Source organism: Sander vitreus, chromosome 13 (assembly GCF_031162955.1).
Source record: "Sander vitreus isolate 19-12246 chromosome 13, sanVit1, whole genome shotgun sequence".
Taxonomy (NCBI): Eukaryota; Metazoa; Chordata; class Actinopteri; order Perciformes; family Percidae; genus Sander; species Sander vitreus.
In genome coordinates this window covers 29779401-29851489 of record NC_135867.1, presented here as the reverse complement: position 1 = coordinate 29851489, position 72089 = coordinate 29779401, and the positions used below count along the sequence as shown (strand labels likewise).

General features: G+C 42.3%; 1 protein-coding gene across 6 annotated transcripts; it reads right to left on the bottom strand.

Moving 5' to 3' along the window:
* Positions 1 to 26357: 26357 nt before the first annotated feature.
* On the bottom strand, positions 26358 to 71630 carry dmpk (DM1 protein kinase). 6 transcript variants are annotated; one of them, XM_078265459.1, is made up of 16 exons: positions 71495 to 71630; positions 70636 to 70929; positions 63963 to 64054; positions 58906 to 59043; positions 58655 to 58750; positions 58368 to 58552; positions 58001 to 58094; positions 57658 to 57855; positions 56183 to 56431; positions 55131 to 55210; positions 54934 to 55030; positions 50443 to 50600; positions 33444 to 33541; positions 31509 to 31570; positions 31187 to 31261; positions 26358 to 29112 (listed from the first exon to the last, which is right to left on the bottom strand). In XM_078265459.1, the coding sequence occupies exons 2-16, from the start codon at positions 70799 to 70801 to the stop codon at positions 29011 to 29013; spliced, it is 1890 nt and encodes a 629-aa protein (XP_078121585.1). In that variant the 5' UTR covers positions 70802 to 70929; positions 71495 to 71630; the 3' UTR covers positions 26358 to 29010. The 6 variants fall into 6 exon arrangements, with proteins under 6 accessions (XP_078121585.1, XP_078121586.1, XP_078121583.1 ...); XM_078265460.1 differs by having other exon boundaries at positions 70636 to 70822; XM_078265457.1 differs by having other exon boundaries at positions 70636 to 70806.
* Between the last annotated feature and the right edge of the window lie 459 nt (positions 71631 to 72089).

Sequence of the window (72089 nt, the reverse complement as noted above, 5' to 3'; positions counted from 1 at the left end):
GGGGAACACGTCTCCGACTCACAGACCATCAGCACCAGATCCCCTCAGGGCTATGTTCTTTCCCACCTGCTCTTCGCCCTGTACACCAACAATTGCACCTCCAGTCACCAGTCTGTCAAGCTTGTTGCAAGTTTGCGGACGACACCTCCCTGATGAGTCCGCCTACAGGTAGGAGGCTGACCACCTGGTGACCTGGTGCAATCAACACAACCTAGAGCTCAACGCTCTAAAGACAGTGGAGATGGTTGTGGACTTTAGGAAGAACTCAGCCCCACCTGCCCCCATCACCCACTGTGGCTCCACAATTGACACTGTGGAGTCTTTCCGCTTCCTGGGAACTATTATCTCTCATGACCTCAAGTGGGAGCTGAACATCAGCTCCCTCACCAAGAAAACACAACAGAGGATGTACTTCCTGCGGCAGCTGAAGAAATTCAACCTGCCAAAGACAATGATGGCGCACTTCTACACAGCCATCATTGAGTCCATCCTCACTTCCTCCATCACCATCTGGTACGCTGCTGCCACTGCCAAGGACAAGGGCTGACTGCAGCGTGTCATTCGGTCTGCAGAGAAGGCGATTGCAGAACTGCAATCTGCCGCCGCTCCAGGACCTATAAGCCACCAGGACTCTGAAGCGTGCTGGAAAGATTGTGGCTGACCCCTCCCACCTCGGGCACAAACTCTTTGAGACACTCCCCTCTGGCAGGAGGCTGAGGTCCATCATCAAAACCACACGCCACATGAACAGTTTTTTCCCCTCCGCCACTAGCCTTTTTAACAAGGCCCAGAACCCACACGCTTCTTTTTCTTAAAAATCCACCCTTTGATTTTATAAATATTTTTTAACGTTAAGAAATGCTATAAATCTATTATGCGATTTGACCTTTTCACCTATCCATCTCAAAACCCATCTGGTGAACTCAGCTAACTACACATAACACAAAGCTTTCTTTTTTTTTAAATCTACCCTTTGATTTTATAAATATTTTTTACTCTAAAAAAATGCAATAAATCTTTTTATATCTAGGGTGGGTTTTTGAAAAAAGAAGCTTTGTGTTATGTGTCTCGCCCAAATGGTGGTTATGTTGCTTTTGGCTGGGGATATAGAGCTAAATCCGGGCCCACATCCTTGGCTGTCCACTGGCATGGATCCTGCTGTTAGCCATGCCGCACATCTTCAGCTGGCTTCACCTGCCAGCGGGACTACCAGTGAACTGGCAAACTTAGCCCCCCAGCTAATAAATCCAAAGCGGAGGTGTGGGTTTGCGGCCTCGTTATCCACGTTTCCCGGAGCCCTTCACTGTGGCAGAGACAGTGCATCGGAGGATATGTCATGCTGGAGATTCAGTGATATCCCGGCCGTCAGTGGGGACGTGATGACGGCTCCTGGTAGTCCAGGGGCTCGCGGTTCGGGGTCCCATAGCGTCACGGTTTTTCTGTCTCCTATCTCCGGTGCCCATCACCTCAATGAAAGTGGGAATATGCCCCGGAATCTTGACGACCATGTCAACATGCACGTCATGTGCATGTTGACATGGTCGTCAAGATAAGGTCATGGACAGCAAAATGCAAAATGCAAAATGCTGGAGGACCTGTGTTACTCTTTTGGTCTGGAACAGCTGGTAAAGTCCACGAGGATAAGCAAGACTGTGAGAGTATTATTGATCTGATTTTTAGTTTCAGACAAATCTAAAATATCTCAAAGTGGTACTATTACTTACGGCATAAGTGATCATAATATAATTCTTTGCACAAGAAAATCTGGTAAAAAAAACAAAAACTTTTACTCTCACAAGACTGTACTATCCAGATCATTTAAACATTACTCCCAGGAAACCTTCAAGATGCATGTGGATGAGGTGGATTGGTCCCCGGTGGTAAATTGTTAATGTGTTAACATAGCATGGTCACAGTTTAAACACAAATTTTTAAAAAATCATCAACAAGGTGACCCCTCTCAGACAGATCAGAGTTAAATTGCATTCTAGTGCATGGTTTGACAAAGTTATACATGATGCTATTAAAACCAGGGAAAAAGCACTTAAAACTTTTCATAGAACTAAAAATCATGATGATTTTATTTTATATAAGCAAGCAAGAAATAAAAGTCAGGAACTTATTAGAGATGCAAAATCAACCCACTATAAGAATGATATATCAAATAATAAAGATAACCCAAAAAAGTTGTGGAAGACCTTAAAAGAATTGGGGGCCGCTAAGACAAATTATAAGAAACCAAGAAACACAGGACTAAAAATTAAGGGTGTCCTGAATTTCAATAAGAAAGAGGTTGCTAATCATTTTAATACTTACTTTAATACAGTACTTCACTACTTCACTTCTTTCGCTGTATGTTTTGCTGGTAAATGTGAGATGTTCGAGTCCTACGTCTCGTCTTCATATCAGAAACTAGGAAATGATCAACCCGTTCTCACTCCGGCTTGGTCATTGGCTGCACGTGGGACTGCTGGGATTGTCGCGAGTAATGAAAATGCGATAGGGGGACCCGGCTGTCAATCAATGTCTTCTAGTGATGCGGGCCTGTAAGCAACCCCGTACCGTGCTTACCGATAGTTACAGGTAGATTGACAGTGTTACCCGCCAATTGCAAAATTCACGCGCATTTGGCGGGTGGTCGGGTGTTAATTTCATGCCCTGATCATTAACGTTGATTACTTAAATAAAAATAATTTACCTGACAAGCTAGTGTTAGCTTAATGTAGTTACTGTCAGGACAGTCACCTAACTCTGTTTTACTTTTTGTTGAAGCTAAATTAACCATCAGCCTAGCTAACGTTACATAAAACTGACATTAGCGGTTTATAATCACGTTCGATGGACATATTGAATCATATTTGACTTTTAGATCAATACAATTATCAATATCACAATTAATTTGATTGGTACTTAACTTTTCCATTTCATGTTTATAGCAAGGGTAACTTTGGTTGACTGTTAGTTGTTGTTTGTTTGCTTGTTTGTTTCACTAGTTATCCCTCATTAAAAAGGTGGTTTTTGCTAAGAATATCACCATCTTCTACACAATTTCAGGAATACACTGTTCATTGCAAAACAATAGTTTTTTTTTAATACAAAAAATACTGCATCCTCACAAAAGAGCAGTATTTTTTGATAGTAGCTTTCACATAGTGTGTCTGTTTTTATGTTGGTATAATGTATAGTGGAAGATCAGAAAACATGGGCAGGAGTTGGGAGAGAAGGCAATGCAGAGATGAAGGACATCATACCACAATAATAGTTGTGTGTATAAGCCTGATCAACAAGTGAAAAGAGTCAGGTATGTTATTGTCATAATAGTTTGTTGCATGATGCAAATTATACACCTGTAAACAGAATCTATCTAGTATTTGGGGCAGGTGCAGTGCCACTCATGATTCTTATTTGTTGCTCTATTTTTCAACCCCCTGTGTGTTCAAGGGTTCCTAGACTTTCTCTATTACATTTTACTTGAATTATTAATTACCTATTAATCGCTTTCAGATAACAGGAAAGAGTTTGAAAACTATGATTTGACGACCAATGCTGAATTGGCCTAGTTAGAGGAAGAGGCACTAATGATTCCAGAAAAGAGGAAGCCAAAGAAGAAGACCTACACAGACTTTGAAATGGGTAGGTAATAAACTATTATTAAATCATATCCATATATCAACAGTACATATTTTAACCCTTTGGAAGTTGTACTTTACTTTTGTATTCAAAATGTAACCCTAATATGCAGTGAAGGAGAGATACCACACGTCCTTCCTGCTGCTGTCAGATTTTATAATCAACACTGCAAGTAGACCAGACACACCATATGTGACAATTAACTCATGTGTAACATCAATGTACACCTTATTATGCAATATCAATATCAATAACTCCTCTGTGCAATACTGTGAATACCATGTTATTAAACTTTATTTCTGTATACTTAACTGTTTTAACTGCTTTATTCTTGCATTTTTACTGATGCGTTTGTAATTGCACTTTCCCTTTGGTGCAGTATCACTGAAAATGTGCCCACTGTGGGACTAATTAAGGATCTTATCTTATTTTAAATTTTAATATGTTTTTCAGATCTCTCAATTACCATGATGACCAAGATGGGCAAATGTGGAAAGCTGCCATATTCCCAGTCATTACTTTGCCAAATCATCTGTGGTAAGTTTACAAAAATCTTAATTGAAAATAGGAGTAGGAAGTAAAGAGAGGGCAGCATAAAATGGCACCTTTGGTATCAAAAGTAAATACTTTTTAAATAATTGTGATTACGAACGAAACACGTGTTTTCCTGGGTGGAAGTATAACAAATATATTATTATATTAGTCTAGATTTTGTGGGATTTTTGCCTAACTTTTGGCCGTAGCTGTATCCCTTCTACCGTAAACAGCCCAGCTGTTGTGGATCTTGAACTTCATCCAAAATGAAACTGCACAGACTGCAGCTCCCCCTACTGAACAAATGGCCTTACTGTTCAATTATATTGAAAGGCTGTTGGAGCTTCTGAGGGGAATTTAGCAGAGAATGTAACTGCCATAATTCCTCAAATAAAAACCAGTAGTCAATTAAAAGCCAGGCCTCTGATAGTGGCCAGGGGCGTGGTCAACACGGACAAATAAAGGCAAAAATTAGTGTGGATAATCTCCTAAGTACCTTTCATATTCATGCTTTTTTCCACACTTTGTTTTTCTGTACTATGGTACTCATGTAAAGTATTATTGCCCTACCGGTATTTTAGTCAATGTGGCTCTATGTGTAACTCAGCCAATTGTAGTTTGTAGTAACATACAGGTGCCAAAAGATGGCAGTAGCTACAGTGGATGTGACATGGGTCTTGTCATGCCGCTTGGAAATGTGTTTTCTACTTTGTTTCGCAGTTCAGTGTGGTTTGTTTATCTTTGTAACCTTAGTAACGTAGTACCAGTGCATGTTGGGAAACTTGCACTTAAAATTGCCATGCGGTAATCAGCTACAGGAATGCGTGAGCTCTACCAGTCGTCAGTTTCTGAGTCGATCGCTTTTTCTTCTCCCTTTTTGCTAAGGCACCGTCTGTAAGTGTGATATAATGTACCCATGTAAATGTGGCTATATACCTTTAAGGACATTCTGCTACGTCCCTACGCATGTGGCTCTGTAACGTAGAATTCACGCAGTTGTGGAGAGTTAAGTCTTGCCTGTATGTTACCTGCAAGTTTGCTTAACAATACAAAGTATTCATTGAAGTCTAAGACCCGTGTGGACATTTTAATTCTTTACATGGTGTCAGAAGCGTTTGACGAACACATTGCTTTTTCAAAAAGATGGCCAAGTTTCATCCTCCGTTTATAACACCCTTTGGAGATATGCGTTTAAAAGACTCCCATTCGAAATCACAAGTGCTCCGGAAATCTTCCAACGAAAAATGACCGAGACCCTCAACAGCCTGGAAGGCGTGGCTATCTTCATGGATGAGGTCCTTGTGTATGGAGATACTCCAGAGCAGCACGACCAGCATCTCAGCAAGGTGCTGGAAAGGATCGAGTCAGCTGGCCTGAAGCTAAACAAAGAAAAATGTAAGTTCAGGCAGGACCAGCTTCACTTCTTGGGTCAAGTCATTGACAAATCAGGTGTGAGACCTGACCCTGACAAAGTCAAGGCAATCCGCAAGCTCCCACCACCACAGAACGTGCAAGACCTAAAGCGTATTCTTGGCATGTTTAACTACTTACAATTTGTCTACAGTGGGTCAGCCACTTTATGACCTGTTAAAGTCCAAGTCAGTATGGACGTGGGACCACTCTTAGCAGTAGGCATTCCAGTGGATTAAAGACCTGTGGATCCTGTCCACTTCTCCAGTCCTGAAGTTTTACGATGTGAACCGCCCTACTGCTGTCCCAGCTGACGCCAGCAGTTATAGCATAGGTGGAGTACTGCTACAGCTACATGAAGGGGAGTGGAAACCTGTGGCATACTGCTCACGTCCTCTGTCTCATGCCGAGACCAGATATGCACAGATTGAGAAGGAGTGTTTGGCGAGTGTCTGGGCCTGTGAGAGATTTGAAAAGTACCTGTGTGACCTTGAGAGCTTAAAATTGGTCACCGACCACAAACCTCTGGTGCCACTCATGAATCAGAAAGACCTGGACAACTTGCCAATACGGTGCCAAAGGCTACTCATGAGACTTATGAGATTTAAACCGATGGCCGGACATGCACCAGGGAAGACCTAACAGTGGCCGACACACTCTCACGGAGTCCACTACAGTGCCTGGAAAAGGAGACTGACACTCACTCTGACGTAACATGCTACATAGAAGCCATTGTTGACGCCATGCCTGCAACTCCAGGCTTGAGGCCATAAAGACAGCTACAGCAGCAGACTGTAATCTACAATTGGTGTTGCAGTACATAAAGTCAGGGTGGCCAGAGTACATCAGCCATGTTCCAGCAGCAATCAGGGAGTATTTTCCCATGAAAGCTGAATTATCTGAATGCAATGGGATCGTCATCAGAAGCAGCCGTATGGTGATTCCAGATGTGCTGAGAACAGACATCCTAAACCGAATACACAGGACACCAGGGTTTGACAAAGTGTAGAGAGCGAGCCCATGCGTCCAACAAAAAGTCCAGTCCTGTCAGGTGTGCCGTGAGATGAAACCCAGCCAGCGGAAAGGACCTCTCATCTCTACCCCCCTACCATGACCGGCCTTGGAAGAGACTTGCTATGGACCTGTGCGATCATGACAAACACACTTACCTTGTCGTGTAAGACTATTTTTCCCGGTTCCTGGAAATACTTCTCCCGCCGACAACCACTGCCTCGCAGGTAATCTTGAAGTTGAAGGCAGTGTTCGCCAGATTTGGCTGTCCAGACAAGGTCATGTCTGACCTCAATTTTCATGCCAGGAATGTAAAGACTTTGCGAGAGAGTTCGACTTTACACACATCACCTCAAGTCCACACAACCCTCAAGGGAACGGACATACAGAGAGAAGTGTTCAGACCGCTAAAAGAATCTTGAAGCATAAAGACCCTCTGCTCGCCCTCATGGGCTTTCGGTCAACACTTTGCACCACCACAGGCGTGAGCCCGGCAGAGCTACTCTTGGGCCGGAAGATAAAGACAACCCTTCCAACACTGGAGGCAAATCTACAGCCCCAATGGCCTGATCTGGAAACTAGAGTCCCGGGACTAAGGATGCATTGGAAAAAGGGAAACAAGCATTCTACTTTAATCAGCGCCATGGAGCTAGGCCTTTGCCTTCTTTACAGCCAGGTGATCCTGTCCTCATGAAGCTGGACCATCAAAAAGCCTGGAGAACACCTCCCGTTGTCTCTGGAGGCAGCGTCACATCACGCTCCTTTGTCATTGAAACACCCCAGGGAGCAACTTTGAGACACAACCGGCGTCACTTGCAGCAGGTTCCTCTGGCGGCTGGAGTCACACACCCTCTAGCTCCAGATGGACTACAGCAAGGAGCGCAGCAGCCTGACCCCGCAGTCTTCGCTGACACTGCATCACCAACCCCCAGTGTCAAATCGCCAGACACACAGACTGGACTGTTCCATACCCGGTCTGGTAGACTGAGTAAACCTGTTGAAAGGTTGAATCTGTAAAGGAAAAATCACATAGGTGTGGCTATTTTGTTCATTTTTTGAGCCATGGACTCAAAGGAGAAAAGGAGAAAAGAGAAATTAAGGGAAATGTTTGATTCTGTGGACTGAAAAGTTTATTGACACTATGAAGAGAGCTGATGTTCTAATGCTCGTTAATAATGCAGTAATGTTTGATGAGGTAAGTCTACTGATACTAGTGCCTTACTGTTTAATCAAATGCAGTAACTTCAAATGTTCAGTTATAGGAACAGTCAGGATATCTGTTATATCTTGTTTATTCTCAGAGAAAGAAAGAAAACTTAAAAGGGGAGATGTCATCTAATGTGCCTATGTAAATGTGGCTATATACCTTTAAGGGCATTCTGCTACGTCCCTACGCACGTACGCATGTGGCTCTGTAACGTAAGGTTCACGCGGTTGTGGAGAGTTTGACCTCTTGCCTGTATGTTACCTGCACGTTTGCTTAACAATACAAAGTATTCATTGAAGTCTAAGACCCGTGTGGACATTTGAATTTGTTACAGTATTTCTCATTGTGTAACATTAGGTTATTGCTTGTTTTAATTTTGTATGATTATTGAGACGGCTAAGAAGCTCATTAGTTTGTGCTAGGCTACCCACTGCGCAAAGACATGTCCAAACGATGTCTTTTCTACGTCGTTTTTGCACGTCCAATTTTGCTCCGCTGAAGGTGCAGACTGTGATGCCAGATGATGTCTTTTTTCTGACGTCTACCGAACGTCCAGTATTGACGTCGACAGGACCTCTGTATAAGGGCTAATTGCAGTCCAAATGTGGTCATTGTGTACGTCTTTTCTACGTCAAATTTAATCTCATTTTAGACATAATTTTTATACTGCTTCTTGGCTCTGTGCATAACTGTAGTCCCATTTCAGAAGGTGGCATACTGTTACAGTTTAGTTTTCTACAGCTTCATATGATTGACTCAGCAGCAGATGATACAGTCAGGTCCATAAATATTGGGACATCGACACAATTCTAATCTTTTTGGCTCTATACACCACCACAATGGAGTTGAAATGAAACGAACAAGATGTGCTTTAACTGCAGACTTTCAGCTTTAATTTGAGGGTATTTACATCCAAATCAGGTGAACGGTGTAGGAATTACAACAGTTTGTATATGTGCCTCCCACTTTTTAAGGGACCAAAAGTAATGGGACAATTGGCTGCTCAGCTGTTCCATGGCCAGGTGTGTGTTATTCCGTCATTATCCCATTTACAAGGAGCAGATAAAAGGTCCAGAGTTCATTTCAAGTGTGCTATTTACATTTGGAATCTGTTGCTGTCAACTCTCAATATGAGATCCAAAGAGCTGTCACTATCAGTGAAGCAAGCCATCATTAGGCTGAAAAAATCTAAACAAACCCATCAGAGAGATAGCAAAAACATTAGGTGTGGCCAAATCAACTGTTTGGAACATTCTTAAAAGAAAGAACGCACCGGTGAGCTCAGCAACACCAAAAGACCCGGAAGACCACGGAAAACAACTGTGGTGGATGACCGAAGAATACTTTCCTGGTGAAGAAAAACACCCTTCACAACAGTTGGCCAGATCAAGAACACTCTCCAGGAGGTAGGTGTATGTGTGTCAAAGTCAACAATCAAGAGAAGACTTCACCAGAGTGAATACAGAGGGTTCACTACAAGATGTAAACCATTGGTGAGCCTCAAAAACAGGAAGGCCAGATTAGAGTTTGCCAAACAACATCTAAAAAAGCCTTCACATTTCTGGAACAACATCCTATGGACAGATGAGACAAAGATCAACTTGTACCAGAGTGATGGGAAGAGAAGAGTATGGAGAAGGAAAGGAACTGCTCAGGATCCAAAGCATACCACCTCATCAGTGAAGTATGGTGGTGGTAGTGTCATGGCGTGGGAATGTATGGCTGCCAATGGAACTGGTTCTCTTGTATTTATTGATGATGTGACTGCTGACAAAAGCAGCAGGATGAATTCTGAAGTGTTTCGGGCAATATTATCTGCTCATATTCAGCCAAATGCTTCAGAACTCATTGGACGGCGCTTCACAGTGCAGATGGACAATGACCCGAAGCATACTGCGAAAGCAACCAAAGAGTTTTTTTAAGGGAAATAAGTGGAATGTTATGCAATGGCCAAGTCAATCACCTGACCTGAATCCGATTGAGCATGCATTTCACTTGCTGAAGACAAAACTGAAGGGAAAATGCCCCAAGAACAAGCAGGAACTGAAGACAGTTGCAGTAGAGGCCTGGCAGAGCATCACCAGGGATGAAACCCAGCGCCTGGTGATGTCTATGTGTTCCAGACTTCAGGCTGTAATTGAATGCAAAGGATTTGCAACCAAGTATTAAAAAAGTGAAAGTTTGATTTATGATTGTTAATCTGTCCCATTACTTTTGGTCCCTTAAAAAGTGGGAGGCACATATACAAACTGTTACTGTTGTGAACACCGCTCACCTGATTTGGATGTAAATACCCTCAAATTAAAGCTGAAAGTCTGCAGTTAAAGCACATCTTGTTCGTTTCATTTCAACTCCATTGTGGTGGTGTATAGATCCAAAAAGATTAGAATTGTGTCGATGTCCCAATATTTATGGACCTGACTGTAACTGTCAACGCATACATATCCATGCATTTCCAGTTCAAACCTGCTGCAGCTGCTGAGCCAAACGAAGCTACAGGGATTAAATGGATGATTAAAATAAAAGATACAATTACACAGCCCACCTTGCTTGGGTCTGCACCACAACACATATACAACAATAAAAATATAAAACAATAAAAATTAAAGTGCTAAACTGAATGTGCTTTGAGGTAAAGTCCAGCCAGAACCAACTATATTGAACACAGAAAAGACTGACAAGATTCTCCACAATGGATAATCAGTCCTGAATGACTGTTGTATGTCATCCACCTCCACTTCTTTGTGGTGCATGCTTCAGATGCTCTGAAGCATACATCCTTATGAAGCCCTCTGTGGCTCTACACAAGTAGAAAAACACAAATGATTAGAAATACGCAAAGGCGTCTGCAGTGACACCAAACCCCCATATTTGTAAGCAAAAATATGTTGCCTGTGTATCCACTACTAATACTGGATGAATACAACAAATATTGAGATAGCCATTGCATTGTATTTTAAATGTCAACAGGGAAGGAAATGTTTTGCCCAGTCAAGTCATTATTTACAGATAGGCGAGAGCTAATTTTCTTCCCTTGGTCCACATGAAATATTGGCTTACCTTGTATTGCTCTATAAACCTTTGTCTTCTCCAAAGCCTTCTTGCTCTCTCTCCCCTTCCCCTTCATATTGAATTTTGCCATCACGGCGTTACTGAAGAGCCTAAAGAAAAATAAATTACATTTATAAATCAATGTGAATGATATGTAGGAACAACATTACACAAGTCATAAAGTCTGTTTATTTATTTACTTTTTGTTTACTTCCTATTTATAGCTAAAAGTTTATTGTTTATTGTTATTCTTATACTGTGTTTTCTATACTGTATTTGTATACCTCTTTATTTTCTATACAAGTGTTTGTAAACTGAAATCTGCTGCTGGAAATCCAATTTCCTTGCGGGAGTCATCCCAAAAGGATCAATAAAGAGAAGTCTAAGTCTAAGTCTAAACTCTATAACCCCCTCAGGGCTCCAAGGGCTTTTTCTTGATTTTTACATGTTTTATAAATTCGCCTTTTAAAGGTACTTGCACATAGCATGATGCCATGTGTTTTATATAAAAAATGTTCCGAACAGTCTCAGCTCCGTTATACTGAGGTCACAATCTGACAGAGCACTGTGTAAAGAGGTAATTGGGCCCAAATGATGAAAAATTTAAATGCGTTTCAGAAATTCAAATCTATTGTGAAAACATAGCCTTATAATAACATAGCCTTATTCATATGGATGAATTGTTTCGGTGCTTGAAATGGGTTTACTAAAGTGTTAAAATCACAACAGTAGAGTAATGTGAAAAAAATAGTAAAATAAATTTTGGCTTTATGGGATCTATGCAAATAAAAAAAATAAGCATTACAAAAGCTTTTTTCCCCCTAACCAAATATTCACTGTAAATGAAAACACACAGACAAAACCATAGGACAAAACACTGTGAGAAACTCCATGTTCCACCCCATTTTACCACTTTGCTTTTTGCAAGCAATTCCTGCTACAAAAACAACTTCAATTCAATTTATTTATAGTATCAAATCAAGAGTTATCTCGAGACACTTTACAGATAATAAAGCCAGCCCCAGTCGGGTTGGCTACTTTTCTTTTTCTCGGGAAAGGGAAGTTTGGGGTCCCCTGCTGGAGCTGCTCCCCCCGCGACCCGACCCCAGATAAGTGGACGAAGATGGATGGATGGATAGATAGAGGAGCGCAGGGAAACAGGCCGAGGGAACCGAGGAGAAAGCACTGGAGTCCGGGGAACAGGGGGAGTCCAAGAGGGAGGGAGGCTGGGAGTGGGAGCGAAGGCAGGATGAAGTGGGGGAGAGTCCAAGAGGGAAGGAGGCTGGGAGCAGGAGCGGAGGCAGGGTGAAGTGGAGTGAGGAGGGGGACCGAAGGGTGAAGCCAGCTGACTGAAGGCGGGATCAAGGTGTGGGACAGATGACTGTCAGGGAGAAACACAAAAAGGGTCAGCAACAGACAAGGACAGGTCGAGGATATTTCAGAGAACTTGTATTGCGTGTCACCAGGACGACTGAAGCAACGATCCAGCAGCGAGTACTGAGCTTGATTGTGGATGGCTGGCAGGTGTACGTGGCGGGAGAGCGGTGATGATGGAATGAGGAACAGGTGTGCATGATCAGCTGGCAGTAGCAGGCAGGGGCAGACAGGAGGAGGGAAAACACAGGAGGCACAGGGAGAGGCAGGACCAACAGAGAAACACACAAAAAAGGACTAGAAAACTGGAAACAAAAACCCCAACCACAACAGGAATAGATTTCAAGAATCAACATTTATGTATAAAAAAAAAGTTTGCCAAGATAATTAAACTGTTCCCAAATTGTGCTTTGTTTTCCTCCCGTTGGAGACCATAATTTATATATTTTATCTTGTAGATTGAGAAAATAAGATGTTCCATGGTTTCAATGTCTGAGTTACAGAAAGTACATACATTCAAATCCAAGTTAAACCTTTGACGCAAGAAATCATTACAAATCTCCTTCATTTTAAAGTAAACTTCTTTAGCCTTAGGTGGAACTGGAAAAGAGAGGTTACTAGTTCTTATCTTAACTACAGAGGTATTAGTAAAGTCTTGGAACGTGTGTTTTCTCTTCAAGGTTGATGGGAAACAAATTGAGGTAAGTAATTAGTCGTTTTTTGTCTAAAAAACTACATCCATCGATGACTAATAAGGCATTTCTGGAATAACCACAGAATAAGTCATCATTAAAAGAATCATTGCTTGCGGGATTGCCTTTATTACTGTGTTAAATTTCCGAATAGTACAAACAAGATTGTATTTTTCAGTGAAAGCATTATATGTTAAAACATTAGCAGAATTGTCTAATAAATGTATGATGGACCACATAGCTCTCTCCATCCGTTCTTTGTAAAAGAAGGATTTCCTCTTTATTAATATTATTCCAAGTTGGGACCGTGTGTGGGGAGAAATTATGCTTGTATACAGTTTCCAATAACGGAGGACTTGTTGATGACTAGCAGATAACCTGACAGGTAATTTAGAAATACCAAAGTCACATCTTAATAAAAAATCTATACATCCAACATTTCTGAAGATCTTGGATGGAAAATCAAACCAAAAGCTGTCACCTTTAAAGAAACATTGTAACCATTTTAATTTGATGGTACCATTCACGGATCAAAGTCAATTGCATTCAGACTCCCTTTCTCAACATATTTAAACATATAATTTCTTGATTGATCAGAAATATCCCATGATTAAGCTGGATATATAAGTCTTGATAAACTCTCCATCTTTGTACGTAAAATGCGTCCAAAGATAGATAAATCCCTCTGAAGCCAACCTTTTAGGATAGTTTTCCTATTCTGTATATTATTTTCTAACATTAGATGTTTCCCTGATATTCTTATCCTTTGCCTCTAAATATTTAACTTCATTCTTTACTGGGATATTATATACATTAATCACAGGGTGATCATGAATAGCCAATATCTCACATTTTTTTCATATTTAAACGTAAACCAGAAGCTTTATACAATAGAGAGATCTCATTCAGTACAGTCGCAATCTGTGCTGTGTAAGGTAATGTCGTCAGCTATCTGACTAATGACAAATGACCACTAACATTTAGTGGTTGAATGTTTTGACTGTTTTTCATAAGGATCGCTAATAATTCAGCCACAATAATGAATAATAAAGGTGAGCTTGGGCAATCTTGACTTATACCTTGTTTAACATCAAAACGCTTTGATGTTCCAAATGGCAGAAAAACCAAACTATTAATATCTTCATATAGCATTTCAATTAACCTTACAAACTTTTCCCCGAATCCAAAATGTTCCAATGTTTTTTAAATGAATGGATGTTCAACTATGTCAAACAAAATAACCCCATAATCTTCAATCAAATGCCTATAATCTAATAAATCTATTACGAATCTTAAATTGTTGTATAGATCTATCCCTAAGAAAACCAGGCTGAGTATCACTTATAATCTGTGCCATGCCATCCTTTAACCTGTCAGCAATCATATGTGTAAACAGCTTATAGTCAGTATTCAGTAGAGCGTAGATTGTTAATATTATCTTTACCATGTTTAGGTATAAGAGTTATTAATCCCTGTTTTATTGTAGGTGTTAGTGTCCTTTTCCTTATGATGTCATTTATAGCACCAAATAAAAATCCTGTTTTATCCTCCCAAAAAAATGTGTAGAAATTTGAAGTCAGTCCATCTTGTCCTGGAGCCTTTCCCACAGCTATTCTCTTAACTGCATTCTCTAATTCTTTGAATTCATTTGAATCTCAGACTCACCATAATCTTTAAATGCCAAATCTATCTTGGAGATGTGTGATTTTACACTTTCTAAAATGGTACTCAAATCATTAACAGAATATTCTGATGAATAAAGTTTAGATCAGAATCTATATATCTCTTCAGATATTACTCTATGATCTGTACATTCAACATCATTGATCAGTAATGAGTTAATTGCCTTTTTCTCCTGTCATCTTTTTTTCTAATCCACTGAAATAAGATGTATTTTTTTTCCCTTCCTCAATCCATTTAGCTCGAGACCTAATGTAAGCACCTTGTGCTTTCTTGAGATATAGATTATCTAGCTTGGCCTGTAGGCTAATAAAGTTGCTTTTATCAAGATCAGATATTAAAGTCTTACTACAGCAATCATTTATATCCTGTACCAATCGGACTAAATACTCTCTCTGTTGTCTACATTTAGATTTATTAAAATTTATTGAAAACTCCCTCACCTTAAATTTCAAATATTCCTATCTACTACTACTGATATTGTTATCATTACTAACTTCCTGTATTAAATCTTTAATAGCTTTAACATACCCATCATTTCTAGAGATCTGCATTCAACTTCCAATAATCTTTTTATATTTAGTCCTATTTCCTGGGTCCATTACAAGATAAATTAAACAATGATCTGTTAAAGGAGTATTAGAAATTGACACATCAGATATATGCTGTACAATTCCAGGTGTTCCCAGCAATAAACCTATTCTAGATTTACAACTGCCATTCGGTTTAATCCACGAAAACTGACAAACATCTGGATTTCTGTCTCTCAAGATACACTCTTAGAACAGATGTGTTAAAAACAATACATAATGTGTTAAATGTTAACACATGCATCTAATCAGCTCAGGGACAACACATGTTCTGTCAGATTTGACACAACTTGTGTCCGTTTCTTTAACACATCTATTGTGTCAAATAGGTCAAGACACAGATGTGTTATTTTTACACAAAGATGTGTTTACTTATGTTTTGATGGATTAATGTGGAATTACAAATTTATGATTAAAAACATTGGTAGCACTACACATAATTCATAATTTATTAAGCATTAGTTACCTATTAGTTAATGTTTGTTCATCATTATACATTTTTTGTTCGTACATAATTCATCATCAGTAAAGCATTTGCTCACACAGTTATAAATGGTTTGTTCATAGTAAATAAGCCTATCTAGAAAAATACGTTTGTAAGTACATGATTTATACTTAATAGGTAATGAAACAACCATTTATAAATTAAATAATTTTCCCATTATAAACCAGTTGCAAACTATTACTAAATGTTCATCATTTGTAAAGCATTGCTCCTATGTTAATTCTCATAAATAAAGCATTTGTATACACACTCATATATGGTTTGTTCATAGAAAATAAGGCTCTCGAAAATCCATCCATCTTCATCCGCTTATCCGGGGTCGGGTCGCGGGGGTAGCAGCTCCAGCAGGGGACCCCAAACTTCCCTTTCCCGGGCCACATTAACCAGCTCCGACTGGGGGATCCCGAGGCGTTCCCAGGCCAGGTTAGAGATATAATCCCTCCACCTAGTCCTGGGTCTCCCCCGAGGCCTCCTCCCAGCTGGACGTGCCTGGAACACCTCCCTAGGGAGGCGCCCAGGGGGCATCCTTACCAGATGCCCGAACCACCTCAACTGGCTCCTTTCGACGCAAAGGAGCAGCGGCTCTACTCCGAGCTCCTCACGGATAACTGAGCTTCTCACCCTATCTCTAAGGGAGACGCCAGCTACCCTCCTGAGGAAACCCATTTCGGCCGCTTGTACCCTGGATCTTGTTCTTTCGGTCATGACCCAGCCTTCATGACCATAGGTGAGGGTAGGAACAAAAACTGACCGGTAGATTGAGAGCTTTGCCTTCTGGCTCAGCTCTCTTTTCGTCTAACGGTGCGATAAATTGAATGTAATACCGCACCTGCTGTGCCGATTCTCCGACCAATCTCCCGCTCCATTGTCCCCTCACTCGCGAACAAGACCCCAAGGTACTTGAACTCCTTCACTTGGGGTAAGGACTCATTCCCTACCTGGAGAAGGCACTCCATCGGTTTCCTGCTGAGAACCATGGCCTCCGATTTAGAGGTGCTGATCCTCATCCCAGCCGCTTCACACTCGGCTGCGAACCGATCCAGTGAGTGCTGAAGGTCTCAGGCCGATGATGCCATCAGGACCACATCATCTGCAAAAGCAGCGATGAGATCCCCAGCCCACCGAACTGCAACCCCTCTCCACCCCGACTACGCCTCGATATCCTGTCCATAAATACTACAAACAGGATTGGTGACAAAGCGCAGCCCTGGCGGAGGCCAACTCTCACCTGAAACAAGTCCGACTTACTGCCGAGAACCCGGACACAGCTCTCGCTTTGGTCGTACAGAGATTGGATGGCCCTGAGAAGGGACCCCCTCACCCCATACTCCCGCAGCACCTCCCACAGTATCTCCCGGGGCACCCGGTCATACGCCTTCTCCAGATCCACAAAACACATGTAGACTGGTTGGGCATACTCCCAGGCTCCCTCCAGGATCCTTGCGAGAGTAAAGATCTGGTCCTTTGTTCCACGACCAGGACGGAATCCGCATTGTTCCTCTTCAACCTGAGATTCGACTATCGACCGAACCCTCCGTTCCAGCACCTTGGAGTAGACTTTACCGGGGAGGCTGAGAAGTGTGATACCCCTGTAATTGGCACACACCCTCTGGTCCCCCTTTTTAAAAAGGGGAACCACCACCCCGGTCTGCCACTCCTTAGGCACCGTCCCAGACTTCCACGCAATGTTGAAGAGGCGTGTCAACCAAGACAACCCCTCCACACCCAGAGCTTTAAGCATTTCTGGATGGATCTCATCAATTCCTGGGGCTTTGCCGCTGTGGAGTTGTTTAACTACCTCAGCAACCTCCACCAGGGAAATTGATGCCAATCCCCCCTCATCCTCCAGCTCTGCCTCTACCATAGAGGGCGTATTAGTCTGATTTAGGAGTTCCTCAAAGTGCTCCTTCCACCGCCCTATTACCTCCTCAGTTGAGGTCAACAGCGTCCCATCCTTACTGTACACAGCTTGGAGGTGGAGGTGTGAGTTGAAAGTCTGTCGGACAGGGGCCTCCTCCAGACGTTCCCAATTTACCCGCACTACCCATTTGGGCTTACCAGGTCTGTCCAGAGTCTTCCCCCACCCCCTGACCCAACTCACCACCAGATGGTGATCGGTTGACAGCTCCGCCCCTCTCTTCACCCGAGTGTCCAAAACATATGGCCTCAGATCAGATGAAACGATTATAAAATCGATCATTGACCTTTGGCCTAGGGTGCTCTGGTACCAAGTACACTTATGAGCATCCCTATGTTCAAACATGGTGTTCGTTATAGACAATCCATGACTAGCACAGAAGTCCAACAACAAACAACCACTCTGGTTTAGATCAGGGAGGCCGTTCCTCCCAATCACGCCTCTCCATGTGTCTCCATCATTACCCACGTGCGCGTTGAAGTCCCCCAGCAGAACTATGGAGTCCCCGACTGGGGCCCCCATGCAGGACTCCACTCAAGGTCTCCAAGAAGGCCGAATACTCTGAACTCTTGTTTGGTGCATATGCACAAACAACAGTCAAGTTTTTCCCCCCCACAACCCGCAGGCGTAGGGAGGCGACCCTCTCGTCCACCGGGTTAAACTCCAACGTAGCGGCGCTCAGCCAGGGGCTTGTGAGTATCCCCACACCCGCCCGGCGCCTCACACCCTGGGCAACTCCGGAGAAGAAAAGAGTCCAACCCCTATCCAGGAGTATGGTTCCAGAACCAAGACTGTGCGTAGAGGTAAGCCCCACCAGATCTAACCGGTAGCGCTCCACCTCCCTCACAAGTTCCGGCTCCTTCCCCCACAGAGAGGTGACATTCCACGTCCCCAGAGCCAGCCTCTGCTGCCCGGGTCTGGTCCGTCGAGGCCCCTGACCTTCACTGCCACCCATGTGGCAGCGCACTCGACCCCAGCGGTTCCTCCCACAGGTGGTGGGACTTGCACAGGGATACTCACAAGCCCCCGGCTGAGCGCCGCTTCGTTGGAGTTTAACCCGGTGGACGAGAGGGTCGCCTCCCTACGCCTGAGGGTTGTGGGGGGGGGGAATTCTGACTGTTGTTTGTGCATATGCACCAAACAAGAGTTCAGAGTATTCGGCCTTCTTGGAGACCTTGAGTGGAGTCCTGCATGGGGCTCCAGTCGGGGACTCCATAGTTCTGCTGGGGGACTTCAACGCGCACGTGGGCAATGATGGAGACACATGGAGAGGCGTGATTGGGAGGAACGGCCTCCCTGATCTAAACCAGAGTGGTTGTTTGTTGTTGGACTTCTGTGCTAGTCATGGATTGTCTATAACGAACACCATGTTCGAACATAGGGATGCTCATAAGTGTACTTGGTACCAGAGCACCCTAGGCCAAAGGTCAATGATCAATTTTATAGTCGTTTCATCTGATCTGAGGCCGTATGTTTTGGACACTCGGGTGAAGAGAGGGGCGGAGCTGTCAACCGATCACCATCTGGTGGTGAGTTGGGTCAAGGGGTGGGGGAAGACTCTGGACAGACCTGGTAAGCCCAAACGGGTAGTGCGGGTAAATTGGGAACGTCTGAGGAGGCCCTCTGTCCGACAGACTTTCAACTCACACCTCCGGGCGGAGCTTTTCGTGCATCCCTGTGGAGGCTGGGGGGCATTGAACCCGAGTGGACAATGTTCAAAGTTTCCATTGCTGAAGCTGCGGTGAGGAGCTGTGGTCTTAGGGTCTTAGGTGCCTCAAGGGGTGGTAACCCACGAACACCGTGGTGGACACCGGTGGTCAGGGAAGCCGTACGACTGAAGGAGGAGTCTTTCCGGGATATGTTATCCCAGAGGACTCCGGAGGCAGTTACAAGGAACCGAAGGGCCCGAAGGGCTGCAGCCTCTACCGTGAAAGAGGCAAAGGGAGAAGTTCGGAGAAGACATGGAGAAGGACTTTCGGTCGGCACCAAGGTGCTTCTGGAAAACCATTCGCCACCTCAGGAGGGGGAAGCGTCGAACCATCCAAGCTGTGTACAGTAAGGATGGGACGCTGTTGACCTCAACTGAGGAGGTAATAGGGCGGTGGAAGGAGCACTTTGAGGAACTCCTAAATCCGACTAATACGCCATCTATGGTAGAGACAGAGCTGGAGGTTGATGGGGGATTGTCGTCAAATTCCCTGGTGGAGGTTGCTGAGGTAGTTAAACGACTCCACAGTGGCAAAGCCCCAGGAATTGATGAGATCCGTCCAGAAATGCTTAAGGCTCTGGCTGTGGAGGGGTTGTCTTGGTTGACATGCCTCTTCAACATTGCGTGGAAGTCTGGGACGGTGCCTAAGGAGTGGCAGACTGGGGTGGTGGTTCACCTTTTTAAAAACGGGGACCAGAGGGTGTGTGCCAATTACAGGGGTAATTCGGTAAAGTCTACTCCAAGGTGCTGGAAAGGAGGGTTCGGTCGATGGTCGAACCTCAGGTTGAAGAGGAACAATGCGGATTCCGTCCTGGTCGTGGAACAACGGACCAGATCTTTACTCTCGCAAGGATCCTGGAGGGAGCCTGGGAGTATGCCCAACCGGTCTACATGTGTTTTGTGGATCTGGAGAAGGCATATGACCGGGTGCCCTGGGAGATACTGTGGGAGGTGCTGCGGGAGTACGGGGTGAGGGGGTCCCTTCTCAGGGCCATCCAATCTCTGTACGACCAAAGCGAGAGCTGTGTCCGGGTTCTCGGCAGTAAGTCGGACTCGTTTCAGGTGAGAGTTGGCCTCCGCCAGGGCTGCGGTTTGTCACCAATCCTGTTTCTAGTATTTATGGACAGGATATCGAGGCGTAGTCGGGGTGGAGAGGGGTTGCAGTTCGGTGGGCTGGGGATCTCATTGCTGCTTTTTGCAGATGATGTGGTCCTGATGGCATCATCGGCCTGTGACCTTCAGCACTCACTGGATCGGGTTCGCAGCCGAGTGTGAAGCGGCTGGGATGAGGATCAGCACCTCTAAATCGGGAGGCCATGGTTCTCAGCAGGAAACCGATGGAGTGCCTTCTCCAGGTAGGGAATGAGTCCTTACCCCCAAGTGAAGGAGTTCAAGTACCTTGGGGGTCTTGTTCAGCGAGTGAGGGGACAATGGAGCGGGAGATTGGTCGGATAATCGGCACAGCGGGTGCGGTATTACATTCAATTTACCGCACCGTTAGACGTAAAAGAGAGCTGAGCCAGAAGGCAAAGCTCTCAATCTACCGGTCAGTTTTTGTTCCTACCCTCACCTATGGTCATGAAGGCTGGGTCATGACCGAAAGAACAAGATCCAGGGTACAAGCGGCCGAAATGGGTTTCCTCAGGAGGGTAGCTGGCGTCTCCCTTAGAGATAGGGTGAGAAGCTCAGTTATCCGTGAGGAGCTCGGAGTAGAGCCGCTGCTCCTTCGCGTCGAAAGGAGCCAGTTGAGGTGGTTCGGGCATCTGGTAAGGATGCCCCCTGGGCGCCTCCCTAGGGAGGTGTTCCAGGCACGTCCAGCTGGGAGGAGGCCCCGGGGAAGACCCAGGACTAGGTGGAGGGATTATATCTCCAACCTGGCCTGGGAACGCCTCGGGATCCCCCAGTCGGAGCTGGTTAATGTGGCTCGGGAAAGGGAAGTTTGGGGTCCCCTGCTGGAGCTGCTACCCCTGCGACCCGACCCCGGATAAGCGGACGAAGATGGATGGATGGATCGACTCTTCAGATCCCAGAGACTTCCAGGGTTTAGAGATTCCCAGTTCAGTTGGCTGGGTGGCGAGCTACAGGATCGAGACTCTGAGCTTAGACAGATTGCCCTGGATTCCTTCTTCATGGTGGTAGGACAAACAGAAACCAAACTCATATGGGCCCCAACGTTGAACATCTCTGAACTCTTGTCATCAAGGAACAATTGAGCTCATAGAACTGAAAAGGGTTTCTGTTATGTGCGCACTTTATTATTTTAGTTATTTTTCATACCTGTGTTTTATCTGTATATGTGTATGCCATGTTTCTGTGTATATTAATACACTTCTCAAACTTTATCCTGGTTTCCTAGTCTCTTTATTGATGTTCAATTCTCTGGCTCTTAACAATATCTGATTCTGGTCCAAATTCACACTGATATCAACTACATAACACTACTACGAGCTATTTCATAAATGTACTATATATATATATATATATTAATTACTACATCGTAATAAGGGTAACACATACTTGTTTTACTTGTGTCTCTTTGTATCTGCTAGCCTTTGCAACTCATTTATAAATGCTTTGTAAAGCATAGCAAGTTCTCACTTTAGATGGGCTCACGCCATGTAGTCAACTAATGAGTAGTAACTCATGAGTTAATCATGAATTGATGTGTTGGTAAGTGCTTGTTAAAGACGCATTAACACACTAACTATCCATAGGAATATTTCTGAAGGCATGTCCAAATAGAACAATACGTGTGTGTCCAGGTTCTGTTAGCCTTTGCAACTCATTTATAAATGCTTTGTAAAGCATAGAAAGTACTCACTTTAGATGGCCTCACACAATACACTTAACTAATCATCAGTAACTCCTGAATTAGTCATGGATTAAATTATTGGTAAGTATTTGTAACATATGTTTTAACACCCCAGCTATTAGTTTAGGCCTATTTCTAAATCATAACATTTTATTTAAGGCATGAACAAATGTAGGTCTAGATAGTCTGTTAATCATTAACTTCCTAGTTTTAACCAACCTTACACATTCCTGAGTAGCTAGTTAATAATGGTAAAATGACTTCATTTACAAATAGTTAATGCATCATTTATGAATTATTAAAAACATCAACTCAAACATTTTACATGGGCTTACTTACTATGGACCAACCATTTACTAACTGTATTTACAAATGCTTTACTGATTAGAATGAATGTAGGAACTATGCTTTACAAATGATGAACAAAGAAATTACTAATAGTTTGTAAATAGTTTATAAAGGGAAAATTATGAAATTTACAAATAGTTTTCAAACTTATTTATAAACATCATTTTCGAGAGCCTTATTTACTATGAACAAACCATATATGAGTGTGTATACAAATGCTTTATTTATGAGAATTAACATAGGAGCAATGCTTTACAAATGATGAACATTTTGTAATAGTTTGCAACTAGTTTATAATGGGAAAATGATTTCATTTATAAATGGTTGTTTCATTACCTATTAAGTATCAATCATGTACTTACAAACGTATTTTTCTAGATAGGCTTATTTACTATGAACAAACCATTTATAACTGTGTGAACAAATGCTTTACTGATGAATTATGTATGAACAAACCATTAACTAATAGGTAACTAATGCTTAATAAATGATGAATTATGTGTAGTTATTATAAAGTGCTACCAGATATTCCAACAGCATTTAATTCAATGCCGTTGTTATTGTTAAATGTCATTTTGTAGACGGTGCTAGGGCCTTGCTACGGACTACTTTAGACTCTGTTGCTCCTCTCAAAAAGATGATTAAGCAAAGGAAACTAGCACCTTGGTATAACTCGCAAATTAAAACAAACCTCGTGAAAACTTGAAAGTAAATAGAGTTCCACCAAACTGGAATAATTTCGTTTAGATTGGCAAGACAGTCTGAAAACATATAGGAAGGAAAGAAATGCCAGATCAGACTATTACTCATCACTAATAGAAGAAAATAAGAACAACCCAAGGTTTCTTTTCAGCACTGTAGCCAGGCTGACAGAGTCACAGCTCTATTGAGTCATGTATTCCTATAGCTCTGAGTAGTGACAACTTCATGAGCTTCTTTAATGATAAAATTATAACAATTAGAGATAAAATTCATCACCTCTTGCCCTCAACTTCTAGTGGTTCATCTTTAAACGCAGGACTGCTAGAAAGAACAACAAGACCTGACATACACTTAGACTGCTTTTATCCTATAGACCTTCAACAATTAATGTTAAAGGTGTAACGTTTTAGACAGAATTGAATCCAAATGCAGACAACGCAGAGCCGGAGAAGATTTAACAGGTTTATTACAATGTTCAATATTCCAGGTTTTCTAAAAAAAAGGGAGAACAAGTCCAGGTCTACAGAGGGGTACAGGTCCAGGGTTTCTGAGCAGGAATAGTACCGTACAGTCCAAGTGTCCGTGTTGGGTCCTTTGTGACGTCCAGTTGTGGCTAGCAGGATAGGTGGGTGGCAGAAGTGAAGCGGAGGCAGGAGTCAGGTTCCAATATACTGTAGCAGAAGAAAAAACAATCAGGACAGATCAAAAAACACAAAGAGCAATACTAGCAGGTTGAGTCAGCAGCGAGACTAACGTGGTCAGACTACGTCAGACTACGATCTGACGATGAGTGTCAAGTTTGACCGGGTATTTAAAGCTGAGGTGATTATGGTGAATGAGCTGCAGCTGGAACCCTGACTCCCACACACCAGACTTCACTCCTGCAATTAAGGACAGACAGAGGGGAGGGGGAGAGCAGAGACAGAGAGCTACCTAGCAGCAGGCCTAACAGTACCCCCTCTACGGATGCCACCTGGCGGGCCGACAGGGTTTATCAGGATGTAACCGATGAAAGTCACAGACCAGAGCAGGATACACAATGAAGCTCCGAGGAACCCAGGAGCGTTCCTCAGGACCATAACCCTCCCAATCCACCAGGTACTGGAAACCACGACCTCGGCGGCGAACATCCAGAGGTCAGACAGTGTAGACAGGACCCCCACCCACAACCCTGGGTGGAGGAGGGGGACGAGAGGGCGGGCACAGAGGGCTGACAGACACAGGCTTAATCTGGGACACATGAAAGGTGGAATGAACACGTGGGAGGCAGGAAGATGTAGTTTCACCGCACAGGGGTTAACAATAGACAGTATTTTAAATGGTCCAATAAAACGCGGCACCATCTTCTTAGATTCCACTTTTAATGGAAGATCACGTGACTTAAGCCATACCTCTTGCCCAGGAGAGTAAACGGGAGCCTGGGAACGGTGACGGTTGGCTTGCCTCTGCCTGTACGACGATGCTCGGGACAGAGCTAGCCTGGCCTTCCTCCAGACCTTGAAACAGCGGCGCATGTGAGACAAACCAGAGGAAGCGTTAGTCAAGGTGTTATGAGCATATTCCACCCAGGGGAGCATGGAGCGCCATGACCCAGGGTTGGACCCGGTGACACAGCGGAGTGCGTTCTCCATCTCCTGGTTCGCTCTCTCGGCTTGACCGTTGGTCTGGGGGTGATATCCAGAGGACAGGCTAGTTGTGATGCCCTTTACAGAAAGCTTTCCATACCTGGGAGACAAACTGGGGACCCCTGTCAGAGACAATATCAGTGGGTAGACCATGAGAGCAGAACACATATTCAACCAAAATGTCAGCGGTTTCTCTGGCAGTGGGCAGTTTAGGTAGGGCCAAAAAATGAGCAAACTTAGAAAAATGATCAATTACAGTAAGTATGACAGTATTTCCAGAGGAGGGGGGGGGGGGAGTCCAGTGACAAAATCCAATGCAATGTGGGACCAAGGACGGCTGGGTATTGGCAGAGGTCGTAGATTACCAGCGCTGGCCTGGGTGGAATTCTTACTTCGTGCACATACCGTACAAGCAGCAATGAAGGCACGAGTGTCCACCTCCATCCTGGACCACCATAACCTCCGACGCAAAAAAAAAAAATCAAGGATCCGAGTAACTCCAGGGTGACAGGTAAAGGGAGACAAGTGAGCCCACTGAAGTACCTGGGAGCGAACAGACTCAGGAACAAACAACCGGTTAGGGGGGCTGTTCCCTGGGTCAGCTTGTAGGTTTTGAGCCTGTCTAACAATCCCTTCGATGTCACATGTGATGGCAGCAATACTGCAGGTAGGAGGCAAGATGGTTTCTGGGTTACTATCAGTATCAACAGCAGAACGAACACGACAGGGCGTCAGGCTTGACATTGTGTGACCCAGGACGGTAAGACGGAAAAATTGAATCTTCCAAAAAAAAATAAAAAATAGTGCCCACCTGGCTTGACGGGGATTCAGCTGCTTCGCTGACTGGATGTAGGCAAGATTTTTATGATCCGTCCAAATGATGAAGGGTTATTCCGCCCCCTTCAACCAATGCCGCCACTCCTCGAGGTCCAGCTTAACAGCGAGCAGTTCCCAATTGCCGACATCATAATTCCAAACTGTCTGAGAATGTTTTTGTGAAAGAAAAGCACAAGGATGCAGTTTGTTATCCTCAGATGAACGTTGTGACAGCACCGCACCTACCCCAGTGTCAGATGCGTCCAACTCCACGACAAACTGGCGGTCAGAGTCAGGCTGCACCAGAATGGGGGCTGACGTGAAGCGGTGTTTCAGCTCCTTGAACGCTGATTCGGCCCCTTCATTCCATGTGAACAGTAGTGAGATGGAGGTGAGAGCTGTGAGGTGCGCAGCAATGCGGCTGTAGTCTTTGATGAACCTCCTGTAGAAGTTCGCAAACCCCAGGAATCGTTTAAGTTGTTTACGGGTGGAGGGGGCTGGCCAGTCCGTGACAGCAGAGATCTGCAACTCCCCCTGAGCTATTATGTAACCCAAAAGAGGTGTCAGACACATGCAATTCCCATTTCTCCATCTTCACAAATAGTTTGTTCTCCAACAACCTTTGCAAAACCTGGTGCACATGCAATTCATGTTCCTGGAGGGACTTAGAGTATATCAGGATATCATCCAGATAGACAAAACGATTCAACATGTCCCGAAGGACATCATTCACCAGTGCCTGGAAAACAGCAGGGGCATTAGACAAAGCAAAAGGCATAACACTTAATGGTGATGTTGTTAAGTCCACGGAAATCAATACAGGGTCTGAGGGTCTTATCCTTCTTCCCAACAAAAAAGAATCCCGCTCCTACAGGTGACGAAGAAGGACGAATAATACCTGCTGCCAGGGAGTCCCGAATGTAGGTCTCCATAGCCTCCGTCTCCGGGCGGGAGAGATTGTACAGGCGACTGTTTGGGAGAGGGGCTCCTGGCTGGAGATCAATGGCGCAGTCGTATGGCCGGTGAGGAGGAAGAGAAGTGGCTCTGTGTTTGCAGAAAACTGCCGCCATGTCATGATACACGTCAGGGACAGCAGAGAGATCCATGGACTCCAGTGGAGGTTGAGGGACAGTGCTGGCAGGGGTCTGAGCAGAACACAAACAGTTAACATGACAAAATGTGCTCCATGAAACAATTCTACCTGTAACCCAATCAATGTGTGGATTGTGTTTTATGAGCCAGGGAATACCAAGGACCAGGGGAGTCTGCGGACAGTCAATTATGTGTAATTGAATTTTCTCCTGATGATTACCCGACACTCTGAGACAAACAGGAACAGTCTGATGAGTAACACAAGTCAACAATTGTCCATTTAGACCTTTAGCCTCAAGCGGACAGTCCAGAGGAACAGTCTCTAAATCCATTTGTTGAGCCAATTCCCGATACAAAAAGCTTTCGTCAGCACCAGAGTCAACCAGCGCACCAACAGGGAAATTCTGGAACTGAGTCCTTACACATACACGTAAATTTGAACACATTACTTCGGTACTTAAATCACTTTATTTGCTCCCGGTACAATACATAATCACCTTCAAATCCTGCTAATAGTCTGTAAAGCACTGAATGGTTAAACTCCTCAGTACATCTCTGACATGCTCACTGATCCTCTCAGGTCATCAGGCAGAGGCCTTCTAGCTGTACCCAGAATTAGATCCAGGTCTGATGGGGGAGGGGGAGCTTCAGTTCCTGTGGTCCTGCTCTCTAGAACAAGCTGCCTGATGACCTGAGCTTCATCACAACTGTATCCGAATGCAAAAGCATACTCAAAACTTTACTATTCTCTTAGGCGTTTAATTACAACAATTAACGATTAATTACAGTGCATGTGTGTGAATTTGTATTGTCACACTTGTTTTTTGTAGATTGTCTTGTGTTGACACTTATACTGTATTCTTATTTCTGTTGATTATGCTTTGTTTTAATGTCTATGCTTATATTTTTATATTTTGTCTTTTAATGTAAAGCATTACTTAATTGCCATTACGCAGTACTGTGGCAGCTTTTAAGAGCTTAATGTCGGTCAGAAATCATACAACATGCCCCTGTCATTCTGGAGCTCCATCCAAAGGTTATCACTAAGTCTGGAGCTCCATCCAGAGGTTATCATTGAGTCTGGAGCTCCATCCAAAGGTTATCACTAAGTCTGGAGCTCCATCCAGAGGTTATCACTGAATCTGGAGCTCCATCCAAAGGTTATTACTGAGTCTGGAGCTCCGTCCAGAGGTTATCATTGAGTCTGGAGCTCCATCCAGAGGTTATTACGCAGTATTGTGGCCGCCTTTAAGAGCTTAATGTTGGTCAATAATCACAAGATTTTATGAATCATTTATTATTACTTAATTCCTTTATTTATTACAGTTCTACTCATCTCCCCCTCCATCCCCTTTCCCCAGTGTGTGTGTGTGTGTGTGTGTGTGTGTGTGTGTGTGTCAACAGTAATTTTAAATGACTACATTTTTGCCAAATGCCAAACTTAAGTCAAAATCCACAAACCAATGGTGGCGTCACAGTGGCTACGCCCACTCCATTTAAATGGACTATGCCTGGACATCACAAGTCACCGTTTAAAAGGGACATGTTCACTAATGACAACATTAAAAAAAAGACGTCACAAAAGCTTTCATTCCAGGTTGACAAAAATTACATCTTTTGGATGTGTCTTAATGTATCACTGTACACTTGCATAAGGATGATTGGATGTTACTCAGCTGGTAGCCATACAGCTGTGAATTAGCCAGTCATTGTGAAACAATCAGCTTATACAAGTGTGACTTTACTGTTCTGCCTGAATTATGATTCATATCTGACTTTATACCACTTTCCACCCTAACTCCACAACTGTTGCCTTTATTTATGCAGCACACCTTTCACACTGTCAGAACCTGTGGTGGTATGGTCCAAGTTAATCTACAGATCATGGTCATTATTAGTAACCATTTGAATACTAAAACAGGCACAGCAAAAACATGCCTATTGTAGTGCAACACAAGAGCAAGGTGCAGAGACACGATACACAATATTCTGGCCACTCTCTGTGTCACTCAAACATCATTATTATCACACATCAAAGTAAGTTGTGTTTTTCTCAGTGCATCTCTATCGTGACTTTCAATCTAGTAAGTAGGCAAGGTAGTTCAGAAGATGTCATCATTTCTTCCTCATTAGCTCCCAGTAGCCTGGTCTGCCTTTCTCGTTATATATCAGTTGGAAAACTTAATTTTAGTAGTAATAGTTTAGGAGGCTGAGTCGTGGTGCAGGGAGTAATCGTAAATCAGGGGCTCAGTCCTTTGTCTTGTTATAGTGGAAGAACTCAGCATGTGCCATTTTTAAAGCGCATTCAGGAGAGCTCAGTATAACACTGTCTCTTCCAGGCTTGGAGCGCCCCCCCTTCTGCACACACCAGCAGGTATGACTCACTCTTCACCTGTGGTAGGCGAACCTGGAGGACAGACAATCAAGACATAAAAAGGTTATTATTTTGGATTATATTAAATTATATACCGGATTGATTCATTAAAACAATAGTTTAAAGAAAATCTGTTTCACTGTGGCTGATGGTGGAGCTATGCTGAGAATTGCCTGGTTACCAAACTCCATGATAAAGGTGTAAGTAAATGTGTACACACACACACACACACACACACACACACACACACACACACACACACACACACACACTCTCTCATAAGAGGAGGCCTAATCATGCAAAGTGAAACCATCTATATGGGTGTACAATGGCTGTATGAAGGCTTTATTATGCAAGTTTCTTCCTTAGATTTTCAGATATCTACTTTTTGAAGGTTCAAATAAATAGTAATGATCAATAATAAAGACCACCAAAAATGTTACTAGGTGCATTCACTGACTTAAATACAAGGCAGAGAAACTTTTACTTTCCATTTTATGTACATTAAATTTATTAAATGTCCGAGACAAATATTGCACTTTTTAATCTATTACATTTGATTAACATTTTATGTACAAAAACATTTATCAGTTTATAGAATATGATGAATTGTTATTAGTTAGTTAGTTAACTTTATTTATCCACGCGGGGAAATTAAGGTGTCTTCGCAGCCAGGTACTTAAATACAGTTGTAACATAAAACACTACTATTAATACAGTACAATACATTAAAATACAATACAGTACAGTCACGATACAATGCAAATGCACTTAAAATAGAGGGATACAAATACAACTACAGTGGGACTGCATAATACATAAGGTGCAGAGAGGACACAAGGCAAATATATTAATGTTTGTACACAATATACGCGTCCTGTCATGATTGTGTGTTTCTGTTAGTGTTTCCTGTTTTATTTTGAAGTCTCTGTTTTCTCCCTTGTCTTGTCTAGTTTTACTTCCTGTCTTTAGTTTTCCGCCCTTGTGATTGTCTTATATGTTTCACCTGTTGTATCACCTGTGCCTTGTTTACTCGTTACCTTCTGTATTTAGTCTCTGTGTTTTCCCTTGTCTGTTGTCAGGTCATTGTATTTTCTGTGTCGGAGTGCTGTGTGTTAGTCTGCCTGTTTTTGTCTCCGTGTTACTTATTCCCGTGGTTCCTGTTCTTTGTTACTTGGATAACCTTGCTTGCTGTTTTTGGATACCTTTTGTTGTATGGATTTTTTGTTAATAAATACTCAAGCTCATCACATCGCCTACCATCTCTGCATTTGGGTCCAACATTCTCTACTGTTATGACATGTCTATTCCAACAAAGCTCTACAGCCAGCATGTTGTCATGGCAACCACCAGCATGCAGTTGTTGCATCAGGTGAGCCAATCACAAGTGAGAGAGAAGGAATCAAACTTAAAAACTTAAAAAGGAGGGATACAAATACAAGTAATTAATCTGTACTGTTGAGATAATGGAGACTAATAGTGGTAATCTAATAGAGACAGATGAGTTACAGAGTTTAATGGCAGCAGGTAGGAATGATTTCCTGTAGCGTTCCTTTGAGCAACGGGGTTGAATGAAATGATTATATTCAACTGCCAAGATTTTGCGTCAAGATTAGTTACACCCTGCAATATTAAAATGCTGCATACACAGTAATGCCCATTGCACATACTATATATTTTTTGCATTCTGCACTCAACCCATTCAGGCTTGTTTATCTTATGTTAAATAACTTTTTTGTATATATTTGTTTCTGTTTCTATATTTATTGTTTATTTCTTATTTATGTTTGTTTGTTTATGTATGTGCACCATTCACCAAGGTAAATTCCACGTAGGTGTAACTTAATAAACCCTTTGTTGATTCTAATTCTGAACACTAAGAAGAGACAAATACTCTATAAGTAAATGCAACACTGTAGTGTTTCTATATTATCTTTCTATATTACCTAAATAAGTAAAAAAATCAATACTTCTACCACTGATGAAATAATATCCCACATACAACTACAAAACATAACAATGGCATAGACCTGTTAGTATTGCATTCAAAACCCCACATCAGTTGAATCCTAAATAACAGATTACGGTTTGAGCATTTTGCCCATACCCTGTGGAATAGGAGCAAGTGGCGGTGAAGAGGAATCACCAGGGGGTAATGACAGGCTGGGGGCACTCTCTCCCTCTGTAACACATGCAAGTCAGACCAGTGAACAGCTTTGAAGAAACATAAATGATATAGGTTTGGCTATTGAATAAGAGCTTTGGCATGTAATCCAGAATACTCTCTGCCTACCTATTAACAAGCCTGGCATTAGGTACTTGTGGAACAACTGCAGAGCTTTTAATTAATTTGAATTTAATTCATAATAAAACATGCTGTTTTTGTTACCGAGAAAGAGATTATGAAAGTATATTAAAGATAGGCTTACATCCCCTGGTGTGTCCACACAGTAGGCAGGCAGAGCAAGAGTTGCTGGGCAGATACTCAGTGCTGTGATTGGAGGAGAGAGAGGAACATCAGAGCCCATGATGTGCGGCAGCACTGCTGCAGGCATTCAGCCTTTGGGTGCACTGCTGGCCAGTAAGATTTGTTATAACGCAAAGATAAAGAACAAAACAAAAACGGTACATATTTGTGATGACAAAAGAGATGAAGGTGTGAGTGTGAAAGGAGGAAGAGAAGAAGCAATGGAGAAAGCAGTGACTGGAGTGAAATAAGTCATTGACCGTAGGGTTTGTATCATTACAGAAAGGTACTTGCTTTTTGTCCACATGGTTGGAATTGTGGTCATTATTTATAACTGTCATCCATTAGTCCAGCAGCAGGTAAACCCTCATTACTGCCACTTTAAAAAGCTCATGACACTGTACTAATTTATAGACTTCCAAGTTCCTGCATACCAGAGGCTATTCTTAGAGTGGGTATTTATCACCATGTTCTGAATGAGGCTTCCAATATAAGCATATGCTGCCAGAACTGTGCAGCACTGTGTTTATTCTGAGTGGCTCATATTGTCTGAAACTCATTCCATTTCCTATTTATGTTGTTCTTAAGAGACTGAGGACTGTGTGATAAGATAATGTTACTATAATACATGGCATTCTTAAAACGGCCTTAGAAGATTGGGTACATTTCGACAAAATGAAAACAAAAGCCACATGTCTACCTCTATATGGCCTTGACTTATAAAGTTCCATTGTATTTCATCAACAGCTGCATGGATATGTGGTAGTTGTTTCAGTAAAACACCCCTATGATTAGCTATACAATACTAATGAACTTGAACTATACAATGCATCTCTCCTTGTTCTTACACAAGGTTAAAGGGGTGATAGAATGATCATATAGGTTATTCCACACTGTTCCTTAAGGTCTCCTAATAGGGTATGTAACATTGGTTGTGCTGAAAATGTCCCAGGTGCTATTATTTGGGCCCTTATGCATCCCTGTGGAATGTCTCTATTTGGAACAACAGCTTTTCTTCCAAATATGGTATGCTCATGAATATTTAGATGAGCTGCATACACATACATTGGAGACGAGACATGTCTGACTTCAGGAGCTGCACACAGTCTGACGAGAAAGCGGAAGCCTGCTGGTTGAAATTGTCCGATTTCAATTTAATGCATTTTTGTGAATTTTAGAAGGCTTGTTAGGAGGAAGCAAGCTAACTAGCTCTCATTGATTGAGCTCCATCCAGCTCACTCGCGGACAAGAGGCGTTTATTTCCCAGATTGTTTGTTTAAATAACTCAACACACATATCCATTATAAGATTAACTGGAACCTGTGGTAAGAGATTGCTGGTGTAACAAGCTCGCTGATCGCACTCTCACACACACCGGCCATTTAGCAGGAAGAGGGGAGCTGCAGGCCCTGGAGCTCTGTCAGGGCAGCGGCGTTTGGTAGTCCAGTAACCCAGAAATGGTGACTTTGCGCGTGTATGGAGCATCTAGCTCACAGCAGGCCGGGGGCTGTGAAGGAGGACACGCTGGGCAGCACCAGCCGCTGTCTAGTTAGCCTGCTGTGCTCCTGCTGAACTCCGACACACAGTCGGACAAAATTTGCAATTAGCCATCAATTAGCTTTGTTGAGATTCGCCAGTTTTCAGCAGCGGTTTCAAATTGTGAGATTTGAAGAGGAAAGAGGTGTCAATGGAATTTTGAGATTTTATGTATGTCCTATTTACCGTCCAAACTGTCGTTTTTCAACTATGACAAGGTAAAATCGGTTTTGCATTCTATCACCCCTATAATGTTTAATTGTAAACCCTGTCCCTGTTTAAATTAAATTAAATTACATGATTAAATGAAACAGAAGAAAAGATGAAGGCGTGATAAGGAAGCAGGGTGTTGATCCCTTGCCTGTCTCCTTGGAGGCTCTCCAGTCCTGCATCTCCCTCTTCAATCTCTCCATTTCTTTCTCCAGCTCACAATATCTCCTCTCTGCTTCTTGTAAACGTCTGGTGGAAAAAGAAAAACACTATGACTTTTTCAAATTTCATCATCTTACTAGGCTGGGATGATGTAATGTCACTGTATTATTTAAAGTTTAAGTAAAGGTTCAACTGCGCGTCGGACGGTTCGCCGTTGTCCATTAATACCTGACAATGGACACCTCGATGGGCATTAACCCATTTATACCATGGTCACTTATAATATATATATATATATATATATATATATATATATATATATATATATATATATATATATATTAGGGCTGTCAAAATAACATGTTAATTTCGATTAATCTGAGAAAAAATAACGCGTTAAAAAAATTAACACAGATTAATCCATTCCATATTGACGTTACAGACGAAAATCTGGTGCCACTGATATGTCTGCGCTTCTCTCTGATGCTCTGAAACAGACGTTACAGGAAACACAAACCCCGCTGCACGTGACACTTGTTAACACTATACTCAACAGCAGCTAACGTTAGCCTACCGCTAGCTAGTAGCTGGATTAAACACGGTTAAAATGCTGACCGCTAACACTAAACGGTGTAAAGTGTGACTGTGTTTTACTGTAGAGGATTCAACACCGGAATGTAACAATCTGCAGCTGCCGTCGGAGAAACAACACAGACGGTGCGTTCAATGAATCTGGTAAACTACAGCTTCGTTGGTGCATTTGAAGTTATTGTAAATGTCCTTTTCCTATCTGGTTGTTGCTTTTGTCGTTCAACAGCAATTTACTAGTGAAATAAGTTATTATACATTATTATTAAATCATTTAATTTTGACCATATGGCCTTTGCAATAAACAAGCCGTTCTTTAATGTCGCCAACTGTTGTTTAGTATCCTTTTTCAGTTATCGGTTCAGGCACCGTTAATTATGTATGTGATTAATTTCGATTAATTAATCACAGAGTATGTAATTAATTAGATACAATTTTTTAATCGATTGACAGCCCTAATATATATATATATTTAAACACAAATTCATATTTTAATACGTTTCACAATCGAAATCTAAAAACATAACAAACAATAACTCTCTTTCCCTGGCTACGCGTGAGGGTTTAACTAATTCCTGGAGCAATCATTCCCATCCCATAAGATTCTTATGAAATGCAAACGTTATTCCCTGCTCCAGGGAGTAAAACAGACCTTAGATACAACTTGCCACTCTTAGCAATGGGAGATATTTATAGAACCCTTCAGCTCAGCTACGAGCAAGAAAGCTAACGCTATGCTAGCAAGCTCCAAAGTTGGCCATCAGTAAAAATAATGTGACAGTATGTTTAACATCAAGACAAGCTAGCTATCCAGCCATGTCATTGTCCCCAAAACAATATAACGACTTTTACGAACAATCTGCAAAGTGTAACGTTACTGTCGGCCGCAGCCTGAAGTAGCGGCCTGAACAGTGAACGAGATGTGAGATAACATTATTCGCTGTGAAACAAAGTCAGTTCAGAGGAGTAGTGTGAGTTACTTCTTGCAGCTTGTGTGTTAGCTCCATCCTGTGATGTTCAGAGGACGTGGCACTGAAGCACTACACTGTGTTGGAAATGACAGATTCACATTTCGTTTTTGTATTAATGTAGCACATTCATTTAGAACAGTAAACAGTCAGTTTCACTGGAACTACTTTAGTAGGTGTCCTATAACGCTTTTTTATGAACACCCTGCAGCCAATCAGAATCAAGTATTCACCCAGACCATGGTATAAAAGATATATAATTCACCTATACCTGTACTTTTCCCAGTTGAGGAATATTCAAGTCGGTTCTCATGCACACATACCCAGATAATGTTACAAAGATCACCGTTTTGTCTTTGGTTCACTGCAGTGCATTCTAATCCTTGCCTCCATAACTTCTCACATCATGTCAAGGCTTTTAACTGGATCCAGGAAATACACAACCCAGTCTCATGGCAGATGGTGAAATATTCACGTAATTTAATCTATTGATTTGTGTACACGGAGAAGATTTTCCCATTTTTTTGTGACGCTCGGCATGTTTTTCAAACTACTGTGTCACTTGTGGTGTACCTCAAGGATCGGTTCTCGGACCATTGTTATTTTTAATCTATATTAATGATCTATGTAACTGATGACACAACTATTTTTTATTCACATAAATACCCGGATGAAATAGTGACAGTATTAAATCAAGAACTTGTTAAGTTAATTGATTGGTTTAACTGTAACAAATGATCTCTTAAAATCATGTTTTCTTTGGTGGTGGCCCAGGAAATGCTGATCAGTCTTCAAATATACATATAAACAATACTACTATAGAGTTCAGTCTACAAGATTTCTTGGTGTACAACTTGATAAGTCTCTTTCTTGAAAAATCAAATTAGCACAGTCACAACTAAAATTGCAAAAAGAGTTGGAATCTTGGGAAACGTCTGTTCCATGATAAACACAGAGATTGACATGCTTTTATATTATTCTTTGGTTTATCCTTACATATACTACTATACTAACTCTGTATGGAGAAGTACTCATCCCACTAAACTTGTCCCTGTTTTTTGTCTTCAGAAAAGGGCATTACGAGTGATCTACTGTGTGATGTCTGTTCGCCCAGCATGTTTCCTTGGATTAGGGTGGCACCTAAATCATGGTTGCAGCTGTCGCCGTGGTCCTGCTGTGCGCCCTGCTATGCCCTGTTACACCCTGCTATGCTCTGCAGTGCCCTGCAGTACCCTGCTACGTCCTGCTACGCCCTGCTACTAAGGCATGGTTACCCGAACCGAGCCCGACGGGTCCCGACGGTACCCGACGGGCCAGGCCAGGTTCGGACAGATATTTAGAAATGATGGCCCGGGTTTGGGTCAGGCTCAGTCACATCGGCTCGATAAGGCAATTGTTGTAAAATGGTGCTGCGGCTCCTTTAAGAGAGCTCAGTGCGTGTGTAAAGTAGGCAGAAGAGAGATAGAGAAAGAGGAAGCAGATGTGTAGATGCGACCGAGCAGAGTTGGTGGAATAAGTTTAAGTTTTGTAGCCAACAGTGTGTGCGGTGTCCGAGATAAACCCCAGACTGAAAGCCAAGTTCATTCATTTGCTCACCAGAAACGGGATATAACCCTAACGTTATATAACGTCGGCCCTGGGTGTAACGAGTCTCCCCTGGTTTTCTGATCACGGTCGGAAACGAAGCAATCAGGAAAGGTTAACACATTGAACATTTTAAATTAAACAGCTTATTAACGTGCGCTTGTTGCCCCGTGTGTGCTGACATTTTTGAATGCCTTCCTATAGTTGCTTAATAAAAGCTTTCCACACAAACAAACGTACATGTCTTATTAGTATGAGAAAAAAATTTGATTTTAACTGTGTCGGGCTTGGACACAAATTTCTTAATGCCTGTCGGGCTCGGGCCAGGTTCGGTCACGGCTCTGTCGGACGCGGGCCGGGCTCGGACAGAAAAATTCGGCCCAATCCGGACTCTACCTGCTACGTATTGCTACGCCCTGCTATGCTCTGAAGTGCCTTGCTATGTCCTGTAACGCCTTGCAGTGCCCTGCTATGCCATGAACTACTACAACTACTATTTCTACTGTCACTGTTCCATTATCTTTATTGCCACTGTTCATCACACCCCCAACCGGCACCGTCAGACACCGCCTACCAAGAGCCTGGGTCTGTCTGGAAGTTTTTCTCACCACTGAGGTTTCTTCCTAAAAGGGAGTTTTTCCTCGCCACTGAATGCTTTAAATTACTGGAATTGTACTTATATAACTTGTATATTAAAGAGTGTGGTCTAGACCTACTCTATCTGTAAAGTGTCTTGAGATAACTCTTGTTATGATTTGATACTATAAATAAAATTTAATTGAAGAATGTAATATTCTTATGAAATAACAGACCCCAGGAAGAGTAGTTTCATTCCATTTCAGATTGCTGCTGCTCGTCGGCCGATCGAGCAAACAGTACATAATACAAATGCATGAAACAGTACTTTATTATTAGTGCTATCTTTATTGTATAAATCCTCAAATACAACGTGTGACAAAAACATCTTTACATATATTGTGTATTTTTTCTTTTGGACTTGAGGAGCGGTAATTACCGATTACTTGATCCTAAAGACGTAATTACATTACGTTCTTAGGATCCCCGTAGATTGGGTAAACGTTATTACGGTACATGCTGAGCAAGGTGTCCCACGGTTGCTGGTGACAAAATCACTCAATAAATATGTACATTGAAGCGATATTGGCAAAGAGCTGCTCGCTGTCCGATTCTCTGATATGAATGACTGCATTGCATTGTGGTATAAGGGCTTTGAATGCGCTCCGCTCGTATCATAGTGTTTTGTCAGCATAGTGCAATATTTCACCAGTAATAAGACTGAAATAATATCATTAAAATAAAGAAATGAATACCATGATCACATCTCGTAAATAAATGTTGATTAATGTAGCGTTATACTTTTGAAAATATCAATAAACAACAAAGCAATCCAGCTTTCCTGGTAATAAGACCAAATAATAACATTAAAATATATATATATATATATATATATATATATATATATATATATATAAACCATGATAACATCTTGTGAATAAATGTTAATTAATGTAGCAGTTAAAGTCCTAAAAATACCATTAATAGCAAAGAGATACAGCTTCTCAGCTACAGTCTCGACTGAATGAAAGATGCTTCAAATTGAAATACATTAATTTAAACGTTTAACGTGCTGAGTGTCACGGGAAAATCTTGTCCTTACACTATTGATTTGTGTGACCGTACACAAATCAATAGATTAAATTACGTGAATATTAACTGCCGTGGGACTGGGTTGAAATACAAGCATATCACTTTCATTTTAGTGTCTAATTCTAAAATCTAAAATTTTAACATTCTATTGTTAACTTAAAGGGTAACTTTTGTTTTTCAACCTGTACCCCATTTTCCTATGTTTTTGTGTGTAAGTAACTAATGGGAACAACAATCTTTGAAATTGGTCCAGCAACCAGGACCCTGGCTGCAATGTAGCCTTATAGGGCAAATGTACCTCGTCAATTTTGTCTACTAAAAGTAATGCTTGTGCCACTGACAGGCTCAGGTTATTATAAGTGTCAACAACATTCTGGAAAGGATCCCTACAGAGACAGACCTTTTTTAAAACAGGAAAGTCCTCCTTGTTTAACCAGAAACAGCTCAGAAATCGCTATCGCTTAATCCACCAAACTCTGTTTAAAAAAACAACATACTTTTGGCGTGTATTAGGGCTGTTGGAACAAATTCAGAAAGTCAAATATAATTTGTATAGTAAAAAAAATCAATACAATTCAAATGCTGAAATTACTATTCAAATGTGATTTTTTTTTTTTTGGAAATAGGTTGGCTAACGTTAGCTAAAATCCCTCTTCTCATGTCACGTCTGATGATGATAAGTTACGGGAGTGAGAAACACAAGGCATTGTGAGCTAACGTAACCGTGTACCGTGTAACGTTAGTACAGGGGGAGTAACAGGCTGCGGCTGGAAATTGGAAGAAAGATGGGAAATAATTTTAACATTACTTTAAAATTGACATACACCGAGCCAAAATACTTATGTTATCAATAGTTAGCTCGTTCTGGTATCCTAACTGCGTCGCAAGTTATAGGAGCTTAGCTGGGAGCTTCATGGAGACAGCTAAATTTAATGTTAGCTGCCCTACAGCTGTCAGAGTTAGCTTCGACTTCATATATTACCTTCTAACAGCTGTATTCTCATTAACGTGACAATCTGCAAGAAACAAGTTTCTTTTAAATCACTTAAATAGTAGTGGCAGCACCATTTGGCTTTGTTATCAATGCCGTTAGCATCGTGGCTAACACTATTGTTACTTATGACAAATTGTTTCGGCTGTGCTTTCTAACATGATGAAATTGTGCTACCAAGCAATGTTAGCCTTTACAACAAAGCCGCTTAAATACACTTCTTAGATGTTTCATTACAGAGTTCTCTGTTGATTTATGTTTGTCGCTGTGTGCGTGGTGGAAAATAATGTAAACAGAGAGCGGAGTGCCAGAAATGCAATGCGCCATGACGTAGATCCCCTTCAAGGCCAGGCTGATGTTGGAAGTCCCTCTAGTGGACAGAAAGTGTAACAACAACCACATGCTTGTAGTGGCATTGACAATGCATAAGCCTGAGTAGTGTAGTACATATTTCTAACAGGCTGCATATTAGCATTACATATTTGAATATTATTTGAATATTAAAAAAAATAACAAATGAAATTGAAATTTTAGAGGAGCCAACATATTTTCACCTGTAAATCGTTTTTATTTTGTGTCTGTCTTTGAATGAAGTGTATTTTACAATGATGAAATAACACATGTAACACAATAACAATTTACATGGATTCTTGTGCAATAGCAATTTTGCGGATGTTTTTATGTTTAAAAAAAGGATCTTACTCTTTAACTGAAAGGTCGACCTCCTTAGAAATACTTTCCATAATGTTGTCAGACACTTAGAATAATAATCAGTGGCAAAGCAAGCACTTTTGTGGACTTAAATAAAGATGCGCAATTGCCCTATAACTTACATTGCATCTTCTTTCACCCTCCACCGACTGCACCAATCTTGCTTAATACTGGACCAATGTCAAAGATTGTCATTTAGACACAAAAACATGGGAAAATAGGGTTGACAAAACCTGAAGTTACCCTTTAAAGTCAAGGTTAGTCACCAGAGGTGTTTGAGCCTCTGCATTCAAGAGTCCAGTTATCCAGCTTTGCAAAGCTTACCTGAGGATTTCAGTTTAGTTAAAGAAGTCCTTGATAGAAGAAGTCAAAATGCTAAATATATATTGACATGAAAATTGTATTATGATGCATGGCCACGGAAACTAGGGGTGCGGAGAGTGCTGCAGCAACCCCTAGCGAAAGGTCCTTGCTGATTATGAGTGCAATGACTGCATCATACAGCGAGTGAGGTCCAGAGAGCTAGTGAAATGCCCAAAGGCAGAACCTGAGACTCATTATCCGGCCCTCAAATCCAAACCTGAGAACTTGCCAGCTTGGTAGCTGAAAGTAAACATCCCCGAAGTAGATAATAGCAAATGTTGTGGAAAATCTCTTTGGTGTTCGGTGATGAAGCTGGAAAATAAGATTGTCTGACATGCTGGAGTTCTCTAAGTTATTTTCTTTATTCTTTTGCAAAAGAAGGAGACAGTCTGACAGAGTGAAAAGCAGTCTGTTAGAGTGTGTCGAAGACAAAGGATTTCACAGAGGTTTTATAGCTGAACATACAGAGGGAGGGACTCTATTTCTTGTCGACTAAACAGTTCTTTTCTGCTGACACTGCTTCTTTTACTGCTGAGTTTGAGCTTTTTTTTAGAGAAGACTGCTTCAGGACATTGAAGTTGGCTCGCTCTCAGGTGCTATTCCGTGTGGAGTCTACATGAGAGAGGGCCGCGTAGCCTCACATGACGGATACAGAAGGAGCTACAATTTGTCTTTTAAAATTATAGAGTATTATAATGAATCCCTATAACTGATATATTATAATATCATATAGAAAACAGAGTAAATATATAGTATAAAAGTAAATACTTCACAAAGTGATGAGAATATAACAAACATGCAGTGATGGATAACATCTGAAAGAAATATCACACATCAGTATGACAGATAAAAACTTTCCACTACACAAACCAATCCCCTGCCAAGAAGGTTTGTACCATAAGCATCTTGCATCTCAGGGAGGCATTTGCCTGAGCCCCCTGAGATTCATAATAGGACTAACTGTGCCGTCCCGCTTGGGGACCAAGAAATAGCCCAGCCTGCAGATCCCCAGCCTGCAGATCCCCAGAGTCCACTCGAATGGCTGCATTGGTTAAGAGGGTGGATATCCATGTGACGAGGGTCATCCACAACTTTGGGTAAAGGTGGGAAACCTTGCCACGGGATATCTTCCAGTAAACAGCTTTTTAAGCGGTTTGTGGACCAGCCGAATACCCGGCTTATTCCGCCAATGATTATGCACAGTTTATTGTGCAATTCATCATGTGGCCGATTAAGCAACCTATTGCGCAGCTTATTACGCAACCAATGCACGGCTTATTGTGCGGTTCACAGTGCAGGTTATAGCATATAGCCTATAGCACCCACACACAGCTCCAAGCCGTGACCACCAGAAATCTCCTGTGCCCCTGAAAGAGGTAGGCACAAGAAAGCCGTTACCGGTATAAGCAAAGGTCGCAGGCAGGGTAGAGACCCTGCATGGGATCTCTGCCTGCTCACTCATAAAAGCTGTCTTCTTTAGTTATTTGTTATTTATGCCTGAACTAACAGAACCTTCCGGCACCTGTTTTCTCTTTACACAAGCCAGGTTGCGTAGAGAGACATAATGGCTCCACAATAACTGAAACAGGTCTGCGTAGCCGTAGCTCTATGCAGTTAACAAGCAGGCCCACCCACAAACACTGCTGTGGGCAATCAGCCCTGCCAGGCACTGAGATGGATGGAGAAATAGAGGAGAGAGGCCTCGATCCACCGGAGGGAGCGGCCAAAGGCCACCTCCAGGATCTAGACCACATGTCCGTGGCTGGTGAAGAATCCAATTATGTACCCACAAGATATTTAAAATGTGTGTGAAGTGCACCTTTGCACTCTCATAGACCGAGAGGGAGGCGCTGACAGGTTTCAGGAAGGGCAATATCCAGAGCCGTGGATGCCCTGCCGAGAAGTAGTTCAAACTATCAACAATTGGGCTGCCTTCATTTACAGTCACATTCTGCCCACAGGGCACTTCACCCTCCTCAGAGGAGAGCACAGTTCCCAAATCCACATCTGAATCTCCCTCCTTCTCCAACACCAAAGTGGGGAGAGGAGGAGGGCCGAGAAACCACCAGGGATGTCTTTAAGCCTGTTAGCGGACTTTACGTCTGCAATCAGCCCAAACCCCGCAAAGCAGCACATGACTGCATTTAAGACCCTGGAAAGGGGAACACACAGCCTCCGCAACAAGGAGGCTGCTTTCCGAAGGCCTAAGAATAGAGGAAGGGAAAACCTGCCAGGACCCGACCACTCCCTTCTTTCTGTTTCAGTTTCAGATTATTGACGGGCCCCTCAGAAGGAGAATGACCAGCTCACTTTCAGAAAAGCAGTAACGGGCCTCTCTAGTACGTGCTGGCAATATAAAACCATACATGCACGATTAAGGGTTGTAGGGTCAATATTGGATGTTTATGCCTTAAACACAATACACATTGGTCATGGCCAGCTTATGACAAAAACACCACCGCTCACCTAATTATGTCCCTGTTGGCCTTCCATGTATAAAACCAAAGCATTGTGAGATTGGAGGGAGCAGGGACTGGCAAAGGAATCACTCTCCTTCCGTTCTACTTCCTTGTTCACACTGAGCTGTGAGAGGCTAATAGCTTTGTGTGCTAACATGACTAGCAGCCTTTTGAATAATTAATTTTCTCGAAAGTGTTAAACTGAGTTAGCGTTGGCATGGGCGTCTTTTATCTGCTGTCTATTCACATCAACTCAAATCCGAGCCGTGTGGTAGATCAGCTCTGCGCTAACAGCTAGGCAAACACTCATGCCTGCTCCTTAAACATTGGTGTCAGCTCCGTAGCAGCTGTCTCTATCTTTATTCATCACTCCCACTCATGGATACTCCCACCATCAACACATGGCCGGAAATGAAATGTTTGTAGCAGCAGCTGCTAACTACTGTAGCACTCCTAGAGTCCCGCTATACTCACCGACTAGGTCATTTTCGATAGCGGAAAATGTGCTTTGCTGTTCAACACACAAAGGAGAATGTAAGGATGCGTGCACCAGACGACCCACCTCGCGATTTACCAAGGAAGAGGGATGCCTCGCTGCCCCTGCAGACTATGTCAGCTTTGGCAGCAGGCTGTACCTGGGCTCGTTAGCAGAGTATATCATGCAATACGCCGTACGGTACCCCTCTCTGTCTTTAATCATCAATACAAGTGAAGAAGGGCAAACCAGATATCCTGAGAGGGGCCTGGAGACCAGCTCTCTTCTAACACAAGGTGAGCGGATGTAACATCTTCCCTTCTCAGACTCATAGCTTTCAGGTGCTCACACGTCTCCTGTTCACACAGTGGAAATCAGTGAATCAGTGAACCCATGCCTTTTATGCCCAAGCATTGGCCACGTAGTGGTAGGGGTGGAATGGTACATGTATTCGTATTGAACCGAAACAGTACGGGTGTCACGGTTCAGTGCATGAATTTACACAGAGAATACAAGAGAATAAAAATAAATAAATCTTGCATGCAAATTAATGAATGTAATGCGGAACTAATGTAATGCGGAACTACTGTTAAATACGCGGGTTCTGGGGACACCTAATCTGCAGCCCCACCTTAGCTCTGAAGCTAGCCGAGCTCCGCCCTGCCTATGTATGCAGTTTTTTTTCAGGTTGACGGTGCAGTGAGCGAGTCAGAGATAGCATCACTAAAGGACGAGTATGGCGGGTGGTGACGACCCACAAGAGTTCTCCGCCGGCCTCTTAAGATAGCAAGATTGGGAAAACTTCAAGACTGTATGGCTGCAGCCTGGAGCCTCCCGTGTCATGCCCTCTCGTCTCATGCCATCCCACCTGGTGCCGTTCCCGCTTCGAAAACTTTGGTCTTCGGGTCAGTCACAGTAGTACAGGTGAGAGAGTGGTGGATAAGACGAGGACTGTGTCGAGTTGTTCAGCAGTTGTCGGGTATGTGAGTGGAAATACATCTAACATGCTGTCACATATCCGACGCCATCACCCAGATGTGCCAATTACAGGAACAAGACAAAAAAAAACTGTCCAACTTCTCCTCCCTACAGTGATTAACCAGCCTTTAGATACACATAGGGCCAACAAAATCACTGAATTTACATCATTTACATCATCTTCAATGCACCCGTATTCACTCATATTTGCTATATGTAATCGAACCTCATTACAACATGCCATCCTGTCCATATTTTTTTGTTTTTGTTTATTCTATGTAATTTGCACTTTCATAAATAAGAGATGCTGTATTTATAGTTTTATAGCTGATTGTCTTCTTTTGTTTACACACTTCAGGCTGTTGCAGCTAGCTCAGGGGATAGACTGTATGACACTACTGTAGGTGGTACAGCCTGAGACATGCACAATAAAAAAAAATTGCCTTCTGCATTTTTGTTTTGCTTTTCCCTCCATTGTACAGAACCGTGATGTCTGAACCGAGGTATGAACCGAACCGTGACTTCTGTGTACCGTTCCACCCCTACGTAGTGGTGTGTTTTAAAGTGGTATCCACGTCAACTGCCCCAGTGGGTCAGTCCCCCGTACACATGGAATATGTAACTCTGTGGAGAGAGAGTCTCGATACGATAAAGAACATCAAATTTCATACCCACCTTTCTCATTCTTTGTTAAGTTTGTGCAAACTCATGAAAACTCAAATGAAAACAGCTTTGCCTTACAAGCCTCCAGTGCTATATCTCTCAGAAGTGAGAGACTTCCAGCAAAGCAGTGGATAACTCAGAACCCCTCGGTCAGCAAAACAGAAGTTGGGAACTCTTCCTCCCCAGATCCTAAAAACAAGCCTTTTAAGGGCCCAGACAACCAATGCCCAATCCACAAAAAGCCACATCCCCTCAGAAATTGCAGGAGCTTCAGGAATAAGCTGCTTGAAGAGCATTTCATATGCTTTAAATACTGCGCCTTAATGACCCATCAAGCTAGAGACTGCAAAGCTGACATCAACTGTTCAGAGTGCAACAGTAATCGTCACATCTCAGCTCTTCATGCTGGTCCACCGATCTTGGCAGCAACACGGTCCAACACACCTGCCATGTGAGAGCATGGCGGGGAGAAAGATGAAGAGGCCAGAGATAGCCACTTCAAATTGCACTGCGGTCTGTGGGGAAGGCCTCCAAGGTAAATCCTGTTCCAAGATAACTCTGGTCAACGTCTACCCCAAGGGACATCCTGATCAGAAGAAGAAAATATATGTGATGTAAGACGACCAGAGCAACTTATTGGCATTCATCTTTATACCATCAAGAGATGCTCTGGCACAACGGATAACACTGGGAGAAGTGCCAGCGGCTTTATGGTGGGGTCAGCTAACATCGGAGTACCCCTCCAACTACCTACCAACTACCTACCCTCATCCCTAATAAGGGAAGAAATTCCTACACCAGAGACTTCAAGCATCATCCTCACCTGAAAATAGTAACTTTCAAAACATCTACCCAACAACCGGGGGCATGCACTCAACCACCTCATGTCACTCTGCTGGATTTTGATAAAGAAACCTGAAATGAAGGACCACTTTGTGGACTTCGTGAAGAAAGTCTTCAGCACTGGATACACATAACCAGCTCCCACACTGAAAAAGCGCCAAGAGCACTGGTACTTACCACACCCAGAAACTGGGACAAATCAGAGTTGTGTTTGATTCAAGTGCTTCTTTGGGGTCCAGATCACAACAACAGTCTCCTTGGGGTCCTTGTTTGCTTCAGGACTGAGCTGGCTGCAGTTATGTCCCACATCCAGCAGATGTTTCAGAGCAGATCACCACGAATAACTTTGTTTCCTGTGAGCACCAGCTTGAAAACAAGGTTGTGGAGTTCCGCATGAAGGTCCATGTGTTCCGCAATTGTCACTACAAGGCTGTGGCCATCTATGGGCTGAAGAGGACTGCCATGGAAGTAGAGAAGAGAAGGAGTTTGGCGCTGAAGCAAGACAGTTTGTGGTACGGTCGTTCTATGTCAATGAGTTTAGATCATTCTCCAGTGCAATTGAGGCCATTGACATGCTGAAGAAGGCTTAAGGTATGTTGCCTGTCAGCATTCAAGGCCGTACTATCCTGAAAGAGCTTACCACTGATACCTGTGAATAGGATGTGCCACAGACAAATTGTAGGAGTTGATAAGATGGCAGAACTCGTTGCAAGCTCTTCAGGGGTTCCAGATTTGAACCGATTGACGTTACTGCCAAGTTCAGAAGAAAGAAATATGTGTCTTCTGTGATGCTTCCATCAAGGCAATCGGTGCTGTTGCATACCTAAAAGTGACAAATGCAGAAGGAGAGAGTGAAGTGGGGTTCATCTTAGGTAAGGCGAAATTTGCGCCAAAGCCTGACCTTACCATTCCTAGGCTTGAGCTTGGCGCAGCTGTGCTGGCGGTCAAGATTGCAGTTCCCATCCTAGAGGAGCTGGACACTGAATTGGATGACTCTTCTCTGATAGCAATGTGGTTCTTGGCAAACAAATTAAGGCGATTCTACATCTATATCCATAACCAAGTGCAGTGAATCAGACGGTCCACAAAGCTAGCCAATGGATCTACATTCCTACCGATCTAAACCCAGCTGATAATGCTACAAAAGCCACCCAGCTAGTCAGCTTGCTCTATCCTCCTGGCTAACAGGACCTGCTTTCCTCACTGATTCTCAACTAAGTCAACAAGACAAAGAAACCTGACCCCATTGTTTTGGGGACGGAGTTTCCAAAAGCAGTGCTTGCCGTGGCTGGCATACCTGCAATAAACCTCTTGCCAAAGAGCACCTCGACCAGGCAAAAGTTAAAATCTTTCTCACTGTAAGGTCTATGAAGAGATTAGCTGCAGCTAGAATGGGAAGCCTGTTCTTAAACATAGCCCACTCAGCAAACTCTCAGTTTAGATAAATGTCACCCAGTACTTGTTCCTGGCAGACATGTGTCGTCATATTTCTAATCAGACACTTTCATGAGCAAGTTCATCATAGGCCGACACTTCACCAAAGGAGCAGTAAGGGCAGCTGGATGTTGGGTTGTTGGAGGAAAACGATCTATCAGCAGCACAATCTACAACTGTGTGACCTGTCGCAAGCTGTATTGCAAACAAGAAGAGCAGAAGATGACCTGCTCTTCACTTATGTAGGGCTTGACTTGTTAGGCCCTTGGTTAGTCACTTCACAATGAACACGTGGAGGTCAAGCAAATAGCAACCAGTGGGAAGTCATCCTCACACATATGATTTTCATTAATGCTCTAAGGCACTTCCTTGCCATCAGGGGCCCTGTGAAGCAGTTCAGGTAAGACTGCTTTGTTGGAGCTGCAAATAACTCCAAATTGACTCCAAAGGCTGTCACAACAATCAGATTCAGACCTACCTGACAGAGCAAGTATGCACATGTTTTGCACAAGTTTAACCCTCCACACTCCTCACACATGGGCAGCAGCTGCGAACGAATGATCGGGGTCACAAACGTGGAGCTGTTCTGACGACTCTCATGGCAGAGGTCCCAGCGATTGTTAATGCCAGGCCACTAACCTCAGTATCCACAGATCCAGAACACTCAGTCATTCTCACTCCTGCCACTGTCCTTACCCAGAAGCACACATCCTTTATCTCCAGGTCAGTTTGATGACAGCGACCTCTTCAGGCATCAGCGGCAACAGGTCCAGAGTCTGACCAACCTATTCTGGGAACGGTGGAAATGGGAGTACATAGTGATCGACAAAGACGATGTATATAGAGAAACAAAAGGCCTAACATGCAGGGGATTTTTCCTGCTGCAGGACAACCAAGTCATGAGAAACCACTGGCCTGTTGGGCTAGTTACAAAAACCTTTCCCAGCGATGATGGGAAGGTAAGGAAGATGGTCAGGGACAGTACAGCAAGGCTGTTCCTCAGACCTGTCTCAGAGGCTGTCCTTCGAGAGATCAAACATCATAGTTAACTGGGGATAAGGCGTGGTTTTGGGTTTTCTAACTCGTGTCCAGAATATTAGTACATTTGAATTTAAAATAGTGGTTAGTGGTTAGTTTTTGCTGTCCCGTGGGGAACTTGACTGTTCTCTTTTGTTTGGGGGTTGCTAGGATAGATAGAGAAGAGATTTGTTTTGATTTTGAGAGGAAATACTCATTTATCCTGAAGAGAACTGAATCCTTTTGAGTTATTCTGGTTGTTAGTAGGGGCTATGTTTGAAATACATGGTCCTTTATACATTTGACCTCTTAACTACAAATATAAATTTCCAAGGTCAAGCAATGGTTTGACCTTGGAAAACCTTTTAAAAGAAAGCAGAGATGCTCAAAGCATGAGAGTATGCAGTTGAAGCAGTTTTTAATAAAACACTGCCCCCCTTGCACCCGTAACTGAGGCTCTAGGCCTGTTTAAATAAGAGTAGCCAGTAACACAATGTCATCTGTTGCCAACCAAGAATCAGTAATCATAAAAAAGTCAACTGTAGGCAGTTATACAATTATTGCAAATACAATTTTGTTCCCTAATACCCATACATTAAGGAGGCTAAAGTGGATGGGCAAAGGAGGAGAGTGATGTGCTAAATTGTGCCGTTCATCTAGACCGGCAGGGGAGGGTGCATTCAGACACGGCACCCCTTCTTTTCTTTGCTTATCTTCACAGTCATCACATTCATCTACCAACCCTTATAGAGCTGGCTCAGGTTTGCCTTGGACCAGCTCTTAGTTATGCTGTTATAGTTTTAGACTGCCAGGGGACTTACTTTGACACACTGAGCTCCTCTCTCCTCTCTCCTCTCTCTTTCCATCTGTGTGCATTCATGTCCCACAAATGCGTGTTACTAATTTAGCTCTGGGGAGCTTATTCCCCGGATTTCTTATGTTTCTCGCCTCACAGTTTGCCTTGGATTAGGGTGGCACCTAAATCATGGTTGCAGCTGCCGCCGTGGTCCTGCTCGGCGCCCTGCTATGCCCTGCAGTGCCCTGAACTACTACAACTAATATTTCTAGTCAAAGTTCCATTATCTTTATTGTTACTATAATTCCCACTGTTCATCGTACCCCCAACCAGCACCGGCAGACACCCGCCCACCAAGAGCCTGCCTAAAAGGAAGTTTTTCCTTGCCACTGTTGCACTAAATAATAATAATAATAATAATAATAATAAATGTAATTTATATAGCGCTTTTCATGAACTCAAAGTCGCTTTACAGGGTAGGTATAGATAATAAAGACAAACAAACAAAACAAAACAAGATTCAGGCACAGATGAAAAGGGGAGGGGCGTGGGGCTAGGGCAAGGCAGTGAATGCTTGCTTTTGGGGGAATTATTGGAATTGTTGGGTCTTTGTAAATTATAGAGTGTGGTCTAGACCTACTCTATCTGTAAAGTGTCTTGAGATAACTCTTGTTATGATTTGATACTATAAATAAAATTGAATTAAAATTAAATTGGGCTGGCACTGATCTAGGATGGGTTGTAGGACCTGTGATTAATATTTAGTGTTTTTAAGGCTTTTTGTCAATTATCAGATTTCTCAAGTTTCTGTAAGTGGACACTAAAGTTGGTTTTTAAAAGGCTCGTACCCCTCATATTTAGGTCCAGGTTGTCTTTCCTGAGGAGGTCCCTCAGTGAGTCAAATTGTATAATAAAATTGTAGCCAGTTAAAGCACAGAAGTTCTCCAACCAACTGTCCAAACTGAAATGGCGGCTGAACCATTCACATCCGCATTTCATGGTTGGAATTGGACCGGAGAGTACACATATTTTACCCAAACTTTCTATGGTTTCTGTGGTTCCATCTCACAGCAGCGTGGTCAAGCTGCCAGGTGCGTCCCATACAGGTGCTAAACAGTGCTTTTTAGCGTCAGTATTTCATGCTGAGAGCCACTGACCATACGTCAGTATTTGGAGTTGGGAGTGAGAACGGGTTGGTGTAATAAGCAGTTGGGACTTCCTGGGAGTTGTAGTGGAGCCTATCAGGAGCAACAAGTTGCAAGAAGCTTCAGAACACATATAAAACCTAACTGAGCATGTCAGGACTCATCATCCAAAGAAAGACAATGAACCCTATTGTGATATGTAAAATGAAAGATACTGATAAAAAATCATTGGTACTCAGCATGGGCCCGCTCCAACTAATAAAGTCCTTGGATTGTTTAAAGGTGGTATTAGTGTCAATTGATACCTCTGTAAGTCTTCATCGAGTCCTGATATTTCATCAGTCTTCTCCTCCTCAGTGGTAGTGTGGGTGGATGCAGTAGGACCTTGCTCCAGAGTGAGTGGGAGCTCCAGCAATGCAGGCAGGTAATCTGGTACAGTGTCTGTGAGCTGCCACCGCTGGCTCTGGATTCAAACCATGGGTAGATCAGGCCCAGCACAACAAGAAAAACCCACTGAACAACATGTGTAATCATTATATGACATACATAGCTGTCTTATAAATGCTGCATATAGATTGAGCCACCTAGAAGTTTTGGCTGGCCTGTGATGGTGCCTAGGCAGATTAGTGGTGGATCCCCAAAGGGGCCTTCCTGGGTCCTTGGCTGAAATTAGATCATAATGTACACAGGACGGACTGAATTATGTTTGATGTGTATGAGCGAGTGTGCTTCCAACACAGAACATACCTTTAATGATATCATAAGGTCATAAAAATATTATGCTGAATGTTTCTGTAAATGCATAATATATAGGTAGTATTGATGGCCAAATGAGCTTTGTGAAGCTTCGTGAACCATTTTCTTTATTTTCTAAGCCCAGTAGATATTGCTATGGGTTTAAAGAGATAGGCTAAAGAAACGGAAATTAATTGTGCTTTTAACCCTTTTTGAACAGAGCATGTCATCTAGTGGGCTCAGAAAATAAAGAAAAGGATTCATGAAACTTCATGAGGCTTCACTAGGCCATCACTAATAGGTAGCGAGACTGCTGAAAGAGGCATGCCTCAAGTTACTGATAGTAACTTATGTTATGTCCATAAAAGTTCTAAGAAATGTGTTATTCAACATAACTGCATTAAAATGAAAGCAAAACCGGAGGGAAATAAATGATATGCGTAAGACATAACTGCGTGTGCGGCACTCATCTGAGCTGCTGATTTTATCTGCAGCGAAGCATGATCATTCAGATTTCATTATGAACATTTATGAAGACAGCGTTGAACAAAGTATTATAGTAGTATAAAGTTTCCCCCTTGCAAAATGGCGTGATTTTTAATGGAGTCTGGGGACTTTCTCCGCCTGATCTCTAAAGGATCAAATTATGGTTGCTGGTTATTGTATTAGTTAACTAAAGATATGTGTTTACATGAACATATGTATCCTGGTTATGAGACTTAACCTATTAAGTGTGGTCGAGTGAGCAAGAGAGAGAGCAGGTCTTTCCATTCATTTTGAATAGGTTTAGGCTGCAGCGGTGGGGGCCACAGGGGGAAGCCGGAAAAAAACCCTGCAGCGGCCAAAAGTTGCAAGCGATTAAACTTTTGGGGAATCGCAACCCAATGTCACCCTGCTGTGGTCAATCATGGAATCAGCGATCGGACTTGTCAGTGTGTTTTGAGGTGTTGTGCGAGTCCCATACAGGAAACTTTATTGTTGCTACAAGAAAGTTTTAAAACACCAAACACTGGAGTTTGTCGAACAGCTGTTTCCCCAGTCCCTCTGTCTCTTTTCTTTTTCTCTTTCTTCGTGAAATGAAGCTGCCTTCAAGTGCAGTCGAAAATGTCGATTTATAAACGATCTGACGGAAAACAACAAATGTAAAAATATAAAGTCTACTTTTGTTACATTGGGGGGGTTAAATAACACAACAGGAAGTCACACAAATGGGCCATTTAGGTGACACTCCCATTGCCGCACAAACCCACGGTGAATTGACAGAACGCTTTTTCTAGTGTGAGCCTTTACAGTGTAACATTTTATTCGCATTTAATGGGCCTTCAATGTGTCATCCACAGGTCTCCCTGCTCCCTCTAAGTAAAGTTGCTGTTTGTCACTGAACACCATGCAGACTGTGGAGGGTTTTAAAAGCAACATGAGTTTAAAATTCAGAATCTGTCATAGAAAATCAATCAAACCTATGGACAGCTTCAGGGAGAGAGATGGGGGGGAGAGAGCTTAAAGCTTTAGTGCAAAATGGCGCTGTGGTGCGGTAGCCTGTTGCAGCAGCTCCTGATGTGTATTTTGTGTGTGTTTTTAGTCACTTTTTGGTATTTAGGTTTATTAATATCAATAACCTGACAGACTGCATCACAGAGTACATACATTTCTGTGAAAAAATCACCATGCTCTCCCAGACTGTACGCTGCTTTCCAAATCACAAGCAATGGATCACCAGTGACCTAAAGGTTCTTCTGAATGAGAAGAAGTAAGCTTTTAGGTCATGGGACAGACAGGAGCTAAGGAAAGTACAGCACGAACTGCGGGAGAAACTGAGGGAGTGTAAAGACTCCTACAGGAGGAAGATGGAGGCCAGACTACAACAGAAAAATGTGAGGGAGGTGTGTAAGGGGATGAAAGAGATCACAGGTGTGGGGTAGAGGGTAACAATTTTTCGGGAGTCAATCTCACTGTTGGTAACGTGATAGGCACGGAATAGAGCATAGAAATCAACGGGAGCAGAACGGAGCCAGAGATTAAATTAAAAATTACGCTGCAATGCAGTGAGTGTGCCCAAAGATTGCGAGGCATTCCTAGGCTACTTAGTATGCAGAAGGCAGCGATTCTTCTAACCTACCCTAAATCAATAAATGTGTGTTTTGAGTGTGAGAAGCTCTCCGTTAGAAATTACGTAATAAAATGGCCTAGGCCTGCAGGTAATGCATGTATAGTGTAGCCTAAATTGCCATAGCAACTTCAGTGAATTGACCACGATTAACCAAACATGCTACAGGGGGGCAACAGAGTCTGATAACTTTAGACAACATAGGGAACGAAACAGGAGCGGGTTGGGATTCGGGAGTCTTTCTCTCGGGATTTTGTAGGACAGGATTTTTTTTTGTTGCAGTCACGTGATCGGGATATGACGGGAGTATTTTCGTGGGCTCGGGATGGAATGGGAGCGACAATTGATTCCTGTGTCACCCGCTAGTGTGGGGGTAGAAGAAGACAGACACCAGGCAGCCGTGAGAGAGCAAATGAGCTGAACTGTTACTTTAACAGATTTAGCTCACAGCCATCCCCTGCCTCCTCTACCACACCCCAAACCCCCACACCTCCTCACTGCCTCCTCCCCTCCCTCCCTCCCTTGATACACACACCTCCCCCCTCACTCACCTGCGATGAGCCCATTGGACCCAACTCCCCCACCACTGCAGCACATCTCATCTCCCCCCTCAGACACAAGCCACCCCCCTGCTTTTCAATCACACCTGGCCAGGTGAGGAGACAGCTACCTGACAGGCAGACCACAGTTTGTCCGTCTAGATAGTGTTTTGTCTGATGTGGTGGTGAGTGGTACAGGGGCTCGACAGGGGACTGTGCTGACTCCTTTCCTGTTCACCTTATAGACCACAAACTTTCAGTACAACTCAGAGTCATGTCACTTTGGCTGCAAACAGGTGACATTTGAAGCTATGATGGAGAGTAGGTAACTGAACAAACTGTTATCTATTATGAATTACCCCGACCACCCTCTCCACCCCGCACTGGTCCAACAGCGGAGAACTTTCTCCAAGAAGCTCTGACAGCTTTGGTGTCGCACTGACCGCTACGAGAAATCATTCCTACCACAGGCAATAAAACACTTTATCACTGAGTGTTAGATAAGACTCATCACAATACTGCACTAAGTGCAACTTGCACAGACATAGGTTTAACTTACATCTTTATGAATACTATTTTAGTAGTTGTACATTGTTATTCCCAACTTGTAAATATATTTGTACATTCTTTCATTTGTATTTTTTTCATTTGTATCATTTCTTTTTATTTTTTTATTTGTTCTGTACTCTATCCTATTTATTATTTCATATATATTCTGTATGTGTGCTGTGTGTCTGATATTTTCCTGCTGAAGCACTGAAATTTCCCAATTTGGGATCAAAAAAAGTCTATCTAACCTAATCTATTAAATTTAGATTATTGATACAAAATATACACCACACTTTAGTAACTAGTCTAACTAGTCTAACTAAAGCTCTGTAGTTAATAATGTAGTAATGTAGTGAAGTAAAACGTTTTGCCTCTGAGATGTAGTGGAGTAGAAGTATAGTAGTATTAGTAGTATTAAAATGGAAATACAGTACAAAAGTAAAGTACAAGTACCCTGAACATTGTGCTTACAGTACTTGAGTAAATATACTTAGTTGCATTCAGGGTTTATATTGTTTAACGACTATACTGTACTGTAAGTTTGGGAAATATTCTGTGCAAACCAAGGTGTTAAACAACAAAACATAATTCTTCAGCATACTTCACATGTTGGGTCATGTGTTTTCGTGAACGATCAATCTCCTGGTGAGACCCTGCAATTGAATGAATATGCGCGTTTACAGTGGAATCTAGATACGCACTTTCAGGAAATAAAGGGATGGGGGGAGACTCCCAGTGGCCAGACTGAAAGGCAGGTTGGGAGGGGAAATTCTAGGTGGCTGTATCTGTAAGGTAACTGTTGCAACCTGACCAAAGGACAAATGGAAGTTCTAACATGTACAGACTTTAAGTTGAAAATGTCTCACCAGTTTCTCCAGTGTGTAAAGATTCTTACAGTCCCTTAGCCTTGTGTGGTCAATCTTCATCATGATGTCTTGACTGCGGTCAATGGCACCTGTCTGACTATAAAAAAGAGACCAATTAAACAATGCCCAAGTGACATAATAAAAAAGCCAGTTAGAGTTCTTAAATGTAAATAAAGCATAAACGAATTTAAGTTTACCAGGTAGCGGTGTAAGAGTATCCAACAAAAGCCAAGTGCACTCCTATTGGAGCTCTGTCCATTACGTCAGACAGCGTCTCCTACAGAACACACAACACAAAACAGATACCAGTAACCACCAGAAGTTACCCTGACACTGAGGCGAGATTCTATAAAGTTCACAAAAGTGAAGGGAGAGTCTGTGGGATTACAAACCTCTCTGGGTCTATACAGAGACACAGCACCTCCGCTCAGCCTAGGTGACAAAATGTTTAGGCCCTTTTTTTAAGATTATTTTTATGGGCATTTTCAGCCTTTATTTTTAACAGGACAGCTGAACACATGAAAGGGGAGAGAGAGGGGGAATGACATGCAGCAAAGGGCTGCAGGTCAGAGTTGAACCCGGACCCATTGCGTCGAGAATTTTTTTTTTTTTTTCGTCTGACCAGTGTTGTAATGTAAGGAAGTACAAATACTTTGTTACTGTACTTAAGTAGAATTTTCACGTATCTGTTTACTTCGTTATTTATATTTACGGAAACTTTTACTTTTACTGCATTACATTTCCTAAATAAAATGTATACTTTTACTCCACTTTCCCCAAGCATCTTAGTTACTCGTTACTACAAAATAAAATCAGATTTGTTACACTGGAAAAAAGCAGGATGGGGAATCATTGCTCCTAAATTGCCATGATAATGCACCCTCCATTCCAGTTGGTGACCTAATGCCTGTTTGTTGCCAAGCGGCAAAAAAACCATAGGCCAAAACTAAAGAAGAAGAGGAAGCATAATGATTGATAGTGTCATGGAAGCACCTGGTGCAGGCTCTGCCTGGTAACAGACGATGACCACCCCGACGACAGTGGTGATGAAGATATCGTTACACACCTTTGGCCATAAAGTTCAAGATGGCTACATAACATTTTTGGGGTTTCTTCCATCCCCTGTAGACAAGTGAGGACTATTAACCAAGTTGCTTACAGTTATTAAATATTACATTTTCTTTCAGACACAACCTAGGTTACATCATACGTGCATGACATGGAAAGTAAGATTCTCAAAAGACATTACCATTTCACTGAGACAGTCATCCAGAATGTCAAAGTTGGAGGTGTCAGTTGAATTAAATACTTCAGGCAGGAAGGGGGCAGGGAGTTTATGCAGGGAACCCCAGTCTAGTCCACAGAAGAAGGGATGGCTCCTGAAGTCACTAGAGCCTTTCCTCCCCAGACGGACTTCCCTTTCACAGATGAGCCCAGTGATGAAGGAACGAAGCCTGTCTGAAATCTCAGGGCCAGAAGGAGGGAACTCAAAATACTCCTGGGGATTAAAAAAAAAGGAAAAATCTTTAAATGTCTGAGGTTTCCCAATGGGCTGTCCCATTCATACTGCTAAAACCACTACCAAAAACACACACACACACACAACACACACACACACACACACACACACACACACACATATATATATATATATATACATACAGGTGCTGGTCATATAATTAGAATATCATGAAAAAGTTGATTTATTTCAGTAATTCCATTCAAAAAGTGAAACTTGTATAATGTATACATTCATTCCACACAGACTGATATATTTCAATTTTGATGATTATAACTGACAACTAATGAAAACCCTAATGAACCCCAAATTCAGTATCTCAGAAAATTAGAATATTGTGACAAGGTTCAATATTGAAGACACCTGGTGCCACACTCTAATCAGCTAATTAACTCAAAACACCTGCAAAGGCCTTTAAATGGTCTCTCAGTCTAGTTCTGTAGGCTACACAATCATGGGGAAGACTGCTGACTTGACAGCTGTCCAAAAGTCGACCACTGACACCTTGCACAAGGAGAGCAAGACACAAAAGGTCATTGCTAAAGAGGCTGGCTGTTCACAGAGCTCTGTGTCCAAGCACATTAATAGAGAGGCGAAGGGAAGGAAAAGATGTGGTAGAAAAAAAGTGTACAAGCAATAGGGATAACCGCACCCTGGAGAGGATTGTGAAACAAAACCCATTCAAAAATGTGGGGGAGATTCACAAAGAGTGGACTGCAGCTGGAGTCAGAGCTTCAAGAACCACCACGCACAGACGGATGCACGACATGGATTTCAACTGTAGCATTCCTTGTGTCAAGCCACTCTTGAACAAGACACAGTGTCACGCTGCATTGCTGCAGTAATTCAGGCAAAAGGAGCCCCAACTAAGTATTGAGTGCTGTACATGCTCATACTTTTCATGTTCATACTTTTCAGTTGGCCAACATTTCTAAAAATCCTTTTTTGTATTGGTCTTAAGTAATATTCTAATTTCCGGAGATACTGAATTTGGGATTTTCATTAGTTGTCAGTTATAATCATCACAACTAAAAGAAATGAACATTTGAAATATATCACTCTGCGTGTGATGAATGAAGATAATATACAAATTTCACTTTTTCAATGGAATTACTGACATAAATCAACTTTTTCATGATATTCTATATGCCAGTGTTTAACGTGTCCTTCGAATTCTGAAAGACATTGTCATTGTGTTTTCACACCTGAAAGTGGATGATCTTGGCATATGTTTCAGAGATGGACTCTGCGTAGAAGGGCGTGGTCCCCAGCACCATCTCATAGGCACAGATACCCAGAGCCCACCAGTCACATTCAGCACCATAACCTCCGCCTCCTTCTACTGCCTTTAAAATTTCTGGAGACAAGTAGTCAGGGGTTCCAACTGCTAGGGATGAGTGAACCTGAAATAAAATTGGTAGGCTGATGGATTTTTTTTTTTAACGTATTCGAAAGGTCAGGACTCGCATTTCTAATGTTTGTTCAGTTGTGTGTTTGTTTTATCTGTATTTTTTTCCCTCTCAAAGAGTATTCTCTGTCACCTCTCACCATCCCATCCTCTTGGAGCCTCAGACAGGAACCAAAGTCACCAAGTCTGATGTGTCCATCAGCTGTCAGCAGGATGTTGTCAGGTTTGATGTCTCTGTGGAAGAAACATCAGATTTCAATAATCAGATGCAACATATCATACGTAGGTTGTTTTCAGTGTTTTCTATCCATATCACAGTTAAAGGAAGGTTTTTGTGGTGAGCTTTGTTGGGCTTATGACTCAGAAAAGTCATACTTGAACCATTTGAAAAGCAATGGTAATACTAAAGTTCCAATTTATCTTGAAACTGTATGTGTCCGCAGTCTGAAACTAACATGTAAATGAAAACAGTACGAGCACCATTTTTCAAAGAGGAGAATATTCTACCTGTGTACATAACCCAGTCTGTGGACAGAGTCAATGGCCATGACCATCTCAGCTAAGTAGAACTTAGCCATGTCCTCAGGGATCCGGTCTCCAAACTTACTGAGCAGAGTCAGCAGGTCCCCCCCTACATAGTAATCCATCACCAGGTACTGAGGGAGGAGGGGGGGGGGAGGAAAATGGCACATCTTCTGAAATGTTAGTTAAATACAGCATATGCTATAGACTAGCAGGACATATTTGTATGAAACATTTACTGGACATAATTGATTGGCTGTGTTCATACGCACTAGATAGTTGTCATCCTGAAAGGAATAGTGCAACTCTGTGATCCAACGTCTGTCACCCTTCAGTAAAACCTCCCTCTCCTCCTGGTAACATGCTGTCTGTGTAAGACACAAACACAAAGAAAACTGGATAAAAAGCCATGAGTAGAAAGAAAGATGGAGCCACAAACAACTGGGGCAACCAGCTTACATCAAAGAGCACGTGCCTCAATTTTAGCCCAGCATTTGCATAAAGAAAACCTTCTACCTCCTACCATTTTCGTTGTCTTTTTGTTTATGAATATGAGCACAGGTTTGTGTGGGTGTACCTCGCCTCGCCTCAGCATGTCCCATTTATTCATAATCTTCAGAGCGTACACTTGTTGTGTGCTTCGCATCCTTGCCACAGCAACCTGAAACAGTGATGACTTGTGTAGTGAGGATTGATAGATTGAATGATTAAAACACACTAATAACATTGCACAACAGTCATTGCATACATTAAAAATAAAGATAAAATCACAGAAATAAAATCAATGAAGCCTGAAGTCTTATTTCCATTGTGGTCTTCTAGAAAAATACACCACAAGATAAAACAGCACATCAACAAGACAACAGGTGCAGACAATACAATCAACATATCAATAGCAGACGGAGGGTTAGTTATGTCAACATGCTCTTTCTTTGGTAACACTTTATTTGAAGGGGTGTGCATAAGACATGATGACACGTCATAATTATTACATGACACCTGTCATGAACATGGATTCTTTATAAATGTTCATGACTGTTGTCATTAAGTCATTCAGTAAATTATGACACTTTTAAAGCAAAGTTAGCATTGTTCGAGATGTTTGTGTTATGAGAACTTGACATTAACAAAGACAACAATCTCTGTGTTATGACAACTTGACAATAAGCAAGACAGTATAACCTGTCAATGTCTTTGTTATGACAAGAAAATATTTAGCTTTATGTGTTAACATTACAATGAACTGTGGCTGGGTTGGCTCAGTGGGTAGAGAAGGCACACATACTGAGAGGTTTATTCCTCAAAGCAGAGGTCCACGGTTTGAATCTGACCTGTGACAATTTCCTGCATGTCTTCCCCCTCTCTCTCCCCTTTCTCACTTAAGCTGTCCTGTCAAATTAAAGGCAGAAAAGCCCCCAAAAAAAAATGTCATTAGTGGTTGGTTTTTACATTGGCTGTCATGAATATTTTTTCTTGACCTCAAGTAAACTGAAACAATTTGGACAGTTTGCAACGCTAACTTTGCATTACAAGTGTCATAATTTACTGAATGACACTAATGACAACAGTTGTGAACATTCAAAAAGACTCCATGTCCATCACAGGTGTTATGTCAGTCTTATGCACACCCCATTCAAATAAAGTGAACGCTGTGATCTACACTTGTTACAGTACATAATCCTGCAACAAGTGGTGATCCGCAGCCGAAGTTCATCCATTTTGTTTGCTATAGAGAGTACATTGGTAAGGAAAATGCTATGTAGTAATAGCCGATAAATAGTTAGCCTTAGCCTAACGTTAGCCATCCTCTCTTCATCCCACTTTGTTTACGGTCTTAACCGGCTTGCGTGCACTTCCAGTTGGCGGAGCTGTGTTGAAAGAACAGTGTTGTATTCGGTCTCGTCACAAAAAGAACAGGATTTTATTTTATTTTATATTTTATTATTTTATTAACACCACAACTGCGGGATATCAATTAACCGTGCATTCACTGATTTATTTACATTTATACATCAATGCTAATGTCAGCTCTGACATTTGCTACACACTGCGGTACTGCTCCCTCACTTGGGTGAGCGAGGTAGAGATGTGACAGCAGAGAGCGGAGACTTGTTTCTATGAAAAATAAATACATATAGGCTGCTAAATGTATAACTATTTACTTCATAAAAACAAATAGTGCTTGTGTGAGTGTCATGCGCTCATCTCTCTCTGGCTCCCTCATCACTTAATATTTCCCACACTGGGTGTTAGATAGAAATATACTCCCCTTTCCATGATAGTTTAATCACCTAAGATATGATTGCTATTTCAGTGTTAACACAAAAAAGACGTGGAGTAGAAGGATGGAGAGCCTGCATGAAGCAATATTACAGTACTCTGACAATAATAATACTTTTTTAAGCACCATTTAATTAAAATGTGACTGTGAACTAAAATAAGACAGCAGATTGTAGTTTCTGTATTTATTACCAAAGCATTTATCAGTAATACAGTTAAAATGGGGGAAATGTGAAAAATTGCGTTGCAGGTCGATTTAAGATTTTTTTAAAAAAAGTTAGTCTAGAGCCCTGGTACGTTGTAAACATTTCTTTAAAGGGTAATTTGTTTGTTTTTTCAACCTTGACCCTATTTTCCCATGCATTGGTGTCTACACTAAGTGACTAATGTGAACAAGAATCTTGAAAATATCCAAGTCCAGTATTGAGCGAGAATGCTGTAACCAGCAGCTGTGAACCAGGCTGCAATGTAATCATATTGCATTATCAATTTCCGTCCACTAAAAGTGTTGTTTCTGCCGCTGACAGGCTCAGATTACTATTCCAAGTGTCTGACAACATTATGAGAAGGATCCCTATAGAGATAGACCTTTTTTGTTGAAGAGTAAGATCCTTTTTGTTTAACCAAAAAACGGCTCCAAATCACTATCGCCAAATTCACCAAACTCCATTTAATTTTATAATACTTTTAGCGTGTAAAGAGCCAGCATTATGTTCACATGTAAATGGTTGAATTAAGTGTTTATTTTAACCAAACTAGAGTGATGATTGTTGGAACCATGAGTAGATGAACCAAGACAGCTTTTGATAGTTTGATTTTGTTTCGGTCGACTTTGAGTGAGGTGTATTTTACAATGATATTATTGCAGTTATTTTGCCAAAAGTGGCAAAACAAGCACTGTTACCAAAGTTAAAAGCAAAGTTACACTTTAAAGATTAATTTTGTTTTTTTTCAACCTGGACCCCATTTACCCATGCATTTGTGTCTAATAGAGTGATGTGACCAAAAATCTTTGAAATTGGTCCAGTATAGAGCAAGATCACAGGGATGGGCCGGCCAGACCGAGCTGCAATGTATCCTAATGGGTCAATTGTGCACCCTCGATTTCTGTCCACTAAAAGTTTTTTTGTTGTTGCTACTAACAGGCTGAGATTGTTATTAAAATTCACTGACAACATTATCGACCTCACAAGGTAACTTCTTGTCCAAAGATAGCGATGTGAAGAGTGGAACGCGAGTCGGGAAAAAGGTTCTGGTAGTCTGTTGGGGGAAATGGGGTCCAGGTTGAAAAAAAATTAAAAATTACCCTTTAAGGCCACTGTAAACATGCTCTGTCAAACACCAAGTTTCAGATTTGTGGGCAGATTATTAAACTGTACTGTTGCACTATGGACAAGCTACCTCTTGTAATGTGATATATGATGGTAAAAATGATTATCTCCTAGTCGTGAAAAATAATTAAGTACTTTGGTACCATGTTTTTTTTGGTACCAAGTGAGCAGCATCTTTATATAAATTGTTCTTTTTTCCACCGTAACCCATTTAAGATGCAGCAGGATGGTTTTGGACTAAAGCTCCAGATAGAGTGTGAAGAATTGCTCTGTCCAGAGAGATGGCTTTTCTGGCTAAAAACTTAATTCTTTAATTTATCTTGGTGAGGGCTTTTAGAGCCATATTATCACGTGATAAAAACCAGATGATTAAGAAGAACATTTTAAACACTTTAAATATAAAGTGCAGTTCCAATGTAGTCAGGTCGAGTTGCAAATTATTAAAGGGGTGATAGAATCATTATATAGGGTATTTCACACTGTTCCTTAAGGTCTTCTAATAGGGTATGTAACATTGGTTGGGCTGAAAATTGCCCAATTGCTATTTTATGGGCCCTTAACTACCCTGTGAATATGGCCCTATTTGTAACAAGAGCTTTTCTTCCAAATATGGTATGCTCATGAATATTTAGATGAGCTGCGCGCTGATTGGTTTGAGCGAACCACATACAAACACATTGGAGACGAGACAGCAGGTCTCATATTTCAGACACTGCAAAGTTATGCATTGTTTGTCTACTATTTCGTTATTAAAATCACTTCTGAGACTGTTTTATGGGAGAAATCAACTATATAAAGCTCAAATATGGGCCGTTTTACAAAAACTGATGGCTAATTGCAAATTTGGTAAGACGTGTCGGACTTTCGGAGCTCGACACAGTCTGACGAGAAAGCGGCAACCTCCATACCCAGTGAAAGTCACCGTTTCTCGGTTACTGGACTACTGGGGCTCGGGGCTGCCAGCTGCCGGCATAACTAGATTATATTTACATTTCGTCACGCTACTTATATTACAGCTACACCAAGGTCTTATAAAGCTAACAAATTGTGTCCGATTTCAATTTAATGCATTTTTGTGAATTTCAGAGGTCTAGGAGGAGGCTAGCTAGCTCTAATTGATAGAGCTCCATCCAGCCGCGGGCTCTATCAATGAGACTCGCGGACAAGAGGCGTTTTCCGATCGGTTTTTTAAATAACTCAACACACATATCCATTATAAGATTAACTGGAACATGTGGTAAGAGATTGTGGGCGTAACAAGCTCACTCACACACACCGGCCATTTAGCAGGAAGAGGGGAGCTGCAGGCCCTGGAGCTCTGTCAGGGCAGCTGCATTTGGTAGTCCACTAACCCAGAAACGGTGACTTTGCGCGGGTATCGAGCACCGTGGGCTGCCAGCCGTGACGGAGCTCCATCTAGCTCACAGCAGGCCGGGGTCTGTGAAGGAAGACAGGCCGGGCAGCGAGGCAGCAACCCAGGCAGCACAGGCTGCTGAACTCCGACACACAATCGGACAAAATTTGCAATTAGCCATCAATAAAACAGCCCATATTTGACCTCTATATAGTTGATTTCTCGCATAAAAAAGTATCAGAAGTTAATTTAGTGGTAAAATAGCAGATGAACAATGTATACAATTTCTGAGATCTGTGCGACCTATTCAGAAGATTACCTGATCTCAGATCAGTTGTGTAGCCTATGTAAATGTTGGGGCGTGACAAAGATAGAGACTGGAGCCAAATAAGGAGGAGCCCGTTTTCAGAGGCAGTTTCAAACTGTGAGATTTGCAGAGGAAAGAGGTGTCAATGAGATTTTGAGGTTCTATGTATGTCCTATTTACCCACCAAACTGTCGTTATTCAACTATGACAAGATAAAATCGGTTTTGCATTCTATCACCCCTTTAACAAAACACTATGCCATTGCTCATTTAAAAGAGAATTTGTTATTCCTTATAATTCCAGCTTACCTCACTGAATGTGCCTCGGCCGATGACCTTCAGGATGTTAAAGTCTTCTCTTTTGATTCGAGTTCTTCTCACCTGCCTCACCAGGGGCTCAGCTGTGATTCGAGGAGCAAAGAGAGAGCTTGTGAACATGCCTGTACCCATAATTGAGGGCACCTAGGTCCAGACCTCAGTATTTTCTCCAAGGTGTAGGCTAAAAAGTCATGAAATAATTTGTGAAAATAACTTGACTGTGGTGTCAAAGAGATTGTAGCCTACACAGCAAGATTATTGACTTGCTCATGTGATCGCTGTCATTGCTTGTGTGTGTGTGTTGGTGGGGCGGTTGGGGGGGTGGTGAATTCTTTACTCAACACAGTGGTTCTTTAATTATGTCAACAACTTGAGAAAACCAGACAGGTCTGCTGAATCAATGCAAAGCCTGATACAGGCATCTAGAGAGTTTAGTTCAATGCCATTCATCCCCCATTCATCTGCAGAATTGCTCCTGTGCGGTCGCACTACATTAAACAGTGGCCATCCATCATGATAGGTCAGACCCTCGACGATACTAGAAGCTGTCCACCCTCTCCAGTGAGGACCCATTGATAGTAAGAGGGCGTATTTCCTTCCCTCTATAATATCTTTAAGGCAGATTTATGCTTCTGCGAGGGCTTATGCAGAGCCTTCGCCGTAGCCTACATAATTGGCCTGAGGTTTATACCTGTGCGCTGGTGTCTGCGTCATTCTAGCGTATCTCTTTAAGAGAATAGCATAGCAGGCGATGTGTGTATGTGTGGGAAGGATGTGGCAGAGCGAGTAAAAGAGACTGACAGGGATAAGCTTCGGAGCGAGTACTGACTCTAGAGGCGTAGTGGGAGAAACAAAGTCTCCCCTGTGCTTTCTGACCATGGTCGTAGGGCTGCAGCAGGAAAAGTTAGCCCTCTCCTTGATTTCATGTTGTTTATGGAGAAGGAGAATAAGGAAATGAGTAAGGGGAAAGGCAATGCTACCAAGTGGACAAATCTGTCCGGCCTAGGGTCCACCGTACGGTCCGTAAATTGGTCTTTCGTCTTGACTGATTTATGATGAGAAGGTTTTGCTTGAAAGTTTGGCTGCCCATGCATCTATGACTCTTCTCAAATAAACGTTCAACTGCTAGTCTAAGGTGAAGTAAAATGGGCCTACCTGTCGCCAGCTTGCTCCATCACGACACATGCCTTTCCTGCTGCAACTTCACCCACCCACCTCAGCCTAGCAATCCACTAGGAAAAATTGTGTGTTGACAGACCTCCCCCATTAAGAAAACAAACCTTGACATATAATAACACTTATCTACAAGTTTTTTTTCATATAACATTTTCTTCACTAAGCCTCTTTAAAGCTCCAAGAGAAAACCTCGAACATGGTTGAATTCCATCATATACCCTACATTTCTCTTTAATAAGACAGGGTTCCTCAACTTCTCTCATTTCTAAGTAACTCCCCTCAATCTCTGGACAAAGAAATGGCTTTGGTTACTTCATTGGGCTTTCTGTAACCCACGCAAAACCTGTCTGCTTTTCCATTTGTTTTACAAATTTAATTTACCACAGACTCAGTGAATCCGTTGATATCAGTGACGTTGACGGTGGTGTCCTGGAACATGCTCCAGACTGCGCCGTGTAGTGCAGACTGTAGGAGGGGCTCTGATTGGCTTGACCATGACCTCACACGTCAATGGAGGCATGCGCCATAGTTTGTTTGCAGCCATCTTTGATCAAGATGGCTGCATGGTCGCTCTTCCCTAATGTGGGTAGTGTTCACTGAGGCAGAAAATTAAAAGACTCCATCAATCAAAGCTCAACTCAGCAGGGAAGAGACAAGGGACAAGATGAGGAGACTGAGAGAAAAAAAAAGAAAAAAGGTAATGGAGAAGAGAGAGGAAGAGAAGGTACTGCCCAATGTGCCCAGGAAAGGATTAGCATGATGAACCACAAACAAAAACCGAAGCTGATGCATTTCAAACAATGGCATAACCACAGAGATACAGGCCAATATGTTCTTTGGTAATTACAGTGGAACATAGGCTCAATTTAACAACAATAGAAAAACCTAGCATACTTGTGTAATAATATAGTAGTATTGTAAAAAATATATTATTGTATAACACATTTTGCTTATGATTATGTACAGTGGTTGAGACACATTTTTATAATTCAAAAAAAAATAATGCAAACAAATATAAAATAAAGAAGGTGTGTATACTAAATTATTTTTATATACTTCGGCAGGAGAGACAAGAGAAGAGTACAAGACAGGCAGTGTATAGAGGGTGAGAGAGATGGTCATGATTAGATTTCACTAGTGTCTATATTGTCTTTTTATCTATCATGATGGTGTATCCTTATCTGTTGTTTTGTAGATGTCTTTTGTCAATGTCATTTCAAATAAGGACCACCCCTCAATGATCTTTTGAGTCAAACTAAAGGTTGAATGAATGAATGAATATTCAGTACAACATTTAACCTAATTCTCATGTTTTACTGCTTGACAAATCACGAACATACAATGTGCTGCTCTGTGTCCTTTCAGCTGAACAGAAGAGTATATTTGCCAGTAAGGGAGTTTCTCTTTAACAGAGTAGCTGCCTGAATTGGAGATGTTCTGTGCAGCTAAAAATAGTAGATATATATTTATATGTTGTGGCAAGTTTTCCAGTCCTTTATTTTTATTTTCATTACCCACCTCCTCACACACTCCGAGGAATTCAGGAGAGAACAACTTTAGGCATACACTGTTGCCTCAGACCTAAAAGTTTCCTGAAGGAACAGGACAATCCTATAACAATAATTCTTTATCTACTGAAAACAGATACTGTTGCCCTGGGTCAGTGACTGAGGCAGCCATGTGACAGAAACAGACACGGAAGCCTGTGACTGTGGCCACATAGAAATAGATGATGATGTCATTCAGATCACTGACCTTCTTATAATTACACTACATTACCGTATAAATCATTTAGTCTCATTTGACGTCTGTGCCAACAAGATGAAATAATAACTCCAGTGCTCTTCTGTACAGCGTCACTGAAGAATTTTCAAGAGAGTCGGCACCCTCAAGGGAGTCACGAGATAATTTCTCACCAGATGGTTAGGGAGAAGAAAAAAAAACATTTTGGGAATGTTTTTTACATTAATGTGTAAAGTTTGGTACATTTCATATGTTATATTCAGAGCTTCATTTGTAAATCAGGAGGTCCTGGAACACAGAAAGAGTGCTGTTACAATGGGTCAGGGGGAGAGAAAAAGTCAAACAAAGAATCCACAGAGCCTTGAGCACATTGGACAAGGCTAGGTGCTAGCTGCTAAAAGTAAACTGTCAAAAGGAAAAGCATTATATGTTTACATGTATTACTGTAATCAGAGCATATACAATAATCAGTCAAATCAGCAGGGGGAGTAGCGTAGAAACGGTTGTTTACACCGCTTTGCAGCACCAACCTCGAAAAGGTTAAGAACCACTGCTACAGATTATAAGGCTGGGACGGTATGGATCTTTTCTTACCGTTGTTGAAAAGCAAGAAATTCCCGTGGTAGAGCGGTATACCGCAACCCCCTTACGAGAGTAGCGTAAGTTAGAGCGAGAATGGCAGGGTGCCTTAAGTGAGTGACGTCAGTGTCCGTGTGGTCGCACAAGGAGAGCGAGCGGTAACAGAGAGTAGTGTATGAATGCCGCTGTGAGGAAAAGCAAGAGGAAAAAGAGATCGCAAAGATGATGTAAAGTGAGTTAAAAGTGAACAATAAAACAACAAGCTAGAGCTTCTCAAGACACGGTGGCTATATGTATTGTCAATACTGCCGGTAAAGTGAATGGCGTTACCCCTGAAAAAATATCGGCTTAAACCTTACAACATATTTTGCAGCCATAGACTGTATAAAAAGATTGCAGCAAAGTGTTTCCATTTCAGCTCAATGTGAGAGTGACAGTTCAGAAAGCTCTTTTGTCAAAAAAGAAAAATAGTTTGCCGACATTGCCGAGTGCAGCCCGTCTAGCAGCTAAGCAGACAGAGAGCAGAGAGGGCGACTCGGCAGTTTGCTAACATGTTGCTCTCTCTACCAATATTTAAGCCGCTCTGTTTTAGGCTACGGAACGTGCATGCAGGCTGAAATTCAACCGTGCCGTTTTATCGAGATAAAGCTATAAACACAATGTCATCAGACACAATCCATGTCATTAGAATCAATGAATCCATGTCATTAGAATCATTGAATCCATGTTATTAGAATCATTGAATCCATGTCATTAGAATCATTGAATCCATGTCATTAGAATCAATGAATCCATGTAATTAGAATCATTGAATCCATGTCATTAGAATCATTGAATCCATGTCATTAGAATCAATGAATCCATGTAATTAGAATCATTGAATCCATGTCATTAGAATCATTGAATCCATGTCATTAGAATCATTGAATCCATGTCATTAAAATCAATGAATCCATGTCATTAGACACAACGTGCACACATGTGCATGCCAATGGTTTTTTGCGGTGATGACGGTGACGAGCTCAGGCCCGCGGTAGGCGTCACGTGACCGCGGTATTGCGGTAATGCGGTAACCATCCCAGCCCTAATAGATTATGGAGAGAACAACTGAATATACAATATCTACATGGTGGGTATTTGTGTTCCGCCTGCTTGTGCTGAGATGACAGGAAGACAATAGGAGAGCATAAACTGAAAAGGGGCAGTGTAGCCTGATTAAAATAAAGGCACAATGTAGTACATTGCTACCCCACTATTTTAGATAACGTCTGGTTTTCATCTTGCCCACATAACGTTAGCACACATTTATGGTATAAGCTTATGTTACTGCTTAAGTATTTTAACAGTATTGCTGCTGCTTTGAAAACCGCAAGTCATTTTGTTTAATAACCAGGCAAAAATAACGTTAACTTACACCGCTTAAGCAGTTACCATGGTTAATGTCTACCCACCGTTAACATAATAAAGCCATGCTACCCGCACATAGTCAGCTAACATAAAATGTTAACGTTAGTTTAGCCAACTCCCCACAGTCTGCAGAATCATCAAATATTAACATAATTCATATATAGCAGGCCGTTCAAAATTCACAGGCTGCCATAGCTACTTCATTTATACACTAGAAGCAGAGATGGGGACTCGAGTCTGAGACTCGGACTCGAGTCGCACTTAAGTCGCACAAACAGCTGACTTCAGACTCGACCCAAAAGACTTCAGACTTGACTTGCGACTCGACCCAAAAGACTTCAGACTCGAGCTTCGAGACTCGTCAACAACATGTTTTCATTCAATTATTGCTTTTTAAATCTAAATTCATTCATGCATTTCTATTTTATTTTATTGGCGCATATACGTTGGGGAAACGTATGACGAGCCTCATGTCCCCTGCCCTTTGCCATAATGTGCAACGTAACGCATGCGTTATGCCTTATGTGCGCGCACTCACATAAAACAAAATACATTGACATGGCGACACCAAGTCCTCCCGGAGTTGTGCCTTTTGTCATTAGTTTTGCTTTCAATAACTTCGTAAACAGTGGCAGTAAGAGAACAGCTACATGCAAGGTGTGTGGCACCAAGATAAATGATGCCGGATCAACAACTTCGAACTTCATCAGGCATCTCAAAACGTACCCAGATAGGTCAGTCACTCACACGCTAATGTGAAAGAGACGTTACATTTAGCATATATCGTCACAGGTAACAAGCTAACCATCGCAAAGTGTTGTGCTAATGCTGGGAACAGGCACATTGTATCTTTATAGTTAGTAGTTGCTGAGGCTCAGACATCCATGGCGCACAGGAGGCGGGACGCACGGATCCATCTCCCCAGGAACAAACGCTGTGTCGGGTGGGCAAACTCATGTGATGTGTAATTGATCCGGTGGATGATTTGTAGGCTATTAAGTGCACAAGGTGTACCCGGTCCACCAAACACTGGGCAGTCTTGACTGCACATATTTCTGTTGCTGTAGTCCTATTTACTATTTCATTATTTCATCCATGCGTGGCGCAGCGGATCCGTGCGCACTGTCACCTGATGTGGAGACGCTGGCCTCACTAACCTATCTTCTGAGTCGGATCTCCCTCGCGCTGGACTCAGTTTCACTGAGCCTACTAACACTTAGAAAATAAATGGCATTACGTAATTTGGACTGACACTGAGATGCATGTTGTTCTGTAACTGGTGTGGCGCTGCCACTATTCTCTTGATTTCCACTTCGACATTAGACAAGGAGACGTTACATTTAGCATATATCACCACAGGTAACAAGCTAACCATTGCAAAGTGTTGTGCTAATGCTGGGAACAGACACATTGTATCTTTATAGTTGTATCCATACGATGTGACAGGTTAATATTTCACCAGGTCCGAGGGCTAGAGGGATGTTGCCCAGGAATGTAGCTCTTGAACAGCAGAAACATAAACAGTTTTCTTAGTCACACATGATGTTATGTTTGGTGAGTTATGGGTAATGCATCAGTTGATTGTCCTTGATCAGGAAAACCAGCAAACAAACCAAACAAAGTCGTCGCTAAGTAACGTTACTAACATGTACTGAGTAACAGGATGAGTAATTTAGGTCAGCATGTTAATATCTAAATGGAAAACAATTTACAAACACACACACATACACACACCTAGAAATAAGAGGAAGACACTCACCCCATTGCAGGAAACCAGAGACATACTTCTCCCTTGCAAAGGACGAGGAGTAGAACTCCTGGTAGACGCCCACCAGTAGGTCCAACAAGGTCTGGAGCCCAACGGGTCCGGTGGTCTGGGGGCCCTCAACCAGGTCAGGTGCACAAAGGCCAGGGCCTGTTGACATGGCTCCTGATGGGTAAAGGGTCTGTTTGGTTTAGAACTGCGGTGAAACCCTAGTGTCCATGGTGTATTGGATTCAGTGAGAAGAGCTTCTTCTTCTTCCTCTGGGTTTACAGTTGCTCTGCTTGGTCTCTTGAGAACCACAGAATCGCATTTACATTAACACCACACTTTTACTATCCCCACCACACTAGTTTCTAGTTAACTGTCACATACATTTGTTTCCTGTGTTGTGTGTGTCCCCTTCTCTATGTCTGTCTGTCTCTCCTTATTCTTCTCTCCCCAAAGCTGTGCAGCATCTGTCAAGCCTGCAATATCTCCAGCTCTGACTCTAGACCTTTTTTGGTGTGTCTCCCTCTCCCTCTCTCCCCACTCCCTCTATTCAAAGTACTCCAACTTTCTACTACAACAGTGATACCTAAAAGAGAAGAAATGTACATATGATGTATGTATGATCTCAAAGAAATCTTTTTTTCTTTTCTGTCCATCACTTGTTAACTGCTGGTTGCTTTTCTTCCTTCCCCCTGTGACAGAAACAGGAAGCACTGACCTGAATCAGTGCTAGCTGTTGCTGTTACAATTCTTCTGCAATTTCTTATTTTGTCAACCATTAAAGGATCTCTTTTAGTTCCCTTGATCTTTTTTCCCCCTCTGCCACACCTCTAGGTCTTCATTATGTCATGTCTCCCTCACTTACTCTTTTGCAAGAATGCAGCAGATCTTTCCTCTCGCCCAGCTCCTGGATTTGCAAATCCTTCACGCTCCGTCTGTCCGTTTACTCTCTCTGTCCTCTTTCTCTTTCTTTCTTTCTACTACAGTGTAGCTCTCTGTGTTTGTACTTGTGACTGTTTTAGGGAACTGCCTCCTTCCTCTTCTCTCTTTATAAATACACCACAGCTGCCACACAGCCCCGCCTACTTTCAATGTCTATAGCTGCATTTTCAACTTGTTCATCCAATCTACTTCCTACTTGGTTTCCTGGGTACCCTATGAACTTGGGGTTTAGATTTTGGAGCATTTAGAGCATGGAGAATAAAGATAGATCAGACCATATTCTCTGTGCTTGCCTGGAGAGACAGGTTTATGTTCCTCTCCACAACATCCATGACAAGCTTTAAATTAGATGTTTTTAGATATTGCCATGCTTTCTGACATATGAATATGCCCTGTAATGCAGCCTGGTATAACATAAACCATCTGATTCACCATGAGTGTCTGCTTTAAATGATAACACACTTTTAACAAGGGCCCTCCAGCCAAAAGTGGTCAAGTACCTATAGGAGCAGACCCGA

Bases quoted from the DNA above. Each gene is read 5' to 3' on its own strand.
- dmpk (XM_078265459.1), bottom strand. From the start codon at position 70,801: ATGTCAACAGGCCCTGGCCTTTGTGCACCTGACCTGGTTGAGGGCCCC. The intron at 56,432-57,657 runs GTGTGAAAACAC...TTTAATCCCCAG, and splicing joins CCAAGATCATCCACTTTCAG to GAGTATTTTGAGTTCCCTCC. The intron at 31,262-31,508 runs GTAAGCCTATCT...CATGTGTTACAG, and splicing joins GTGTGGACACACCAGGGGAT to AGGGAGAGAGTGCCCCCAGC.